This window comes from Perna viridis, chromosome 3, assembly GCF_037379345.1.
Source record: "Perna viridis isolate PV_CMFRI_1.1 ecotype Kerala chromosome 3, ASM3737934v1, whole genome shotgun sequence".
Taxonomy (NCBI): Eukaryota; Metazoa; Mollusca; class Bivalvia; order Mytilida; family Mytilidae; genus Perna; species Perna viridis.
In genome coordinates, this window is record NC_142447.1 from 50,781,480 (window position 1) to 50,832,975 (window position 51,496).

At 32.8% G+C, this 51,496-nt stretch overlaps 2 protein-coding genes across 2 annotated transcripts; one reads left to right on the plus strand and one right to left on the minus strand.

Moving 5' to 3' along the window:
- Nucleotides 1–3,612: 3,612 nt before the first annotated feature.
- On the minus strand, nucleotides 3,613–21,110 carry LOC148622780 (WD repeat-containing protein 75-like). Its single transcript, XM_088572974.1, has 19 exons — nucleotides 20,984–21,110; nucleotides 18,441–18,570; nucleotides 17,751–17,816; nucleotides 17,340–17,433; nucleotides 16,392–16,504; nucleotides 15,439–15,503; nucleotides 13,442–13,546; nucleotides 11,918–12,006; nucleotides 9,171–9,326; nucleotides 8,635–8,831; nucleotides 7,697–7,884; nucleotides 7,361–7,524; nucleotides 6,526–6,712; nucleotides 6,137–6,228; nucleotides 5,677–5,763; nucleotides 5,163–5,377; nucleotides 4,667–4,786; nucleotides 4,401–4,492; nucleotides 3,613–3,882 (listed from the first exon to the last, which is right to left on the minus strand). The coding sequence occupies exons 1-19, from the start codon at nucleotides 21,064–21,066 to the stop codon at nucleotides 3,630–3,632; spliced, it is 2,496 nt and encodes an 831-aa protein (XP_088429100.1). The 5' UTR covers nucleotides 21,067–21,110; the 3' UTR covers nucleotides 3,613–3,629.
- A 15,117-nt stretch (nucleotides 21,111–36,227) lies between these two features.
- LOC148622781 (aryl hydrocarbon receptor-like) lies at nucleotides 36,228–49,708 on the plus strand. Its single transcript, XM_088572975.1, has 11 exons — nucleotides 36,228–36,391; nucleotides 37,057–37,121; nucleotides 43,603–43,760; nucleotides 43,961–44,055; nucleotides 44,688–44,777; nucleotides 45,800–45,901; nucleotides 46,591–46,665; nucleotides 47,065–47,252; nucleotides 47,425–47,531; nucleotides 47,711–47,852; nucleotides 48,425–49,708. The coding sequence occupies exons 2-11, from the start codon at nucleotides 37,069–37,071 to the stop codon at nucleotides 49,518–49,520; spliced, it is 2,106 nt and encodes a 701-aa protein (XP_088429101.1). The 5' UTR covers nucleotides 36,228–36,391; nucleotides 37,057–37,068; the 3' UTR covers nucleotides 49,521–49,708.
- The last annotated feature ends 1,788 nt before the right edge of the window (nucleotides 49,709–51,496 follow it).

Consider the following 51,496-nt stretch of genomic DNA (forward strand, 5'->3'; position numbering starts at 1 on the left):
GAAGTGAGAGTTAAAAGAAGAATGTTGTCATTTTGGTACAAACTTATCACGAACAAAGATAAGTTAAGTAGTTTATTGTATTCTTTATTGTATAAACTGAAATGTAATGAAACTGAGAGCTTTAAATGGGTGAATTATATTGAATGTATATTTAATGAAACTGGCATTAGATATGTGTTCTTAGTTTGACTTAAATCATGTAAATAAAATTTTACAAGATCAATTTATACAAAACTGGTTAAGTGACATAAATAATTCTTCACGAGGACAAATTTATGGTTCATTTCAATTAGAATTTTCACTTGAAAAATATCTTATCTTCCAGAAACTAGTAGGATTTGGATAACAAAATTACGTACGTCAAATCTACATCTCCCAATAGAAACTGGATGACGGTTTAATGTGCCAAGACTAGAAAAATTGTGCACTTAGTGGAAAGATGGAATAGGGGATGAATATCATATTTTATTTATATGCAATAACAGTGTAGTAACAGAATTCAGGAGTAAACTTATTCCCAACTATTATGTACAATATCCAAGAATGGATAAACTTACAAAATTGATTATCTACTGTCATATTGATATTTACAAAAACACTAGCTCTTTTTATAAGAAAAATCAGTCAATTATTTTAATATGTGCATTGTTTGTCTGTTCTTTCTGCCATGTATGATTTGTAATACTTTTGACCTCATGTTACACATATTATGTGTCTGAGCGTTATCAGTAAAGTCACAAGAAGGGAATTAGAGACATAACTACATAGAATGGACTCCAATTTAAATTTAAAATATTTTTAAATCAAAATATTACCTAGTTTTGGAATTTGAAATCGTGGATTGTGGTGAGAGGACTGTAATGACCTAACAATACCATACCAGACTGAAATAAAAGAACCTGGTTTACCCAAAGAAAACAAACCAATTAGAAGGAATGTTGCATATCAAATTAAACTATTTTGATGGTGAATTGATAAATATAGCATTCATTATCTACCCTTTAAATTATTCATTATGAATATGATCAGGACTCAGCACTAGAAACAATCTTTCCACACACTTAAATATATGATCCAATAAGACAATAAATCAACATAACATACATGCATGTTATGAAACTGCACTTAAAAGTTACTCTAAAAAATCACATTTAGAAAATGATGAATATCAATGGTACCATGCTATAACAAATTTTGTTATATCACATCTGTTATAATTAAAATTTCATTGTAGGCAACAAATTTAGTTCACAAAACTGTTAACCTTTGAAACAGCTCATGTGGGAGATTCTCCGACTTTGACACACTGTCTCTGTGTTGGAGATAGTTCCATAAATTTAAAGCAAATTTTGGATGTTAAAATCAATTATTTGATATTTTTCACAGAAAATATAGTAATTTAACCCAAAAACCTGCACAAATCTTACGTTTCTTTGTGGGAGATTCTAAATTTTCCATTGATTTTGTGGGAGTCTCTCTTCTAGTCAAAGTGGCTAAGTCATAGAACTCGCTGTGGTTCTCTATAACAAGTTTTTACTCACATCGTAATTATAAGAGTAATCAAGGGAACAAAGGTTCTAGCGGAAATCAAAAGAAAGTAATCCAAGGAAAAAGACCAAACATGGAAAACAGACATACACAACAAAGAACATTAAGTAACTAAAATCATACATACAAAGTAACAAAAGCAAATAAGCAACTCGGACTCCACTAAAAACTGGGAGCATGGACCAAGTGCACCAGTAGGGTAAGCGTCCTCTGCTCTTCTAGAAACACCTGCCAAGTTGCTCATAAAAAGTTAAGTCCGGCGTAGGGGAAAGGAAAACTATGACACGATGAACAATTCAGTTTTCATGGTCCAGATGGATACACCATAACAATCCATGAGTTCATGATAGCAACCATAAAACTTTCGTAGTGATGACTTCAATCGTGTAGCAACATAACCCTGTTCCAGAGTCCTAGTACGATAAAAAAAAAAGTCTGCGTAGTAACGGCAAGCTCTAGCATAACGTATGAGTTGTGATATGAAAACTCCATACGCAGGTGCTGAAGGGATGTCGCCACAGAGCAAAGGTAAGTTCCCAATTCTGAATGAAAAGTCATCACGTTTGTTGTAAAGTTTGGTCAGTAGTTCTCCTTTACCATCGATGTTTAAGTGTAGGTCAATATATGAAGCTGACTTCACAGTGTCTGTAGTATCCTTTATCTCTAGTTCTTTGGGGAAGATGCGATGTATCAAGCGATGAAGTATAGGAATATCAAATAATCGGTATTGATTTGTCCTTGAAATATGGGAGAATTTTGTTAGTTACCTTTTTGTGATGGAGAATGTCAGCCAAATTAATTGCATCTATATCTTTGTTAATAAACGGTAGTGGAAGAAATGATCTTTTTTCTTCATCTCGATTTTTTACACAAACTGTTTTAAAGAGTCTGTGAAAACCAATATCCAAAATGATAGCAACAAGTCTGTATAGAGATGAGGTAAGTTCAGAAACAGGTGTGTCAAGACTTGTTTTGTAAGGGAGTGTAGTAGAGTGAGGGGTATAGAAGAGTTTGGTTCAAATGTGACGAAGTGCAAGAGGGTTTTGTATAAAAGGAAGAAGACCATCTATGGAGACAACATATATCTTAGGTGACGTATAGTGGTGATGGCCATGACTCCTTTCCCGTCTTTGACTTTTGTCAAATAAATTCATCACATTTATGCTACTGTTATATTGACTTGAAAGATTTCCTATGTTGTCAGAGTACGTTTAAATTACTTAAGATTTTATTAAAATTTAATTGCCCATGTTTTTCGTAATTTTTCATTGCCTTAATCTAAATTTGACTATTTTGGATGTTTGTCCATTATTTTCAAATTGTCTGCTGTGCTGCAGCATGATACTTGGTTATAAATGAATGATTTGCCCCTGATGTCAATGATGGTCACTCATGTGTTTTTGTGTTGTTGTTTGACTTTTTAATGTCATTGTACCATTGCCATGGTTTTTATTACTTTTTTTGTCGGGCCTTTGAGAGCTTACCTGAAGGTGTGTTTACTCTTATTGAAAACCTTTTGGTGATCTCTGTAATTATTTACTATTTTTATAAGGGTTATACAATGGCGCATTTGTTGCCTTTCACCATGTCTGTTCCCTTATTGAATGTGTGAGAATTATCAGGTATGAGTCCAGTGTTAATTAAAATAAAAAAACTAGTTGTCAGTTTTAAAGAATACTGAAGGGAACCAATGTTTGGACAGAAATCATAAGAATATTTTCCAGGGAGACAAGATAGGGAAAACAGACACAACAAACAACATGAAAATAACAAGTACAAAGAAACAAAAGTAAATGAGCAACCAAGAACTGGGAGCTTAGACCTTAAAGTAAGCATCCTCGCCTTTTCTAGAAAAACCCCCCAAACCTTTCTAATAAATTGTTTCAGCTACTGGTTTTCTTCTGTTTGTTCTTTTAGGTGGAACAAACAAAATGATTGTAGAATTGTATCTAACCCTTGGAAGTTGATAGTGTTTGTAGTTCAGCTTTCTTAGACTCCAAAGATGTTTTACAGGTTCTTTTTAACAGAACTTCTAAGCAAAGGGCACAATTTGACTCATAACAATAATTTTAAAGGGTTTATTATATTTTATGATAGTACCAATCCATGTCATGTGAATTAAGATCTGACTCTATTGGTGTTGATGGTTTTGTCACTTGTGTAATTGATTGTTTTTGTTGTGGTTTTACATTTTGTACTGGTTTAGAGCTGGTATTAGTCTGGTTAGAGTTCTGTTTATCTGAAACACTGTCACTAACATCAGAATCTTCATCAATTTCCATTTCATTGTCTTCAATCAAATCCTCCTCATCCTCTTCTCCCTCAACATTAGCACTACAGAAGAAAACGTCATTGCAAACAGTAAGCACATAGAATGATGTTCTTTGTCAGTGTATGAAGACTTTAAAATCAAAAACAATAATTTCATTTCATTCCAAAATACTGTGATACTACACTGGTAGTACAAAAGTTTTTGTATTGTTGACAAATTATAAGACAATAATTAATTGCATTCAATGTTTGAAACATGGATATGATTGACTACCCAAAAGGTCTTATTTCATTACCTAAACCCTCACACTAAAAAAAAAGAGATAAGAATCGGTCATTTTTTTAATACAATATGCAAACATTGTATTGAAATTTACTACCAAGAATCATACAATATTAAAACTGCTGTCATTTGAAAAGAAAATACCAATTCAATGAACATTCAGTGGCAGATTGGTGGTTTTTGACATTAACTTTTCAAAATTTTTATTTTTATTTATCATACTAAAAACTAATACTTAACTCTAACAAGAATCCCAATTAACTATTTGTATAACCAAGTTACAAAACTAACAATATACCTTTCTGTTCCACTTCTGATTAACATGGACTGTATGAACTGTTTACAAAGGGAGGTAACTGCTGGTTGTGCTTGTGGTGGAGTATCTAAAAACTAGAAGAAAAGATATAATATATCACATGAAAATATTTTGTTTCATGAGCAATATTGTATCATTTAAATGTCAATTACAAGAAGGACCAAGGTTCATACAACTCGTACTTTTTTTAAAAATCAGGGCATGATTTTATTCAAGTATCTATCCAAATTTTCCATTAAAACACCTACCCCTTTCCAAGATTTGACATCTTTCTTTGCTGATATTGTATCAACTGCACCTTGTTTATTTTTCTCCTTAGACAATAACAAACTAAGTGTAGATTGTGGTAAGTTCTCTGGTATAACCAACTGGAATAGAATACATAGGAAAATAAAATAAGTAAATTGACTATTACCTTTATAAAACAACACATGATATATTACTCTTTAGTATTTTTAAGAATGAAACTTGTAACCAAAAGTAATCATTGTGCAATAAACACTTAACTTTATTACATTTATTTAGGAGACTTGTGTTCACATCAAACAGAACTTTTTACACATGTTCTTATAAACAATGTAGACAACATTTAAACCAATACTTTTCTAGATTACATTCTTTTGTGTTCCACTAGAATCTTGGTTCTCATGATTATTTTAGTATTTCATTACAATTAGGTACACTGTAAACCAATTTATATATATAAATGTGTATGTGTTCCATAATAATTTACAACAATTTTACCTTATGTACATTGGATGATAATGAGGTATCAACTTCTGACAGACAAATTAACTGCTGATCTGTATTGAAGAAATACAGTTTAGATGTAGTAGGAAGAATGGTGTTCTGTTTCTCTGTGGTCTTTGGTGGTATCAAGATGGCTGCCACTACATTACTAGAACTGATTGAGTTCTGTCTGTATAGAATATCACTACTGGATGGTTGGAAGAATATCACTATAATTAAACAAAATACTGTTTACTGATTAGGCAACATAGAAAAAAGATGCAGCAAGATTGAGAGGCTTAGAGTGATAAACTCAGACTGATTTCTTCAACATAATTTACCATGCAGAACTAAAGTAAGATGAACAGGTTCTTGTAAAGGTACATAGTGAAGATCTGGGATATTTCTATGAAAATAGAGAATTCTGTCTTTTCCTTTCCAAAGTATTGTAGATAGGGAAAAGGCCTAAAATTTGGCAGTATTATCAACTGTAATATAACTTTGTAGTGAAATATACTATTGTACCTACCATCTCTGTCTTGTGTTATAACTGCCATGACATCAGACAAGGGATCAGTAACCAAACTAACTGGTCCTAGTCCAATACTCCAATCAACTGAAATCACAAAAACAGATTTGTTAGAATTGCTAAGAAATAAATACTTGCAAATAATTTCCATGTAAAAAACGTATCCATTTTAACAAAGATACTATGTCATAAACTTGAAAAAAATACAGATATAAATTTTCTATCGTAACATACAAAATTTTTTTAAAGTAAGACTTTCTGCAATTTTATTCTATAGAGAAAATGAAATAACCTCAGTGAGTAAGCTAACATACCACCATCATACTCATATTGGACTGCAGTGCCAAAAAGTGGCTCCCCTCAATGAATTTCTACAAAAATTAATTCCATCTATATGGAGTATATCAAAAACTATTTTGCATTATGTCTAGTGTATAATGATTTAAGACTTAGTCCATACCTGTACATGTAGATAGATTCCAGACTGTCAGTTTCTTTGTACTACACACAACCAAGAAATAAGAACAGTTCTTTCTTCCAAACTCTATCAAACTACAACAATACATAATTGTAGAAACATATATCAAAATAAGTTTTTTTTTGTTCACAATTTATTATGTTAGTTATTAATTAAAGTTACAAAAGATAAAAGAATTTTTCTTAGACATGTAGATCTTTTAACATCTAATCAATTTTCCTCCTGTTTTCATTAAACACCAATAACCTGTGAGGAACTTGATATTATTCTAACGCCTAAAAGTTTACAAGTGTGAATTGTTCTAGTAACAACAGCTACTATGCCTAGTTGCATAATTAAGGAAAAAGACATCTATAAAAGATAATTCTCACCTTACATCTTCTTCATCTTTATGACTAGCAAGAGTTTGTAACAAGACATTTGTTTCTGGTTGCCAGATGGTGACAACAGAATCAAACCCTACAGCTAGTAAAGAACCATCATCTGAATAAGCAGCTTTATAGGCAGATAAGTATCTGTAGTATCCTGAGTACTGACATGTCCACTTATGGTTAGTTCCTAGTTTTATACAACATTAAATAAGATTGCAGAGAATTAGCAAGAGGTAACTTTTTTTACTTTAAACTGACTAAACAGTAATGTGTTGATGTGATGTGATTTGTATTAGTACAAGTATGTGTGCTACTCATAACATTGTCTCTCTGATGAATCTGTACTATTTAAAAAAAAGACTGCGAAATTTCCCCAAACTGTTACCAACTGATAAATAGTTTTTTCAACACAGCATAGGCAAGAACATAAATTTAATTAATATGGTCATCTATAAATGTTTTTATTTGATTTGTAATGTTGTTTTATAAACTGCCCTGGTATGATATTGTCACCAGGTTTTTATCTACCCATCTGTAAAGAATGTATCTGAAAACATAAGACAAATTAACAGGAATGTTTAATGACCTGGTCATAATGCTTATCAATGCAGGCATAACAAAGTCAGTTAAGTTTTTATACATTTTGTGTCTTTATTATCTATAGATTATTGAAGATAACAAGTATGAATGACCATTCCAAACTGAAATGCATGTCTTATATGGTATGAAGAAATGCTTAAACAAAAAAAAGAGAGAAATGTCCATGTCATCTCTAAAACTTTCAATATTTTCACTACATTATACATCAGATCAGGGGGTGTGTGATGTAGCTTACTGTAGATATTTGTATCATCCACTACACTCCAGATTTTAAAATAACCATCCAGACCAGTTGTAACAGCCATTGGTAGATCACCCTCCTCACCAGTCTCGGGTCGTATCTTTATACATGTCACAGGACTGTTGTGTGGCATCTCTACTGTTGTATTTAATGTATACCTGTAGCATATATAGGAATTCTATATAATATATAATATTTCAATATATGTTTTATCACTGTTATATTATTTTATGCTCTATTATTCATTTTTAAAGAACAGCCTTTTCTTGCTAACATCATAAACTGAGTAAAACATTTTACATCACCATAAAAACTATCCTTGAAACTCACTTTTGTGTTTTATCTTTGAATTTCCAGAATTTTAGTTTCATATCAGGGGACATGACTCCATCATTCCAAATTTCAACTGTTGCTAACCAATCTCCATGCTGACTGAAATCTGCAGCTACAATTTCTGTCACAGTTAAAGGTTTGTCAACATTTTCAGGTGAAATGTAGTTCTGACCAACAATATCAAGCTAAAAATAAAAATGACAGAAAGTGTAAAAGATTCTTTTATTTTTGCATTCGTTTCTTAAAAAATAACTATGTGCTATTATTGTAAATTTGAAACAATTTGTTTGTTGGGGTTTAACGTCCGAGCAGCAATATTTCAGCTATATTCAGACTATGAACATGAAATGGATGATAAAATGAACATGAAATGATGATGAAATGAAAAAGGGATGGGACACAAGGACAATGGGGTCGACAAATTTTGATTGCCACTGGTAATAGGGAGAGATGGGTAGGGTCGGGCAATTTAGCTTCCTATGGCGGAGCCCTATGGTTCCTACTCCGGGAGAATACCACAGTAGGGTTCTTTAACGTGCGAGGAACGTGGCATCTTTCCCAACAATGTGCACCACTATGGTTTGCGGTCAGGTTTTCCATATTATAGCCTGACAACCCCAGCATGTAACACGCCTGGGGTACCCCATTCAACCACCTGGGGCACACATCCCAGTTGCTCTGTGGGCCGAGCGCCCTAGCCCCTGGCTAGGTTTCTGAGCACTATTTAGTGCTTTTACGACAAGCTTAGTGCTGTATTATATAATATGACTAAGTTTTAATTTTTTTTAAATTTTTGTATCATTCTGAACCTAAGTAACACTACAATTTAGTTGAAATAAATTAACAGTCGAAGAAGTCACTGCATACATGTAAATCTAAAATAGGTAAAAATATATCATTGACAGAGCATATCAAAACCCAATAGATTTCCTTACATTATAAAGGTGTTTGTCACTGGCTACAGAATAAAACTGTAAGTGTCCAATCTTCCCATTGGTTACTAAAGCTTTGGAACGAGGATCATAATGAAGACCAGCAGGTACTGGAAACATTTTCTGTGTAGCAAGATGTCCACATGTTAATCCTTGGTACACTTGTTTTAAATCAAACTTGTTTGTTATCAGCTGGATAACTACAATGAAACATAATTTTACTGAAATGTTTTAAATCCTATTCATTTCACTAAACCACACAGCTGAATGTCGTTGGTGTTATTAGATAACAAAAACACTATAAAGTTTTATGTTATCTATTTTACACAGAATAGTTTTTTTTTGTATTATAACAACTTCTATCTTACAACATGTGATAACTAGAAAAGTTAAGGAATAATAAAAACACTTATTTAATTTGCTTCGGTCTCCTTGTAACGGCTATATCATTTATGTTTTGATTAACAGTAAGCATTTTAAAACTGTTAGGGTCATTTTCTATTTGAATTTAAATGATTTGAATTTAGTGAGTTATTTACCATTATCTGTATGACATGTAGCATAGTATGTATTATCTGGGGAGCATGCCACATGGTTGATTGGTGCACCTAGTCTAGGAAGGAAATCTTTCTGATGAGAGTTATATTGCCATTTTACTAACACACATTCATGGCCACCACTCAATAAGAAAGAACCTAGAAAAAAAACAATTTCATAATATCTAAAATGCTCTGCAGAGCACAGCTTGATACAATCACAAAGATTAAAATGCTCTGCTCTAACGTTTTCATCAAATTTGGAACCATTTTAAAAAGAAATAGCAGCAGAAAAAAAAATCACATGCACTCAAGGACAGGATATAGTTTTTTAACTATTTTCAAAATAAAATTTGTAGTCTTTTATTTATTGAACCCATAAAAAGCCTTACTATGCATGTCTGACCCATTTTTAACTTTTAATTTTAGCATCTTTGATATATACAATAGGGGTCATAGTGCAGAATTTTGCAAATAAATCAAAAACAGTTGGGTTAAGTTAAAATCTGCCAGGGGTAAAATTGTTCAGCATAATGGGATAGACCTTTGCCGAAATTTTCAGAAATATCCATTGACAGATGAATGAGTAATTGGTCCTGAAATGGATTTTTACCCTAAATTTTACATATCCAACTTAATGGAAAATACTGGATCATTCTACTGTGTTACTTTTCATTGCATTTTATTCTTTATGTCGTATACTATATACGTTTATACAGGGCCATATTGTAAACTAGTCCACAGACTAAACATGCCATTCTGTTTAAAAAAGATTATTTTATGGATTGTAACCAAACATGGCATGAATGTTTGTTTGGATATCCTTAATATCTTTGTGGGGAGATTTTTAATCTGTTGAAAAACACTGCCACCATGACTAGGGTTGTGGAAATAACTTGAAAACCAATTGGTTTAGCCAAATTCTGTAGAGCAAAATTGATCAACATGGTGAGACATATCTATGCCAAAATTTTCATTAAGATCTGTTAATCAATGTTGGAGTTGTTGCCCTTGAAGGGTCAAAAATTGATTATGAGAGATTTATTTTATAATATGAAAACCGGATGTATAACTAACATGCTCTCTATTCATTAAGTGATTCTTCTGACAATAGTACAGTTGAGTTAAGAGTGCAGCTTTAGAAAACTAAAAAAACTATTCTTGACAAGGTGAGCAATTCAGGCTTTCTAGAGCCTCTAGTCTTATTATGACCTAAGTATGGTGCTAAAGGATTACAAGATACTTTATTTTAATTTGAGAGTTAAGCAAGTCATATTATTATTTAAATGCCTTACAAGTAATTATGAATGGGTGCATCTTATAACATATATTCAAATACGAAATACATCAAATCATAATGGATACAATATCTTCACACAATTGAACCTTTAACTGCAAACATATAAAATCAGAATAATCAAAGCTACAACTATTTACTTTGGATGTCACAATACTTTTGACATCATGACACTATGATGTCACAACACTGTAAACAAGCTGAAGAAACACAATCTGATAGAGATATGTAGAAAAGGAACTGGAAAGGAATGTAAAGAAAACCTGTGGCTGAAATGATTTTTCAAAAGGTTGAAAAAGGCAACTTGATTATTTATGACCTGAACCAGAATTTTGCTAAAGGCAACAGTTTTCAAATTATTTTCAAAAAAACAGTCTTCTGACCCCTCTGTTCCATTTTCAGTACAGGCAGCCATATCTATTCATGGATTAAAAATCACAAATCATTTCGAGCACAATACACTAAAGAACAAATATGCTTATTTTCATTAAATGATCTTAAATGGTTTTAGAGAAGAAGATTTTCAAAGTTGTACATGGGGGAAAAAAATTTAAGGATTGTTTCAGAAGCCGTAACTCCTACATCAGCAGACATATCATTTTGAAAATTTGGCATTGGTCGGTCTCATGATTCTAAACAATATTAACACTGCGATAATTTTGCTAAAGCAACAATTTTTGAGTTAATTTGCAAAAACTGCCTTCTGACCCCTATGTTCTATTTTTAGTAACAGCTACCATGTTTTTTCATGGATTAAAAATTCCAACGATAATTTTGTGTCGGATGCCCTAAGGAAAAAATAAGCCAACTTCCATTGAATTCTGTAAAATAATTCTTGAGAAGATTTTCAAAGTTCTACATGTGAAAAATGCCAAAAAAGCTGTTTCAGGGGCCATAACTCCTACATCAGTAGACAAATTGTTTTAAAAATTTCGGCAGAAGTCCATCTATTGATGCTGAAAAATAATATTCTCTGCAAGAATTTTGCTAGAGCAACAGTTTTTGAGTTATTTGCAAAAAGAATGCCTTCAGCCCCTATGTTCTATTTTTAATAACGGCAGCCATATTTTTTCACAGATCATAAATCCCAACAGTCATTTTGTGCACAATATTCTAAGAAACAATCATGCCAAGTTTACATCTGGTTGGTCCAGTAGTTTCAGAGGAAAAGATTTTCGAAAATTTGTCCACAATGACGACGATCACGCTAAGTGAGCTAATAATAATTAAAGAATTAAGGACTAACTAAGCTGTGATAAAGTGTTTTGTTATCCTTTAGACCAATAATTATTCTTTGATTTGTCAAAAATACTGCTTAAAAAGAGTCGACTTAACCCTGAAGCAAACTGAAGAAATCCTTCCAATGTATATTCAAAAATCCTGATAATGAAATTCTTTACATACTATTTGGATACAATATAGAGTGATTGATGAGCATGCTGTGTCTACTCACCTTCTAAAGTGAAACATAAATCTAACACAGGAAGGGCATGCCAGTGGTAAAATGTCTTAACTATTCTTTTCTTATCAAAAACATTATACCTGTAAAATAGTGGTATCATAGTATGTATCAACATAATAAGTGAATGATAAATAAGTAAATGACCAATGAAAGAATGACCAAAAAGAATTAATACAGTGCAAAGTTTGTTAGTGCTTACTACACAACAATATCTCAAACTTTGAACAAATTAGCCTGCTTTTATAATTTACTCCAACAGAAGGAACACAGGAATAATGCACCAAAACCACAACAGAGATCTGACTGACATACAGAACTATCACCATTCCAAAACTACAACAGAGATCTGACAGACATACAGAACCTACACCAATCCCAAATCTACACCAGAGATCTGTCTGTCATACAGAACCTACACCATTCCAAAAACTACAACAGAGATCTGACTGAAATACAGAACCTACACCATTCCAAAAACTACAACAGAGATCTGACTGAAATACAGAACCTACACCATTCCAAAAACTACAACAGAGATCTGACTGTCATACAGAATCTACACCATTCCCAAAACTACAACGGAGATCTGTCTGCCATACAGAACCTACACCATTCCAAAAACTACAACAGAGATCTGACTGACATACAAAACCTACACCATTCCAAAAACTACAACAGAGATCTGACTGAAATACAGAACCTACACCATTCCAAAAACTACACAATTCAAATAACTACAACAGAGATCTGACTGACATACAAAACCTACACCATTCCAATAACTACAACAGAGATCTGACTGTCATACAGAACTATCACCATTCCCAAAACTACAACAGAGATCTGACTGAAATACAGAACCTACACCATTCCAATAACTACTATAGAGATCTGACTGAAATACAAAACCTACACCATTCCAATAACTACTACAGATATCTGACAGACATACAGAAATATCACCATTCCCAAAACTACAACAGAGATCTGACTGACATACAGAACTATTGCCATTCCCAAAATATCTGACTGACATACAGAGCCTACACCATTCCAAAAACTACTACACAGATCTGGCTGACACACAGAACGTACACCATTCCAAAACTACATGTTTTACTAGGATTTAACAGACACACAGATCTCGCACCATTCCAAAACTATAAGCTATGATCTGACAGATGCAAGGAACCCAATTCTTACCAATATCAATGAGACCAAAATCAAGTATCATACATTTTAGCAAATAGCACTTCTAATAATATGCAGCAAAACAGAAACTGGACATTTTTTGCCTAATTTTTCAGTTGCCACCTAAATTATTTTTACTATAGAGAATTCATTTAAAATTACAATGGTATGAATTTCCATCATTAAAATGACTTGTCATTTTACAGAAATAACTCATATTCCTTTTGTGTTTCTTTTTCAACTTTGGAAAAAAAATATCTTTAAACTTTCAAAACCTCATTTTATCATATCAATTCAATATCAATAGAGTTCAATAGCACAAACCAGTAATAAATTTTTCCATTTTTACAGCCAGTAACAACACACACATCTGTAGGATGACAAGCTACACATGTAAATTCTGTTCTCTCTGATCCTTCCAACTTATGACTGTAAGAAATAATATAATCATGTAAGAACGTTTTTATATAAAAGAAATTTAAAAGTTAACAAACAAAAGGATTTAAAGAAATTATTTGTATGGAAGAGATGAAATATGAAAACATTTAGGAAAAATGAAAAAAAAAAATAGCAGTTATCTTTTGCGTTGTTACCATAATTTCTCTAATTTTCGTCACTCAAAAACACATTTTTCACAAATTTTGGAAAAGTGAAGAAAAATTAGAAAATTTTGATAAACTTTTCTTTCGGGTCAATCTTTTGAAGTAATGGATCACTATTTTCAGAAGCTGTTGCATTTGCCAATTTAATGTATAACATATGTCAATCTTACATGTATATGTTTGTATCCTAAACTGTTGACTTATACTTTTTCTCACATTTTACTAGCTGGTACCGGATGTCAAAATTATTTTTGTAGTTCAGAACTTACTCTTTCATGAACCAGTTTAGGTGCTTTTGCGTTTCCATCAATGAATGTCTATGAGGATCATCATTTGATGGTTACATAAATTATACCAGTAATGCCTGATTTTTGTAGGACAATAACGACCTTTTGTAACGTAAAACAACTCTGAGCTTAAATGAGATATAGCTTACCAAAAGTAAGACAATTGGTTGTATTCATTTTTCTAGCCATAAGAATTATATGGAAACAAATTTGAATGCATCTGCACTGGTTTACAACTATGTGAAGCATTTCAAAGGGTAACAGTTGTTGTTGCGGATGCTCCCCTATGAGTTTGCCAAACTATTTGCCCCCATCCCCCAGCAGGTTCAGCCCACTTCTCGGGCTTTACACAGGGATAGTGAAATTTCTTCATGGAAAGTGAATTATTCTCTCAACTTAACGAAGGGAAAGTTAGGTTTAAAAAATTCTTCATGCTCTGTGTAGGGCCTAACTTGGTCACCAAGTAAAAGTAATTTCCTGTCCACAATCATATTTAATCCTTTTATTTGGTAAATGACAGCTGTGTTTATTGGTAGAGTGTTTCCTGGGGTTTGCATAGCCTATACATCACCAAATTTGTATATTGATTATTATCATTGGTGCTAAAATAGTTTAAGATAGTATAGGGCTTTGTGCAGGGACTTAGTGGAACTACTGGTACATTATGTTGGACTAGGCTTATTTTTTTATTTATTTTAATCCATCAAGCAAGTAGGTCTTTGAAGGGCCATTTTTATCAACATATGGAAAGAAATGTTTTTACAATAATTTTTATACATTTCCCCCCTCAGTAAACTTATTGACCAATCGCTGCTTGAAATCATAAATAAGTTGGTAAACAACCATGTGCATAGACCATGTAGAAACAATAGATGTTTGGATGACAACTGACCCTTGAAGCCATAATTTTAGCTAAAAATGGGAAAATGTAACAGTTGTATGTGACATTCGTGTCAAATCAAGCACTGTTTGTTTACTGAACATTTTAACACTTAAACACATTGGTGATGTACATTTCAGCAACAGTTTTTCATAACCTTAACTTCTGAAGCCACCAAAAGAGGAATCCCCATTAAGATAATGAATATTAAAAACTTTCCATTCATATTTTATTCAAAAAAATTACTTTTCTACAAAATTATTGTGTGTACAATTATTAGAATGGAAGTATAAGTGGCATACAAACCACAACATCGATCATCTTTTTTTGGTCATATCCATTGTGTTTTTACCGAAAATAAACTTACCTTTTGTACATCCCTGCAGAAATTTTTAGTGACAAAAAATAAAGGAATTCAAAAATTTCAAAAAATGAAAAGTGAGGAAAAATTTGGGTGGGGAATAATTAGAGTCAAAACAGTAGATGTATGAGAGAATTCAAAGACTTTTAATAAGTAAGCAAACCAAAGTATTGACATAAGATATGAATTACCTAATTGTTTTCTTCTGATTCCGTACTGTAAGTTCCTTCTTTTTTATAACTGCTATTACTTTGCCCTGAAAACACAGAAATCATTTATGTATTTATGTACAGACACTTTAAATCTACAGTAAATGTAAATTACAGAAATCTGCTATCAGAAGTGTTAAAAACACTATAAAAACAAGAGTTGTAACAGTTAAATCTTGAATAAAAAATGTGGAATTCCATTTTAAAACAGAATCAAAGTGCTTTTAGCACTGGATGTTTTTGATCCATGTAAAGAACAGAATTTCAAATATTACATGACCTAAAATGAAACAGTAATCATAAATGTTCTTTTCCCATATCATTTAGAATTGTTTTTTTCTAGTATGTATAAACTGAATGTCACAATTTACTAATGAATTCAGAGGAGCATGCTTAACATTTTCAATGTTTCTTGACACATTCTGCAAGAACTTAGTTTACTAAATGCTCTTACTAAACAACTTTCCAGGCCAAAAAGGAGTTTCTAAAATAGGTCTATGTTCAAATTTTCATTTGATTTGAAGACTAGATCTTAATATCATTTGCAGGAATGATAGAATATCATTAAGCTGAATAACTGTCTGAAACATGCAAGGTATTTACTGATTTTAAAAGAGGTATTGAATGACATAAAAGGAATGACATTTGAACTAAATTTTGTGTATTGTTAAAAATTGGAAGGGAGTTTTCCATGAACCAGTGTCATCAGCAGATAAAGGTAATTTTGATACTGAAGAATCAAAAACCTGAAAAAACATGTCTGAAATAACAATTTCATAAATGTTTACAATAAATTTGTAGACAACACTAAAAACAAAAGGGATAGGAACTAATTTTCTAAACACATGCATTCACTTGAAATTTTCCTTCCAAGTGCAAATACAAAGCTTTATGGTACAGCTTCAATAAAGACAAGAACATTTCAAGATTGATACCTGACATCCGACAGCTAATGTGGTTGGCCCACGTTCTACAGATGATAATAAAGGTTTGATTTGTGGCAAAGAACCAGTCTTTGTAGGCAAAGCACATTCTACTAAATCATATTCTGAAATAGATGACCAACTAGAGTCATATAATGAGAATGGATATGATGAATATATCAAAGAGACAACAACCCCATCGGGATGTTCGCTCAAAGCAACCCAATGGTCTTCAATACATACAATGTACTTTCTTTATCTACAATAACATAAATTGTTTTAAAATCCTATTTTTTACTAGTGACATAATACCAAACTGAATGACTTGTTACAGTGGATTCCTGAGACTGGCTGAGTACCATTTTCATACTTCCATGGAAAAAACATTTTGTTTGGTACCTCATTTCCTGATTGGTGGGTAAACAAGTTGACAAATTCATGTGTATTTCCAGAAAAATTATCAACTAAGCAATTTTTTTTATTTTTGCACAAGATTTGAAACAAAAATTTCATAAGCATTTAGTTTTTTATGTGGATACGAATTTCACAACACTGATATTCAATAAATATAAGTAATTCAATATCACAAATGGAAATTATATATTTATATAATACATATGTCAGGGAATTCAGGTTCCCAATTCTATTTCCCTAATTATGAGTTCTGGTAAGTCAAAACAATTGTGAATAAAAAAAAAATAACGTGCCATAACTACTTGTTAGTTAAATAGAAAGTGCTAAAACCCAGAGTTTCACTGAATACCACTTTTACTATTATGGTTATCATTGGAAAGATGAAAAAGCTGCAAATACCAAATGTCTGAAATTATAGTTTGCTGGATTCTTCATTTTATGGTACTACACTATTCACAAAAACCCCCCAAAAAATGATACCCACAAATAATAATGAATTCAAAATAATCTTTCTAGACAATTCTTAATGTTATCTTGAGTTCTTACCTTCCCGTGAAATCTTTCTTTTTAACACAAGTGTGAGTTGATCATTATGGTTTAGATGATAAATGTGATATAAAGGATGGTGGAATTGGTATACCTGAAAAACAACATTCAAAAACATCTTTGTCATTAGAATGGAGTTCATGAATCACTTTACATTTGGAGATGGTGCAGGTTTTCTAAGCTTCAGATTTATCATCTACCAAACATAAGCTCTAAATAAGACATCTAAAACAACACTCCTCCAGTTTGTGGTTAATTATATATTACAGTATCTTTCAATGTATTTCACTCAAGGTCATTCAGTTAAAAATTCACATCAAGAACCTATAAGTTCTGATGGCAAGAAATGTGACCTCTAAACAGGAGATGATTATAATTTGTTCACATTACATGTATCTGTTTTAAAAATACCTTGAGTAAAACTCCATCAGAGTAGTCCCACTGTATTAAAGTCTGGTCCAGGGAACATGACAAAACCTGAAAAAAAATTGGCTCAGAAAATATACATTGTATCTTCATTTATAATACTTCTTAAATTATCATTTATGACATTTTAAAAGCATCACTGGTGTACACAAACATGAATCAATTATTTGTTACAAGTGCATGTATCATCTTGGTACATATATTTTATGTACAAAAAGTGGAATTTACTGTGTTATTTATTTTTTATTTCACCTTTATCTCCAATCCAAGATTTTATGAACTAATTCATAGTATCCTTTGACATTAGTATTTTTGAAGTTCTGTGGTACTAGGCGCATCAACCAGATAGAAACAAGCTTTGTATAATGCAGGATTCTTGATAGTCCTAGTTCTGTTTTTTATTGGCAATTTCAACAATCCACATTCCTATCCATCATTCTTAATTACCTGATATTTTCATTATTAGAAGACTGTACAATTTGTTAATATTATTATTGATTTCTATTGACAACACAATATCATTCTGACATAACCAAACAATACAATACATGACTACCAATTTGAAGGTCTTGACAGGCTGTACTAGCATCAGTTCTCAGCAGAATGGGTTCACTTCAATTCTGACCAAATTTTCTGTCTCAACCTTAAAAACTGTGATTATTCCTTATGTATTACCTGTAGTTTGTTATTAGGATTAACAATAATGCCAGTCACAGTGTTTGTGTGCCCTGTTAAGTTCCTGATACATTCTCCACTTTCAGTGCTAAAAACTCTGATTGATGATTCTGAGCAGCTAAACAAACATCTGAAAATTAACAGGCATATATTTTTATCCCTGTAATAGCAATATTTAAGTTTAGACAGATTTTCAGATATTCAACCCTAAAACTGTAGATCAATACCAGTTATCATGGTAACAAAAGAAAATGTGTGCACTGAAGCACATACACATTATGATAACAATGCACTGGACATTTGCATCATCCTGTTGACACAAGTTTAGCCAAACAATGGATCAAACGGAACAATCAGATTGATGCAGGAGTTCAAAATGTGTATAGGTCAGTGGAAAAGTTTAAGTTTTGCGTACAATACAAATTCATTAGCTGACGTTTTTATTTGTACACAGTTTGGTATATTAATTTTCATTTCTCATGTTGATTAGTCAACTTACAACATACATGTTACAGGGTTCGACACTAACAGTAGTCCAGTAGTCCTGTGCCACCCTAATTTGAGAGAGGACTACCTAGAAATTTTAACGAGTAGTCTTTTCGGCTACCTAAATTTATTCCTACAATCTTACTATACCTAAAGACAGGACCGCAAGATTATTTTGAAGACTACCTAATTTATTGATCAGAAAGTCCTTTGGGCTACCTAGCATCAAACCCTGTGTTAGTTTGAGTTTCACCTTTTTTATACCAGACTTGTAAACTAAGTAGTCTCAAATGCAACACTTTCAGACTGGTAAGCCATATCAATGATTACAACAAGTTTTCATTCATTGAGTGCATTCAGATTCTCAAGAGTAGAGATATATGGATGTAAGGACAGTGACAAAGAAATTTTAATTATCCCTCTACTAAAGGATGGCCTCCAGTTTAAGATAAACTACAATATCATAGGGTCATCTTTACAAAATATCAGCAGAAACTTATGCAGTATATGAAATCATATGAAAGTTCCATGTAAAGAAGTATTTGTTTAAGTGTCAAGAACTTTTTGGATCTTTTAATTCAAACAAGATATTTAAACATTTTAATATGCCATTGGAAGGGAAAGATATAGAGAATCAAAATAAGGTAAAACAAAATGGATCTAATATTCTATGGACCCCACACAAATCCTGTAAAGTAGGGTCCTTAACACATGAATTTCCTCCAAATTTTATAAATGAGCAGGCATCACAGACATGAAACAACAACAATACTACAATGTACAATCATATACATGTATATAATGAACAATACTTCAATGTACATTCATATACATGTATATAGTGAACAATACTACAATGTACAATCATATACATGTATATAGTGAACAATACTTCAATGTACAATCATACACATGTATATAGTGAACAATACTACAATGTACAAACAATCATATACATGTATATATTGAACAATACTACAATGTACAATCATATACATGTATATAGTGAACAATACTACAATGTACAATCATATACAAGTATATAGTGAACAATACTACAATGTACAATCATATTTGTATATAGTGAACAGTACTACAATGTACAATCATATACATGTATATATGAACAATACTACAATGTACAATCATAGTGAACAATATTACAATGTACAATCATTTACATGTATACAGTGAACAATCATACATGCATATAGTGAACAATACTACAATGTACAATCATATACATGTATATAGTGAACATTACCACAATGTACAATCATATACATGTATATAGTGAACAATACTACGATGTACAATCATATTTGTATATAGTACATTATGTAAGGGCTGTAAGGCAAGTGTAATGTTCCAATGTTGTTGTTGGTTTATTCCTCCAACAACAACAGTGCAATCAAGTCCTGTTCCATAATCAGACAGTTCAATGGTCTGACGTGTTGGTCACACAGTCCAATAGTCTGATCAGTTGATGGTCTGACAGGTCAATAGTCCAACAAATATCAATGTCTTAGTTATTACCACTTGAGAAAAAAAACACTAAACATGAGCTCACCCAACACCAAAGTATAAGGAATGACATTAATTGCAATAGGAGGTTCTCATAATGTAAACATTGTTAGTACTTCCAATCCTCTTTTACTAATAGATATTTAGGCTGTAGAGGCTCCCCATCCACAAGTGCATGGATGAGCAGCCACTGCCTTTGCAAAATATGTTGCAAAAAGTCCTTTCACCTGACTTGATCGAAAAAAAACCATGGGGATTTTCAAAAGTTGACAGGTATGCAGTTGAATACCATACCCATTGCCAAGAACAGATGAGATAGAGAGACTCTAATAAGCATTATCAGGGAGGTGGTCAAGCAAACAAATATCGCCAGCGCCGAATTCCAGAAGGGAGTATGTCAGTGGACGCCCCATGGCCGGCATGGGAGTAAAAAATCGTGTCAAGTAAGTCAACTTGAAATCTGGCTTAAAATTTATTTTAATTTACCTTATGCTAAAATAAATTTCTTTATTAAGAAACTATGAAAAACTTACTTAGAATCCGAACTAAATATCGGTTTGAATTTAACCAAACTGCCTCCAGACACAGCAGAAATTGATATTTTTCTGTTAGACATGTTGCATGGGGGCAGCCATTACCGGAAGTTTCTATGTTGTAGGTAAAGTAACTTCGGCTACAGAATGGATATGAACTTTTTCCGCGTTTCTTTTGGTTCAAAGTTTACAACAAATTTTTACTAAATTAATATTTAAGTCCCTGCTTTAAATTCAAAAATTGAGAGAATGTGAGACAAATATCTTCCACTTCCGAAATGGAGTATATTGTGACTGGCGTGTTCGTCCGAACTTACTTCAGTTACACAGAGGGGTACCCATATCAAATCCACCACTGATTTAATGAACTTTCACAGATTTTTTTACACGTTCCCACTGTGCACTTCCTATTCAAAATCAATTTGATCAAAAGGTGCGTGTTGTCAAGTAGGAGATTGAGGTATCAAGTTGGTGAGCATTGCTCGCAGTTTCTAGTTAAAAATTATTGCATCACATTATGTCAATAAATACACGTTAAGTTGCTTTCAATATTTTTTAGCCTCCCATTTACCTGCAATTAAATTGTCAATTTTGCGGATCGTTAAAATTAGTAATGCTTTTACTTTAATTCGTACAGTCATTAAGGGATGGGATAGCTTTGTATTGTTTTGTGGTTCGTATTTCGCTTGTTTTAATTCAGTATAGTGAGATAATTGGGAAAATATTCGGCAACTCCCGTACCGCATGTTTTGTTTGTCCCATAAGATTAAGATAAGAAAACTTTGTTTTGATTTAGTGAATATAAGTTAACAGAAAACACAAGCTCTAACTAGCTTTTATCCGAATATTGTTAGAATATGTTAGAAGAACAACTAGCCTTTGTTCATTTTGCGTGATTTTTAAATTTGTTTCTTATTATATTGTGTATACCGAGATTTCAATATATTTGTTGTTTAGAGGGCAAGGACTCCGGGTGTGTGAAATTTCTCAACGTTCAAGCCAAGGCACAGTCTTAACTGCTTGATAGGGGTGTTATCCCATTTTCATGGTTCATTTTAAAATTATTTATTTTTTTCCTTGGAACAGTGTTTAGATAATCTAATGAGGAGACTAACAATTCATAAAAAAAAGTTCTCATTAAAGCTGCATTAGCTGTCATTTTCGTTAATTTTTATTTCTTATGAAATTTGAATTATTTCTACTAAGTTGTACTTTTCTTGTACAATTTTATTTGATATCCAAAATAAAATGCATTACATACATGAAATAGGTGTCTATATATTTATTGTCATGCAAGACAAAAAATCAAAGCACCAAAGGTGCTGAAACTCGTAAGTCGCTTGGTGTGCAACCTGGAAGATAGGTTCCCGATGTTTATTTTTTGAAGCAATGTGCTAGAGTGTCGGTCATGACATGGACTAAGGTTTGAGAATGTTTTGGTGTTGAACCCATATTTCCCTTGCAACCTGCAGCAAAACAAAACAAAGATGTACACAAATATCGTGAAAATAAGATTACTGCATTTGTTTACGTTCTTGAGACCTTAAACTTGAAAAAAAGGAAGCTGATGATTTTGAATGTGACGCTTCTTGATAAAATGATTTTGATTATAATACCATCCACGGGGCATAGTTAAAATCCAACACCACCCAAAGAGAGATAACTCCAATTAAATTGTATTGGCTTTTAACTGGACTGGTTCCCGCTCGCAATATTCAGTAGTCCCGGGAACCAGAATAGCTTTTAACTATCTTCTTTGAAATTACTACGCGGCCAAGCGGCAAAAAATAGTTTGGCGTCTCGATTTACCAGTTCGACAATACTTAGCTGAAAATTAACACTTAAAAATGTTTTACATCATTCTTTTGGGGTATCGGTGAAATATTTAAAGTTTAAAAGAGAATCACGCATTAATTTGAAGACAGCATTTCCGTCCGTGAAGTTATCTACCGGAAGCCCTTTTGTCATTCTCATACTTACAATACTCAAAGCCACTCACGTGACTTCCGAGTAATCAACCTAGATAAGTTCGTATGCATGTGACTTCTGGTGACCTTAATTAAAAAAAAAACGTTGTTTTCACAATATTCTGTATGTATTATCAACATTTAGGCTAAAAACCACTAATTCCACTTCCCATAGGCTTCTATGCTAATTTCACAATATTCAATGGCTTCTCTGGACTTTACCTTAACTTTAACCTGCAGAGGACTATATATCAGCATGATTCTACATATGTCAGCTCACAATCCTCAGAATGGCATGTGGGGTTAGCAGACTTGCAGTGCAGTACTGGTCACCGGAAGTGAAGTGTCTATAAATAGCATGGGAAATCCCAGTGTTTTCACAAGATAGGGGTATATTTAGAAATCATTATGGAGATTAGGCTTAACATCACAAGAAGCAAAATGCACCTATAAAATGTACAGAAATGTTTTTCCTTTCAGAAACTGTTTAAATTTTTTAAATGAGATGAGAACTTTTTTCACAGCACTATGAGGAACAGGGGTAATTTCTGCGTAGGACTATTTTTGCGTACGTTCCAAATGCTCATTGGTTGAATTGGTGGTCTGTAACCTTTATTGCTTCAATTGCATTACTACAAACTTATTTCATAGACTCAGCCAAATTCAGTAGAATCAAATTTGGCAGATGATGCAGCTTTAACATTGATAGTCTCTCCTGAGTATCCTTGTAAGTTGTTAAATAATATATGAAAAATATATATATAAATATATCAATTGAGGATTAAATGAGTTAATTATACTTCATATAAACCACAATCTTCATTTGAACTGACGACATCCATTTTATATACATATATATTTAGGGCATGTGAGGTAATCAAGTATCATTTATCAAATTTGAAAATCTTAATAAATCATAGCCGCTTGTGTTATTTTGGGGCCTTATTATGATTCATGATTGACAGTGCAAACAGTCATGATTCATGCAACACACAAAACATAAGTCACTTTCTAAAGGCCCAAGTACCGTGAACCACGCTCCATAAATTGGAATTATAACTTTAAAGTTCTTATGGATGCCGTGGAGGACTACGCGAGAAAACGGATGAAACGAGAAAAGAAGGCATTGATTTTATGCCAGAGTGGTTAAATTCCATGAGGTCTTTAATTTTGAAACGAATGAACGTTTTAAGTAGGTAATGAGTACCAATGCCATATCAGTTTTCAAAGACCCCGATGTAGCAAAAACATTGTTTACTATACATTACAAATATGTTGTCGTTCCAGCAGAAAAAAGCCCAAAACAACATTGTTTTTGTCTGCAAAATGTTTTACATCCAAAGTTTATTATCAGAGGTAGACGTAGACAATAATAGCTGTGAAAAGACCTATACTGCTACCATACTCTCGAAAGAAGAGATTGTGGAAAACCATAAATCTGTGCTATCCTCTTTTGGTCTGTCTGCCAAGGACGATGATTGTGATTTACCATCTATGTACTGGATTCCTAAATTATACAAGAATCCATACAAACAACATTACATAGCTGGATCTGCAAAATGTACCGCCAAACCTTTTTGACAAAAGAGGGTCTGCAGTTCTACCACACCACTTGTTATTCCCGTAGTGGTATTAATTCAATGTGGATCCTGAAAAATTCGAAAGTCTTTTGGAGACAATCAGTTCAAAACTATTACCAGAATATAATAGCATTAAAATCTATGATTTTTCAACATTGTATACTTCTATTCCCAATACTCAATTAAAATCCCGACTAAAAACATTATGCATCGTTGTTTTTCAAAAAAAGATGGTACACCTAGATACAAATATATAGTTCTTGGTAGAGATTGTAAGAAGTAATTCCAAATCATCTTCAAAATATACATAGGGAGATTTTACAAAATGCTGGAATTTGTCCAGTGTGATGGACGCGTTTTTCAACAAACGGTCGGCATTCCAATGGGAACACATTGTGCCCCTCTACTTGCTGACCTATTCCTTCGCTCTTGTGAGGCTGACTTTATAGCTGATCTGTTCCAAAAGAAAGAATATCGTTTAGCTAGACCCTTTAATCTCATTTTCCGCTATATAGATGACGTATTATCTTTAAACGATCCTAATTTCGGGGATTTGATACATCGCATTTACCCCAAAGAACTTGAGATAAAGGATACTACAGACACTGTGGAGTCAGCCTCATATCTTGACCTACACTTAGAAATCGATGGTAAAGGAAAACTATTGACTAAACTTTACGACAAACGTGACGACTTTTCATTCAGAATTGTCAACTTTCCATTCATCTATGGCAGCATCCCTTCAGCACCTGCATATGGAGTGTTCATATCACAACTCATATATTATGCCAGAGCTTGCCGAAACTACGCAGATTTTTTGTATCCCGCTAGAACTCTAACAAGTAGGCTTCTGGAACATGGCTATGTTGCTACAAAATTGAAGTCATCACTACAGAAGTTTTATGGTCGTCATCATGAACTCGTGGATCGTTATGGTGTATTAATCTGCACCATGAAAACTGATTTTTCAACGGCTCGTAATTTTCCTTTCCTCGTTTGTCTACCCCGGACTTGACTTTTTATTAGCAACTAGAAAAACAGAGGACGCTTACCCTACCGGTGCACCTGGTCTATGCTCCCAGTTTTTCGTGGAGTCCGAGTTGCTCATTTGCTTTTGTTACTTTGTATGTATGATTTTAGTTACTTTATGTTCTTTGTTGTGTATGTCTGTTTCCCATGTCTGGTCTTTGTCCCTAGATTGTATTCTTTTGATTACCGCTATAACCTTGGTTCTCTTGATTATTCTTTCACCAGAATTTGTAATGATAAATAAGGACGTATGTACATCCGGGTAAAGACTGGAACACCATGGCGATGATGCACAGACTTTACCCATACAAATGCCTCAAACAAAAAATAATACAATTATACACGTGTACACGTGTATGGTTGTGTATGTGTGTGTGTGTGATAACTTTTCAGGCATCTATGATAAAGATATTTTCTCCAGAATCTGCTTATTCACCAGCTGTAATAAAAGGAAGTACAAGATCTATGTATGTATGTGTGGTTGTGGTTTTATTTGTTTTTATCATAACCTGTCAGTAATCTGCAACATTTCGCACGAACTTTAAGAACTAAAATCGGGAACAAATGAGCAAAAAAGGGTACACTTATTCATTTTTTTTCCAATAATATCATACCCGCTTTCCAATTCTTGCAGTTCTAAAGTGCTTGACATTTTAGAAAACCTGTTTTTACAGTTGATTTTGGGAAGGCACGCAATTTTTTTTTTATGAAAACTGATACAAATGTATATTTTTTTCATTATGTTATCATGGCTATAGATTTTCATGACAAAATATAAAAGAAAACCTATCTTTTTTATGGATCTCTATAATAATATTATATGTGTGTGTGTGTGTGTGTGTGTGTGTGTGTGTGTGATAACTTATATAATGTAAGGTTTTGAAAAATATTTACTTTTTACTGAAAAAACTGTGGGATTTGCTTGTACGTACGGGGCGCCGAATGGAACTTGATCTTTTTGTAATCAAAGTCAATTTTCTGTACAAATTGAATTCTGTCACAACATAATCATTTTTGTATTTCAAAACTATGTTACACAGACTTGTTTTATGATCACTTCATTTTTGTAATGACGAAATTCATTTTTTGAGACATAATTCAATTCTGTGTCACAAAATTCAACTTTGTCTCACAAAAGTCAATTTTTTATGCAAATTAGTTTACAGAACCTTTGGATATGCAAATGAATTCAAAATGTGCAGCATCATGTACACGTGTAATACGAACTTAAAGCATTCCCTGCAATACAGTGGGTAAGGTACGAATGTGCACGGTTATAATAAAGCACATAAGTAAAAGAAATATCGGATATCGTAATCGTATAACCCACTATATCACTTAAACTTGAATCTCGAGATAGATCATTTGAGCGTTTGTAAACGAAGGGGAAACGAAAGTTTTCCATTTCTGGTCTTTGTCCTTTGATTACCGCTATAACATTGGTTCCCTTGATTACTCTTCGACACGTATTATGTCGTTTTTTCATCTCGCCCGACTTGTTCCACTCAACCGAATTTCTGGTGTCATACATCAATAGAATCGGAATGAAATAAGGAATCTATCTGAATCTGGCAAAAAATCGTGAAGGATAGTGAAACAAAATAATCTTTCGCCGACTTTGACAGATTAACAAATTCCATCGCACAAGATATTTCTAATATGATTTTCTTGGCTAATCTGACGATTCATTTCTTTTTCCGGGAAAATGTGGGACAAATACATTAATACAAATTATCCTATCAAATTTTAACAAATTTGGTCGTGATTAACCGGTCTGGCAAAAGCATTCTATGGTTGAGTTGAAAGATGTCAGGAAATGACCACGTGATTCACCAGGGAAAATCCCAATAAATCGAAAGCAGAAAAATCGTGTATTCATAAAACCTGTTCAATCAAACAAAACTCATAGAAAACGTATAATAGCAATTTTAGTCATTTCAAAACAGTTTTACTGTAGAATGCAACTTAAAAGATTATTTAATTTCACTTAAAACGGCCTTAACCGTCCTGCCTTGCTCAAAGTAATCGGAAACCTGTGTCTGCGAGACCATTTACAATATACAATGAGAAACCTTCTTACAAAATCGTGATGAGACAATTCATTTGCATATCCAAAGGATTCTGTAAACTAATTTGTATACAAAATTGACTTTTGTGACACAAATGTGATACAAAACTGTTTTTTTTTTTGTGACACACAATAGACTTTTGTCTCACACAATTGATTTTTGACAATTGACACAGAATTGACATTTGTGACACAAAATTGAAAGTTTGTAGTATGTTATAAATTTGGTTAATCTGAATTCATTTTTGTTGAACAAAATTCACTTTTGTCTGTACAGAATTTAAAATTTGAGTACAAAACCAGAAGAGTCCCATTTGGCGCCCCTAGTACGAGTGTCTCAATAAACATGTAGCTTTATTTTTTTCATGAAAGATTATTCGCGAGTATTCGTGTGATAATGCCATATTGCATTATTGCTGATTTCGATTAACATATTTGATGTTATTATTACCCATAAACCTTTTAGTATCTACTCCTAGTGACTCTTGCAACAGATATCTATCAAGGCGTACTTGTTTTTTGCATAAGGCATGGGAGTTTTATTAGACACTATTTATTTGCGCAAACACATTTACAGTAAATGGTTATGGCATGGAAATAAACAATACGAAACAATCATAGAGACATTTATAATGTTACATATAATCGTAATGATGGTGGTGTGACTGTGTGATGTAATTTGATGAGCTGTGAGTTTTTCCTGATGAATTACAATTTAAAATATTTGATATATACTTTATAGTAAAGTTTGGTGATGGAGGAAGACAAGTAGGGCATGTTCAGTTTTTAAGTATCGTTGCGATGTGTAGTGTGAGCACACCGGCAGAAATGAAATTCATCTTCAATGGGGTGCGTATAAATTGAGCGACATTGTCTTTTCAGCGACTATCTTTTGAGCGACGCTTTTTGAGTAATTGCGTATATCATTTGAGCGACATCAAATCAATACAAAATATAAAAACGGCATATAAATTCAGCGATTTTTTTTATTTTTTAATTGATTAAATACAGATGTACATAAAATTCACATCAACGGTCCACATGTTGAAACTGAGGAGTGCATGGCCTTTGATATTTGCTCAAATACACCTGAAGACCCACGTGCTACAAAATTTGCAGATTATATTGTGCATAACTATACAGAGGCAACCTCACGTTATCCTCCGATGATTTGGTCAGAACCAAGACTTGATGTTAAACGGACAACAAACGGATGCGAGTCTTTTTACAAGCAGTTTAGTGAAATGTTTTATAGCCATCATCCGAACATTTATGATTTTTTGGAGAAGGTCAAACTTATCCAGACATACAACAGTCTTAAGATAAGAGCTTCCATGCGACCAATGCTTTTGACTATTAACGAAAAGTCAAATGTGCAGCAGATGCGTGAATTCCAGGAACAGTACAGAGCAGGCGATATCTCAAGACTTGAGTTCGTTAAACTTATGGCATACAAGTCTCAGCCGGTCATCAATTTATAACGATTGTGTACATAGAAGTTTTTAATAGTACATTATTTTTAACAATTGTAAAGTATTTTATATAAACTATGTGGTTTCAGTGAACTATAAACAAACACAATATCCTGCTCAAAATCCTACTTCCACCTCCCCGTGGTGAGCAGGGGACACTGACTAACGGAAGAGGTAATAGGTATTTTTCTCAGGTAAATGTCGCTGAATTTAAAAAATAAAAAGTCGCTCAATTTATATGTGTTTTGTCGCTGAAAAGATCATGCCGCTCAAATTAAAAAAATGCAAAATGTCGCTCAATCCATCATCTCCCCTTCAATGTCCCCAATTTCGCAATTAATTTAATTATGGTTTTAATTAACATGGTAAAATCATCCTTTAATTACCGTAGAACACAATTCAAATGCCTATCATCCCATGACAAATCCCAACTACTAAATTATCTATAACATAAATTAAAATACTTTATAAACAATTGCATATTATTCTTTTTGTCAAATACGGTATTGTTATTGAATCATATATGAATTGTTATTGTGTCGTTTTTGTATTGTTTGATACAATATAAAAAAAAATACAAATGTTTATTTTTCTGTTGACGGTTGATTATTTCACATTAAAAACCGAGTATTTATTTTATCGTTATTATTATCAATTTAGATCGAAGATCAGAATTCATGTAGCAGTCGTCAGAGCCTATATATTTGTAAAGCCTGTTAGCATCTGTAATTAACTCTTACAACACCACCACCGGTAAATAGTTCCATCGGCATACCCCCTGATGATACAAATGCAGATAGTAAGGCCCCTTATATTTATTTCTAATATATCCTATGTTATTTACGCCAATAAACAAACTTATCTAACAACTTTTACTGCGAAGTTATATCCTGATAAATTTGGTTTGAAATTACCCCGAATTATCCATGTAGCCGTTATATTACGTTCCCTACGATCATTCCTGGAGAGTAGAAGATAAACGGGTACAGAGAGGGACTGGATTATTCGGGTTACATGTACGATCCAATTGAAAATAGTTGACCTCTAACCTCTTACTAGTGCATGTCGTTCATTTCAATGCATTTGCTTGAATGAACCAGTCCTTCACTGTCGCTTTATTCAACCATTTGATGATAAGGTAGAAATAAAAACCCTGCGAGATATATAAATAGCCATCAAAACTAGAAAGGAAGTATACAGAGAAGTATTAGGTACCAATTGGAGGAGCGGTCTTCAAATATTTCATTTAGGCCCAGGTGGATTCAAATTTTCACTAAAAAGGGGACAGTGGTTACGATTAAACTTATGTAAGAAAGAAGGTTCAAAGCTATTATTTGCCTTTCGTTGTTTTTTTTTTCTGTTTGCCAATTTTTTTAACAAAAGAGTAGCCCAACCGCCGTAACCATCCTGAAGTATCACCCAATGTATCGTGCATTTAAAAAAAAATGGAACCCTCCTTTGCATTAGACCGAAAAGCAGGTCAAGACTGTGGCAGTTATGTTAATGTACGTGTTTCTGAAACTTAGAGCAAAACAAAACTAAGCGCTTTTAAGTGACACATAGATGTCTATGCGACAGCACCTGAGATATATTAAGCGCGTTTAAGTGACACATAGGTATCTATGCGACAGCACCTGAGATATATTAAGCGCGTTTAAGTGACACATAGGTCTCTATGCGACAGCACCTGAGATATATACATGTACCTCATCAACTGAGGAAAAGTTGTAGCTACTTTAGAGGACAGAATTCATTTCAACGATTGCGGCTTAAGTTAAAATGATTTGGTTGACATTTCCGAACTGGATGTCGATGAATTGAATTTCGACTTGAAAAGTTAGAAACTGTGCAAGGCAAACTAGAAGATTGTAGTTCAGCAGTATGTCGGAGAGTTTTGTATTAATTCATCTAAGTTTTCAATGTACTAGTAAACCGACATCGAACGTGAACATTACGCAAACTAGCGAACTGCTTCGATACCTCGTGAATTTTGGCAAATTGAAAAGCATTCGTAATCAGTTTGGTGAATTTAAAATAAAGTTCAAAATAAACCATTTACAACAATAGGCTTATGTTTGGATGTGTTTGAACTGGACCTCCGTTCTCTCCTTTTAGCTTAACCCTATTTGCAATTTCACGATTATTTGAGACGTAAAATATCAAAAGATCGATATGGATTCAGTACATGAATACTTTGATCATTATTGGTCGATCATTCTCTGAATACTAAACATTATGATAATGCTGCATTGAAGCATAATAGGTAATGAATCCTTACACAGTGACGAGGTTCAGTTCAGGGTCTGGGATGTTAACCTATTTTGACACTAGTTTCAGTGCTAAATATTTAGTGTTTTTGGTTTCTAAATTGAATGGCAAATATGTCTTTTAATCTGAAAAAAATTATGGAAAATTGAATGAAATATTAAACAAGAGGATCCCGGGAGCCTGAATCGCTCACCTGGTTTAATTTTTGCCTTTCAAGGGCAATAACTCTAACAAGGAGTTGTCCGACAATTTTGACTCCACGAAGACTTTGGTAAGACTTATCATAAGGATCATTTTATCAATTGAAAGTTTCATTCTATCTGTTATAATTTTCAAGATATTGACGAAAACTGCTAAACGTATTTTTTTGGCATTTCAAGGGCAATAACTCTTACATGGAGTAGTCTGACAACTTTGATTCCTGGAGACTTATGTAGGTCTTATAATAAGAATCATTTCAACAATGGAAGTGTCATTCTATCTATTATAGTTTTTAAGATATTAGCTGAAAACTGTAAAAAATCACTTCACCTTTGAAGGACATTAACTCTTACATGGAGTAATCTGACAAATTTGATCCCTTGGAGACTTTTGCAGGCCTTATAATACGGATCATTTCAGCAATTGAAAGATATTGGCTAAACCTAACGGTTTTGGAGATATATGCAAAAAAACCTGTCTGACCCCTATGCTCCATTTTTACGACATCCATGTTTTTAACCGACCAAATATCCAAACGATCATTTTGTTTAGGATACCCTTAAAACAAAAATACCAACTTTCATTGAATTCTGTAAAGTAGTTTCCGAGGAGAAAATTTTTGAAAGTAATATCAAAGTGTTATGTCAGAATTCGGTTAAACATTACGGTTTTGGAGATATATGCAAAAATCTGCTGTCTGACCCCTATGTTTTATTTTTAGTAATGGCCGCCATTTTTTTAATAGATCAAAAATCCAATCGGTCATTTTTTGCAGAATACTCTAAGGAAAAATCCATTCAGTAGTTTCAGAGAAGGTGTTTGAAGAAATTGTTCATATATTTTGAGAAAATAAAGAACAAAATATATTTCATGTATGTAGAGCCTTGGATAATGATTTTTTTTTTCGGCGCAGATATTGTTTAACCTTCATGTAATTCTCATATGCGATTTAGAGATGTAGGAAGAGTGCTTTGTCTGCAAACCTACCTCCCCTTCCAATGAGAATGCGCTGAAATGCGTCCGTAAAATTCCTATTATTCTATATGAGACTTGGTATCTCTGTAAAGTCATTCAGGGATTTTTATGTGGTTTCAATTACTGCAATCAATGATGCCATGGCGCCAGGAGATATCGTGTGTTTTGTACTTGGACATGTTCTGTGAAAATTAATGATAAACGTCAATGCTTTATAGAGTCCCCTTACTTCATTTCTCTTATCTCAAGTGGAAATTTACAAAATACTTCACTCTTAAGACGAAATGTTTGTCTTTTAATTTACAAAATGAATTTATCATGAGGTATTGACATTATTTTGCACAAACAGCACCGCTTGTCGTAAAAGAGTATTAAAATATTGTACACCACTGACATTTATTAAAAATTTCTCGTCTTTAGGTTTTTAATCATCTTGGGAGACTGAAAAAAATAGACATAAAAAGTTAGTGGTGATTTTTACAAGTGATAATCTCTAGACAACTTATGTAGGTACATGAAAGCAAATATTACTTCCAAGGTAGATATTATTCTTCTACACCCATGGACATGGTGTTACACATTGTATCAACGTGGATATCAACTAGACATCAGCTTCAAAATAAAGTGATATAAGACTGTTGAATATATAAATATATATATATATATATATATATATATATATATATATATATAGGGCGCTGGTCTTAGAGTGCAGGCGGTGTTGCCATAGATGTCACAGCGGTACGAGTTCGAGTCCCGCGGAGGGAACGACCAAAAATTTGCTTCGCAAATTTGACAGTTCTAACATCGTTGGGAATTTTTCATACCCTTCTATATATATATATATAGTGATTAAGATGTCTTATATAATACAAAGAATATCTGATATATTATATGACCTATGTAAACTGACGAATATGAAACGGATTGCCATAAAATCTTAATTAATTAAGGGAAAAACAAACGGGCGTCAAGTTTTCAAACCATTTTTGAACAACAACAAAGGAACAGATGAGTGCTGAACCTAAAACATGAACCCCCGGGTGTTAGCAGTGTTTAAACTTAAAAAAAAATATAGCTAATCTTTCTAGGAGATTATAACATCATGGCATCTTGTAACATCCTCCCAGGTCAGGGTTTTGAGTCCACCTCCGCTCCCTCAAACGAGTCCCGCGGAGGGAACGACCAAAAATTTGCTTCGCAAATTTGACAGTTCTAACATCGTTGGGAATTTTTCAGACCCTTCTATAAGTTATCTTCCCTGTATTAATTTGATCCGATGGAGCAGTGTAGCGAATAGAGTCGTCACATTTTGAGACGTTGTATATATATATATATATATATATATATATATATATATATATATATATATATTTATATATATATATATATATATATATATATATATATATATATATGTGTGTGTGTGTGTGTGTGTGTGTGTGTCTTTCTTAGTTGTTTGTGTGTTAATTAATAATCTCTAGTTAAATGAACGCGTTTTTATTGCTACTATTATTATCCGTTTGTTCCTTTTTTAGCTCACCTGAGCTATTATCACCACTCTGCGTCCATCGTCGTTGTCGTCGTAACATTTTTTTTTTCAAAACTCTTTTCCTCTGACACTACTTGACCTATTGGAACCAAACTTGGTTTGAATGTTCTTTGGGGTATCCTTCATAGAACTGATATGGGGATTTTGATCCGTTGAAAAACATCGCCACCGTTACTAAAATAGAACATAGGGGTCATACAGTAGTTTTTTGCATATATCTCCAAAACCGTTAGGTTAAGCCTAACTCTCTCAATTGCTAAAATTATCCGTATTACAAGGCCTTAAAAAATCTTCTAGGATCAAAGTTGTCAGGCAGCTCCTTGCAAGAGTTATTGCCCTTGAAAGATGAAAAATGACGGGTTTTTTTTTCAGTTTTCAGCCAATATTTTGAAAACCATAATAGATGGAAAGAAACTTTCAATTTCTGAAATAATCCTTATGGTAAGTCCTTCCAAAGTCTTCTTGAGTCAAAATTGTTGGACAATTCCTTGTTAAATTTACTGCCCTTGAAAGACAAACTTTAATCAGGTGAGCGATTCGGGATCCTGGGAGCCTCTTGTTTCATCAACTAGTCGATCCTTAAAATTAAAAAAAGATATTAAAAAGTATTTATGTTCGTTTAGTTGATTAACAGTCTACTAATGACTGACTACAGTGCCACTAATGACTGACTACAGTGCCACTAATAGGGACTCATCATCACATTTAATACATATGATAATGGTTATTTTATGTATGATTCTTCATTATATTTATTTGTATATCAAAACTGTTAATATCTAAAATTTAATCTCACCTTATAAGCAATGAAATATAAACCTGAGATATAAAGTCTTGTCTGTTTCATTCTGTAGGCTCATAAATATCAATTTGAGAAAAAAACTGTGGGCTTCATTGGTGACGCCATATCAAATCTGTTTATTCATATACTTATTTCAGAAAGACAAAACTTATTGCACATTTATTGTTATTAGAAAGTCGGTATTAACTCACACCATTAAGATCAATGGATTTTCTAGGGATGATCATAGCATTAGATTGTTTAGTGAGTCCTCTCTACGAGTACCATTCCAAAACATGTGGTCGGACTACTTTCCGAAAATCCTACAATGAAGACTTTAGACTGATACAACACAATAAAGTCGATAATCTTTATGCACAAGGTTTAAGCCCGTATCAAGTCGGTACTTAACTTCATATTTTATGTAAATATTTGAAAAATATGTATGATGTTTGGTTTTCCCTTTTAATGTAAAAGAAAAATATTCATCCGTTATAGTTTGCAAACTGCACACTTAATGTTACTTAAAGTTAACATTGTAGATCAGGGCTACAATTAGTCCTGGCGACATATAACGAGAAGGCATTTTAATCAAAGAAAATTTTGATGATAGGATTGGAGATTCGTTTTGCGTCTTTTTCCGCTTTTGCCTAAAAACTTTTTAAATTGTAATATTGTGTACATTGGAACATTTGAAACATGTAATTGATTTTTTAATAACATGTCTTCCTTGTAAGGTTATACGATCATTCTATGAACCTATCAAAAAGCATTACAGAAAAGAATAATATTTACATTCAAATTAAGACACCGCTCGAATTAGGGGTTGGATTTTGTAACTCGACGCAAACACATCTTTGGGACCAGTTTAAGTACTGACTCAGTTCTCGTTCTCGAAGTTTTCATCAATTATATTTTACTTCTGAGTTAACTTGGTCCAAGAAAATAAACACAGAAGTTGTTGTCGAAACATATGTGCATTACTTGTACAAGTAAAATGAAGCAAATGAGCTTCGCATTCTGGATTGTTGTGTAAATGTTACAGCTACAAAATTTTAATAGGCACAAATGGATCCTTAAATTTGTTTATACAAGTACTTGTTAGATACAAAAGCTCAGAACTGAGTGCATGAATTGCAATATGATAAACAAAAATTTTAAAAAATGCAAAACAAAAAATATAGTTTGTTGAGAATTTAACATACATATTGCATGTATTTGCCTTCTGATAAAATGCTAATATTTTGATATTTATTCAGAATATTGCCATGTATGATAAATACCAATATTTAAGTCTCGTTTCTGTCAGCGACGTAAAACCTTTTAATGTCTTATAGTGATGGAGTGATGACAGGTGAAGGGTAGAGAGCGACGTCTCACCCCCGGACGCAAGGAAAGTCTTCTCTAAGTCAATATTTATCAGATAGAGTGATAACATAAGATCAATATTACTCAGACTCGCTGTTACTCCACAGGTACTTTTGGACAAATTTGGACCGACCAGAAACCTCTCCGGTATGCATAATTATTGGGTTTTTGTTTTAACTGTGTGTATATGTTTGAATAGATATATGTGTGTGTGTTTTTTTTTCTTTGTTTTCTTTTCTTTTTTTTTCTTTGTTGTATTCATTTGTTTTCAATTTTTTCAAGAATATGTAGCCAATTTCGCTTGCTTACCGTTTTTTTTTTTATTTTTAGTTTATTTTTAAGTTCTTAGTTTGCAGTCGTCAGTCGTGCAAATTTATTTTTTAAATTCTTTAGGTCATATTCTAATTGGGTAGACACATTTAGCATAAAAATTTTGTCACATTTTTCCGCTCTCTTTTTCTCAGATTTTGTTAAGACATAAACTTGAAAGAGCATTAAATGAAAATATTTGGGAAGACAACAGACAGAATTTGTATAAAAGCACCCGTCATTGTTTGTTCGTTCATAATCCTTTCTCTTACTTTTGATGGATAGTTTATGAGCAAACAAACACTTCAATTTGGATTTAGATTAGAAAATAAATGTTTATAGAGGGTACCAAAACCCACAAATTAAAGCTAATTTTCTATATTTGCTGTTCGACTAATATTTTGCAAATCACAAGTCCTTATCGCCGATGACAGATAAATTTTTCGATAAGTAATTAGCTTAGGTAAAAATCGAAGATTTAGAAAATACCTTTTGTTTTAAAGGAGTACATAGAAATGGAGAGTCATGTAAAGACACAGACTTCGAGAGCCACAAAAATTGACCCAAGGTATAGTTTATTTATATATTTTACTTCTTTGAAGTGCCAGTTTTCAATTTCTACAAATCTGAGGTCAAACATATTCTTACACCCTTATAATTCTAATAGTTTTTACGACGTATTAGGGATATGATAATATTTTTATTCCGTTATTTCTGTATCACTGTCCATTCATTTTTCTTGATTTTTTTTTATACAAATTGAACTTTCAAAATATGTTCTGCTTTTAATAATCTTCCTCTCCGGTCTTGATTTAAAAAAAAAATGACAAACATAAAAACGCTGAAAAATATTTCTCTCAAATAATCGTTATATGGGTATATTTTTTGTTAGTTTGTTCCTTTCTTATTTTATTGTGTAATTAATAATCATTTTCGAACTAAACTGAAAATAGCTACAAGAATATTTTTAAGGTATACCAGTCTCGCTATTAATTTGGCAACTTTTATGAATAAATTTAGTAAGTTCGTTTTTATGAATTTTTATTTCGTCACATTTTGTAAAATTGTCAACTTATTCTAATCCTATGAGAGTAATTGGTAAAAACAACAGAAATTAACACTTAATACCACATTTTGAAAATCCTTCTCGAGAACGAATCATTTTTGTTTCCATCCATTTTTTTTATCTAAAATCAGCGTTCTAACGTATATTCATATTACAGATCTTCTGACAATAATGTTATTATTGAAAGTGATTTTTTTTTACCTAAAACAAATGCAAAAACATTAATTCATTTTTACATTCATGTCTATAATAAACAGCATATACATGTAGAATTCATTATAAAACAACGGTCCTCTCTCTACAGATAGTATTAAATGTTATTGTACATACTAGTATTCTATTTTGTCACAAGAAGTAAAATTCAAGATTTTGCTGAAGTGTGCTAACTTTCACAGAAATGGAAAGGTTTAATTAAAAAAAAAATAAGGAAAAAAAAAACAGGTAAACTAACCACGTGAATTAGATTTGTGGCGCAATGAGAGAAACACGTTAAATATTCGATCATTTAGTTTAAGCAACAGATACAAAACGACAAAAATAAGAAAGAAAAAAAAACACATTTGTTTTCTTTAGGGGTAAAGCTTATATCCGATCGATAAGAAACATCCCCAAAATAACAAACGATTAACAACAATGCAGTTAAAATAAGGGAATAATGCAACGTGAAAATGGAATAATTTCCGTTAGAGAATGTGCGGAAAGAGAAGTGTAAAATACCATTAATCATTAAAACGAGCAAACAAATGCTAAGTATGAAATAAATGATACATGTACTTCGATGAAAATAAACTATTAACTTTGGTTTACCAAATCATTTTCGTATACTAGGAACATTCTGTCATCTGTACACATAGAACCAAGGAGAAAAAAAACAATTGAAAAATATGTCGCGTACATCATATTCCACAAATGTGACTCCATGACTCCATGACACTGTTTTTCTTTATCTTATATCATTTATACAAGAACTGTCCTCATAGAATTATAAAAAAATAATAATAAACTTTTAATTCCAGAAAACTGAATACTAATTAACACATCGTTTATAATAATAATTTAATAAAATCTAGGGTACCATTTTCATTGATGGAAAAACCGATTTCATTCAGATGACAAGGCGACTAAATGTCCCACTCTCTTTAGTGTTATGTTGATTCAAAGCAACAACAATTAAGACAGGTTGGCAAATCTTTGAACATTATAAACCGACATGCTTTTGGAATGTTACTGAAACATGCGGAGACCGTTACGAAACAAGTCAGAAAACACAACAAACAACCAAACAGAGAAAACACGTGACACACACCCATCAATGAAATATAAACAACAACCCGAATAAAAATGTACCATAGACCTGGAATCAAATTTAATTACAGGTCTATGTATATATGAATGCCCAACACATCGAAATTGAAGAAAAAAATAATTGCGACTTTCTAGATTGTGTTTCTTTATTTCTAGTTAAAAAAACTTCTAATTTTTCCCTGTAATTACTAGTGATATAAATAATAATAATAATAATAATAATAACGTGCATAAAAAATAGATTGTTTCAATGCTTTAAAGATTCGAATGTGTTGCGTATGGGTCATGTTCCCGAATGAAATCTACAATGTATTTCGATTGGTTAAGTTCGAAGATTATAATTCAAAGGAGGTAGTGAAAAATGTGATCCTGAAATTGAAAGTACATCGCAATTACACTATAACTTTTTGGTATTATAACCTTGAGTTTTCCTCGCTTTACGCGTGCAGTTAGTTTAAATATATTAATATATATATATATATATATTTCAAGAGTTAACAAGGACAACAAAGCTTATATAAGACGAAGTCCATTTTCGTTACATGTTATTTGACATTATTTTTCTTGGAATCTATGAAATAATTACATTTTTCACTGAAGAAAGGATAAAAAAAATTTAACCTGAATTACTGAGTAGAAGTTTTCTGATTTACAAAAAAGTTGTATCAATAAAAAAAGAAGTTTTGAATTTTCACTTGTGTTGTCTTCAGTTGCTAAATGAAGAATATCCATATATACCTGAACCTGAGCTAGGACTCATCCGAAATTCAACAAGAAATCACTTGCAGTTGTAATGATCATTCTGAGAAACATTTACATTTATGAGAAGTTATCTTTTATTATTTTCTTTTTTCATATTTGGTTCATTGAAATGTATGCTATATTATGAATTAAGTACTAGCAAAAACCGTTCTGTCGGCTTGCTGATTGTCCATGATAACATTCCATATAGCACAATCGTCGTATTAAAGTCTTAATTTGTTTTTTTTAAAGTATTAATTAATTTTTATGTAGATGAAAAATGAAATAAGGACAGATCCTGTAAATAATATGTTATATACTAGACTTACTTTGATATGATTCAATCCATTCTAACTAAGGACGGGATTATAGACATGCCACCGTCTAAATGCTTATACTGAACAAATTCATATTTTCCTATAATATAAAAACAAAATGGAATATATAATTCACAGTTCGTGTTGATTTTAGTGCTCAACTGGAACACGCGACCGGAGTTTTAACCCTCCAAACAGTGGATCGTGACGGGGAGTGTGATCACGATTCCCTCTGTTACTATTGACCAGACTTAAAGAAACCCACTCCAACTTTCTCAAATGTTTTGTTTGTCTTTTCCACATTGTAACATGACACGCACGAATTTCTAAATTTGCTTTCTCTAATTACACGTTCTACTTGTGTTAGATTATGTTCGGAAATGGTTTCATTGACTTTCATACTTACATGTATGTAAGCAGTAACAGTCATTCAGGCAGTTGAATGAATCGGGATCGTGGCTCCTTAATTTTGGACATTTTTAAACAGACTAACTCGTCTTCTTTTTGGAATAGTATACAATCTGTTTTACTCTCCAGCTACCAGTAGATGTTCTACTTGACTTAAGTCAAGATATATTGACAACTCGCATGATGAGGGAGAAAGGTTATTAAACCAATAAAATGGAAAGATATGTTCATTTTTTTCATCACTGTGCATACTAGTATTGTATATTGTCATCTGATATTGAGGAATGTTGAATTCTGTTAATAGACTGAATTAAGTGGATTTTCCTTCTAAAATTAAAAAAAAAACTTATTTGGTTATAACATATCATTAAATGTAATTTCATTTTTAACAAAAATGTTCCAGTGTATCTTTTGGAACAGTTAGAATTGTTTTTGTAAATTCGTGTTGTTTCTGGTTTTGTTTGTTTGCTTAAATGAACAATCAACACGGGACTAAACCGAACAATCAACACGGAACTAAAATGGAACAATTCATTGCTTTACGTGAAGTTGCTGAAAAGATTATTACATATACATGCAACAAGTTCTGATGTTTGCTGTAGAAAGGCGCACTCGCCGAGTATTGAAGACAAAATTCAATAAAACGATTTTTTTTCACGTACACACATTATATTATTTATATCAGATCCATTTTGCCTTCAATTTAACGATGTCTCCCTCGTGGAGGGATAACAGACAAACAGATTAAAATATGTCATAATACATGAAACACTTCAGATAAGATAGGAATTTATAAGAGGTTTGTATACTCATTTAGAATACAAGTACCAACACATTATTTAAATTTTTGATATAACAGAGCAATTATTGAATATGCAGTCATGCAATACACATGGGTAATAGTAAAGGAACAGAAGGTTGAGAATGAATAAGTTGATGTTACTGTCATCTCCAGTTATACTGGACCGGGTATTTTGGTAGTAACGTTGTCCTGGTGCACACACTATAGATTGAAACGGCGGCTATATAGAATTAAAAAAATATATATTATATAAAATAAAAATAATAAAATTTAAAAAAATATAATAACCCTGTAAACACATATGGAGTTCGAACGAACTGTCTTGGAATATTTTACTTATACAACACATGGGGGCATACAACCAAACGAACTTGTACATTGGTTCACGGGGGTCTGATGCGTTAACTATAATCAGAACCCCGTGCTGCTGGAAGACACCAGTTTGCGCCAATTTTGCGTCCTTTTTATTGGTATGCTAGTTTTGCGCCACTTACTTTATACAAACGGGAAGTAATTTGCTTAATGAATTTAATACTTGATTGGTTCTTAGTATGTTTGGTGGCATGTTCTATCTCACCTAGTCTTATTGCGTAAGATCCTACACTGTTCATCTGTAAATAGGCTGGACTGTTTTTTTTTCTTTCCTCGTTTTTATCTCACTTGGTCAACGGCCACGTGAGCCATTGCCATCACTTGGCGTCCGTCGTCATCTGTCGTCGCTATTAACATATTTTTTAAACTCTTCTCCTCTGACACTGCTTGACCAATTGAAACCAAACTTGATATGAATGTTCTTTGGGATGTCCTGCATAGAATTGATGTGGGTTTTTTTGATCCGTCGAAAAAACATGGCCGCTGTTACTAAGAGAGTAATCAAGGGAACCAAGGTTATAGCGGTAATCAAAAGAATGTAATCCAGGGACAAAGACCAGACATGGAAAACAGACATACACAACAAAGAACATAAAATAACAAAAATCATACATACAAAGTAACAAAAGTAAATGAGCAACTCGGACTCCACTAAAAACTGAGAGCATGAACCAGGTGCACCGGTAGGGTAAGCATGTAAAAATATAACAGGGGTCAGACAGTAGTTTTTCGCATATATCTCCAAAACCGTTAGGTTTAAGCTAAATTCTTTCATGGCTGAAATGATCCTTATTATTATGACTACAAAAGTCTTCAGGGATAAAAGTTGTCAGATGACTCCTTGTAAGAGTTATTGCCCTTGAAAGGGGAAGAATGTTGTTTTTTTTTTACAGTTTTCAGCCACTATCGTGAAAACTGTGATAGATAGAAATAAACTTTCAATTTCTGAAATGATCCTTATGATAAGTCCTACCAAAGTTTTCTTAAGCCCAAATTGTTGGATAACTTGTTAAATTTTATTGCCTTTGAAAGGCAAAGTTCAACAAGGTGAGCAATTCAGGCTCTTGTGAGCCTTTTGTTCTTTTTTTTCTTTTATTTTGTGATTTTTTCTTGCATCACACTATTTAACTTATTGATTTATTCATTAAGAACTACTTATGCTGGAGAGTACATTTCTCCTCATTACTTCTTTCCTACTCAATGCTAGAGGTGTTCAGAAATCCGATTTGGAGTATGGAGGTACGGAATTCCAACATTTAGCGTTGTAGGAGTACTTCTTGTTATGTACATAAAAATACGTGGATAGGTGGACCCAAATGGGTTTCCCATTATGGCGCAATTAAAACAATTTAAAAAATGTATGTGGCTAAAATGACACCTCTCAATATATGTAATTGGTGCAAAGGGATGCTTCCCGTGCAGCCTCGGATTTAGTGTGTTATCTGCTCGTATTTGGCAATGGCTTCGTTTGGCATCATGATTTTAAGAATGTAATTGATCCGAAGCAAAAAGTTGAAGTATTGTTTCTGAGGACGCTTACCGTACCGGTGCACCTAGTCCAGACTCCCAGTTTTTAGTGCTCATTTACTTTTGTTTCTTTGTACGTATTATTTTGGTTATTTTATGTTCTTTGTTGTGTGTGTTTGTTTTCCCTGTTTGGTCTTTGTCCCTGGATTACATTCTTTTGATCTCCGCTAGAATCTTGGTTCCCTTGATTACTCTTTCAGTACAAATATGTCATGTTGAATGACTGGCAGTATATCTGATGAAATATCCAAAAAAAAATGCGGCCGCATATTTTAACAAAATGATGTATTTTGTTTCTTGGTAATTGTTTGTATTTTGATAACAGTTTATTTGGGTGGTAAAAATTTCTATTGTCTGTTATCCGTTTGGTCGGCTTTCTATAATTTTTAATCGCATGAATTACAGGGTATATTAACAATATGATATATGTTGATTTTAAAAAAAAATCATACCAGGGGTATGTGTTCCTTGTGGCAAATATATCAAATTATTGAATTATTTCTCTTTTAAGTTTCAAGTCAAAGAGATACAGAGACAAACTGAGGACAGAGATAAAAGGATTGGAGGGTCTTATTCCTTTAGACAGATCCTCCCTTCACAGAAAACTGGACAGTCAAACTGTCTTCAGACTTATCATTTCATTCTTCCGAATTAAAATGTTTTTCAAAGGTAAATATGACTGAGTTAGGAATTAAAGTTAATACATTGTATTACTTACTACTTGTTGGCCAATGGTTCATACAATATAAATGTTTATTACATATTGACGTTAATTTCAATACTTAATTGGTAACAATTGAAAAGTCCTTGACTTAGGGACAAAAATCATATATAAAAAATTGAGATATGATTTTTTTTTTACATTTAAGGCATCGGGTTGGTCCAACATGACCCTACAATAGCCAAGGAAGAGGAAGGTCAGTCGTTTGTTGACAAACATTTTGGTGCAAAACAAGTCTTACAGGTATATTTATTCAAAATAATTGAATAACTCGTGAGACAGTGGAATAAAAAAAGAATACCAAACTTGAAATCTTATTCTTGTGTTATGTGGTAATGCTTTCTACTCAGGAATTTTCCTGATTAAACGGACTTTATGTAGCTTAGTTTTAAGTGTAGTGATATTCTATATATATGTAGCTACAGAATCAAAGTTATCGACTCTGAGGTCTACATTCATGCACAACGACATAGATACGTGCGTTTCTTCAGCGATTTAAGCATGTCGATGGATTGTTCTGACAAATCAGAGGACCATAACCGGAATCAATGTTTTAGTAATTAGTGTGCAGTAATTCGGTACAGACTCGTCCGTCTGGAGGCGTCATGCTGTTCTTGAAAAAAAAAATATTCAGTTTGTTATAATGTCTTGAAGGATAAGGAAGATGAAAACCACTATAGAGGAGAAAATTTCTTTTTACATAATTGAGATGGTGACCGAGTAAAATACCTTATTTTTGAAGATACTCTAGCGATTGAAGTGGAAATATTAAGCTTACATCTCAAATGTAACGCAACCCAGGAAGCAACTAAATGATGTCCTTAAAGACAGCATTCAATTTAAATAACATTTACAAAATAAGTTTATTTTTGCAGTGCTTGGATGGGTTTCTCCTGACAGCATTTACAGATGGTACTATTGTTTATTCCACCGAAAACGTTCTACAGTATCTTGGTTTCAATCAGGTAAATTTATCTCCATGGGTTGGTTTCAATGTTCAATGACGAAATGTTCAAACAGATGAAGTTTTGCTACATAGTTCGGTTTTCTTCCAGTCAGTGTATTTCAATGAAATGAATCTGGTCAGGTTTCATGATTTGTTTCATTCAAATAAATTTTGCTACATAGGTTCAATCTAATAAATTAAACCCCAATGTGTCAATCAATGTAAAGATTCATGCTTTGGTTTCAGTCAGGTATATTTTATTCAAAAGCTTCAATCAGGTAAGGTTTAGTTTTAAGTTGTCACCAAAACTAAGGTTAAGCTTCATGGTTTTGGGTTTGCGGGTAAATTTTGATTCATGCAGTTTCAACCGAGTAAGATTTAGCTGCAAGGTAACAATCAAGTACAATTTAGCTTCGTGCTTTGGTTCCAGTCCGGTAAGGTAAAGCTCCATTGTTTGTTACCAAAGTAATACAGACTCTAAATACAAATTAGTTTGTGTTACAGATGTATTGAATAAATTTTGTTGTTGGGTAGTTACATGGCTGTGTGGTTGTTTAGTGTACACACGTTTTCGGCGCTCAAAAATGTATCACCATGCCAACGGTTTAAATACTTCTGGTCACTTTACTTTACATTGATGTTGGTTTTAATTCTATGGTACCAAACACTGCATAATTGATTTGTTTTGTTTTTTGTTTTGTTTTTGTTTTTTTTTTCTGCTGGAATGTTTTCGACATTAGTACTAAAGTACTATTAACTTTCACTCAGCGTTGCTTTTGGATATTGTGGTAATAGTGGTATACTGTGATTAGTCAGAGAACTTCATTAAGATATCGCGGTACGTTTTTGCTTGGGTTTAGAACCACACTTACGCTGTTAGAACCACAGAGTATTTATCGTTGTTGTTGTGTTAAGGTCCGCTGTGTAGGTATAACAGTTCGCTGTTGTAGGGTGAAGAAACACTGTGTAGTTATAGTTACACAATGCTGTTGGTCATGGAGCAACGTTGATAAATTGTTTGGCGTTATTGTTTGTTTCTAGGTTGACCTAATGCATAGATGTTTGTATGGTTTAGTACATCCTGAAGATCATGGTGATCTGAAAAATCTCTTAGAAAATAGATTCATGAAAGATGCTTTGAAGGTTTGTAAATGTACCAGCTCTACAACTATTTAAACGTAAAAACCAACATTTTTCCATACATGATACCCGTTTTGATGAGTATGAAAGTTTGAAGAAAATACATGATATAAAAAAATAATCACACATGTCACAGAGAATTCTTAAAAAAAACGAAGAATCATTTCAAGAAATGTGTTATACTTGCATTGTCAAGATGTCGAAGAATACTTTGAATATTCTTTCAGCACTCGGGTATGAAGCCCATACGTTATGCCAGAGCTTGTCGAATCTACGCGAACTTTTTTTCTTTCAACTAGGCGTCTGGAACAGGGTTATGTTGTAACAAGATAAAAGTCACCACCACAAAAGTGTTATAGTCGCCTTCATGGACTCTTGGATTGTAATGGTGCATCCATCGGCACCATGAGAACCGATTTGTTCACTGTGTCATAGTGACGTTATTTAATTTATGAACAACTCGGCAGTTTTTTTTTTAAAGGCAAATGACCTCAGTTTCTCAATACCGTTGCACCTGGTCCATGCTTTTATTTTTTAGTTGGGTCCGGTTGATCATCTTTGTGCGTGTTATTTTAGCTATTTCCTATTCTTTGTTGACTCGAATCTTTCTTTGTTTCCTTGATTGCTCTTTCACCATTTAGCCTACAAAATACTGTTCCAATAATAAAATTCAAATGATCTTTTATGCACAGAACGAAGATAACTGGAGACAAGTGTCATTTATCTGTAGAATGAAATGTTTCAATGGAACATCAGCAGGATACCTGGTAAATGTAACCAAATATAGTGGAATAGTAAATTCTATCTGAGTAGACATCGTGTCCGACATTGTCAAGGACTTAAAATGTTAAAAAAAAAAAAGAGTACGCTTTAAAACAGTGGTGGGTTCTAGCGGTCGGATCCCTCCTTTTTGTCGGATAAATTTTGTAAATTTCTTATTAAATTTTGAGCAAAAATGAGCAAATAATTTTCAGAATTTCTTGATCCGCCCTGAAAAAGTCACGTATTTTTCAAATGATTTGAACCTAATTGGGTGTTAATTGATAGAAAACTTTAACACCATTTTTGTGAACTAACTTGGATTTGTAACACCTACTTATAGGAATGCAGAGACTCTATGGCAGTACTGACTACGTGGTTTCATTTTTTCGTTTTCATTTTGACAGAAAATCCATTGTTCTGGTTCCATACAGAGAGCAGAAGATACCCCGCAACCTAAGTCTAGTCCTGATGTCATGCTATTGTACTGCCAACCATTTATGTTGACTGGTAGTGACATTGTAGAAGACTTTAAACAAAATGTGTTCTGGAGTAAACACGATATGGGCCTAATCATTAAAGAGTTTGACAAAAAGTTTGTACTAAGTATTTCATAATATATGTTCCGCGGGTAACGGAAGATCAGGATGTTTGCTCAAGTTAAACTCCGCGTGTTCTTACTGTGTAGTAAAAAAACTGGAAGAAAAGAAACAGATTGATTTGTTACAAGTAAAACTAAAAAGTGTACGTTATTTATGCTTTTGCAGGTCAGAAGACATTATAGGTCTAAGTGATGATGACCTTAAAGATAAATCATTTTACCAGTTCGTACACCCCGAAGATTTGGCCACATTTGCAGCTTGTCATAAAACTCGTAAGTACTATTTCAGTACTATTTCTCACATCCTTTTCCACTTTACAGAATACTGTCTTATTCTTTAGAATTGAAGTTAGTACATTATAATACATACCTTGCATATGATTTCTGTTTTAAAGATGTATGCACTCGACTGTTTTCCATATTTCGATTTAACAGTGTTAATGTTACTTCAGTTACAGAAAGCACCGAGGTCCAGTCAATGTATTTTAGGATGGAAGCTAAAGATGGAGTATGGATTTGGCTCCACTCCCGGGGAAAGGTCATCTGTAAAAACTCCAAAAAGTTTTCTATTGTATTTACACATTGTCCAGTAAGGTTAGTGTTCTCTAATTCACGAAGATCAACCAGTACTTTGTACCTCTCAGAGACTATGTAAAAAGAAACCAGGCAGATCCTATAATATGTGTGTCACATGGTAAATTTGATCACACAATTTTTTTATTCAGTGTCATGTTAAAATCTTTTTGATGTCACGATTGTTATCGAAAGTGGATGCCTCTGAATATATGTTCATCCGTAACAATTCAACTAGATTATGAGATCAAAGAGTTATGTGTAATTTATTATTTCACTATCATTTCAGTTAATTACAAACAAACACTCATTTCTTAGAAAACGTGTTTGTGATCTCCAATGGGTTAAATTTATTGAATTCAAAATGTCCCCCCTACTGCCTGGGTTTTCTATGGACACCTTAAATTTACATCTGGGCGCTGTTTATTTTTTGTTTAATAATATTCAATTTTAATATGATGATATAAATCTACCAGTTTACAGTGACTTATTTAAAAAATACATTGAAAAGAAGAATAGATAAATATGAAATAATTATCATTTGTATTGCATACATATATTGCTTAATCCCACACATTTTTTTCATATGATAGAGAAGAAGACAGTACTTTCCTACAACAAGAATCCAGCCTACGACAGAGATATGCTATGAACGATTTGTTGTACTTCATACAATTTGGTAGTCCATACGCTCCGTGTTCTGGGGATGGGGATGACTGTATGAGCGATGACCAACATGGACCAGCGAAACTGAGTACGTTTTGTACCCCACATATGGGTTTCACTGAGGATGTGTCTATGGCATTCTATAACACATTGGATCCATGTCCGTCAAGCTGGCACACACTGAGTGACAGGCATTCTCCTGTCTTACCCTCTACACATGTAGCTCATAAAATTACACAAAGAGAAAAACAATTACAGTTTCAAGAATTTAAACGAAGACAACAAATGTGTAATCAGACTGTATATCCCGTCTACAACTCGTGTCTCCCTTATGTTGCACCACAACTTTATAGTTGCGATCAAATATCGCAAGAAAGGCACCCCCAAACCATAAACAGTGTCAGCGTTAAAACCGAACCAGTTGTAAATGCAATGCCAACGTGTTCAAATATAAATTGGAACGAACATAGAAATTTTCAGAATGGTTTCCATAGTTACACAGACAATTATTCGTCTCCATATTGTATCCCAACTCACTCCCATAACAATGGATATCAGGAATATGTGTATCCCAGCGTAAATTCATATCCACCGCAATACCCAACTACTTATGTGTCAACAGAAGCGTACTTCCCCCATAATATGAATCCAACTTATACAAATAATGAAAGTAAAATTCCTGGTAACAGTTGGTTCCAACAGGAGGAAATACAATGCAATAAACCCGAAATACCACAGAAAGCAAACAAAAGGGCAAGTATTAAAGTATCTATGAACTGTGATTATAGTCGTCTAGGACAGGCACCAATAATTAACAACACGCAGTCCAGAGGTAACATTCAAAATAGAATGACTCGAATCAAATCCGAAGATAGTAGCAGCGTGGTACATTACGACATTGAGGCTTCTGTTCACATGAAGATCGTAGAAAACACGTGTAGAGACAATAACTGTGTCAGAAACAAGACACATGAAGTAGATCTTCCTTCAATCGGAAGTCTATTCGAATTTTTAAATGAATAAAACTTTGTTTAATTTTATTAAAATTTTACTAGTACGTCAATCCAAAGATAAACACATATATCTAGTAATAAAAACTGTATTGTACACGTTAATCTTCTCGAAGAATTGGAATATAACGCATTTTCAGTCAAGAAAACCAATTTTAGAATCAACAATTAAAACCCACACATTGAATGATCTCCCTTTGGAATCCTCTGACAGTAAATGTATTCATTCATGCAATAAACATACACATACATCTCATCAAGTCGATAAAATGTTAAAAACTTGGAACACAATAATTATTAACTGCGATTTTAGTATATTTCAGTATACATATATATCAAGAACATTTCAAATCAAAGATTAAAGTCTGCAAAGTCGCTGATTGTCAAATATTCTATGCCACTGAGCCCCTTTGTCTGAATCGGATACTGGGTAATGTTCAACGCTAACCGATCATCTATTAATGTAAATTTTACTAGTACGTCAATCCAAAGATAAACACATATATCTAGTAATAAAAACTGTATTGTACACGTTAATCTTCTCGAAGAATTGGAATATAACGCATTTTCAGTCAAGAAAACCAATTTTAGAATCAACAATTAAAACCCACACATTGAATGATCTCCCTTTGGAATCCTCTGACAGTAAATATATTCATTCATGCAATAAACATGCACATACATCTCATCAAGTCGATAAAATGTTAAAAACTTGGAACACAATAATGATTAACTGCGATTTGAGTATATTTCAGTATACATATATATCAAGAACATTTCAAATCAAAGATTAAAGTCTGCAAAGTCGCTGATTGTCAAATATTCTATGCCACTGAGCCCCTTTGTCTGAATCGGATACTGGGTAATGTTCAACGCTAACCGATCATCTATTAATGTAAACTTCCCGTCCTCATACAAGCAAAAAACACACGTAGAACACGTGTATGATATTTAAGAGGCTCATTTTGATCTCGTATAAAGCTATGACGCTAACAATACTAGCGACTTAAAAAGCAAGCACTACTCCATGTTCTTAAATTTATCATGCTCAGAAGCCTGCTTACTCCTTTTCATCACGAGAAATATATACAGTATTATTAATCTCATTGGTTCATAATCATTTATTGTATTATAAGCTTACAGAAAACCGGATCTAGTGACCAAACTCAAGCGTGAATCTGTTAATACATACACGTGACATATTTCCAAGAACGATGTGCAGGAGGTCAGAAGTCAAAACTCTTCTATTAAACCTTTTCTTTCGAAAAAAATCTACTGATACACAAAGTAAAATTGATCTAGATGAAAACAAATTACTAGTGATACAGTACACGTATGCAACACTTTTAATTAATTTTTTTTTGTAAATGTTGCAAATGATATTGGTAAAGGGATTATTTTTTTAGACGAATCACCCACGTATAAAGAAAATTCAAGACGGTATCCTAAGAGCACAACAATCTCATTGAAACCAACTAATGTTGAAAATATTAACAAACTTGTAAATAGAATAACAATAAATCAAAGAATGAAGTCTTCAAAGTCGCCAATCGTCAAATATTCAATGCCACTGATTTTGGCTTGCTTTCAACATCAGAAATAGCACAAATGCAATATCGGGTGACTCCCAGGGAACCAGATTAAACAACTGAATATATATATATATATATATATATATATATATATATATATATATATATATATATATATATATATATATATATATATATATATATATGTGACCTATATAGTCAATTGTAACGAGCCCCTATGTCTGAATCGGAAATTTGGTAATGTTCAATGCTAACCGATCATCTCATCTTTTAATGTATCCCGTTCTCATACAAGCAAAACACACACGTAGAACGCATGTGAATGATATTTTAGAGGTACATATTGATCTCGTATGAAGCTAGAGCTATGAAGCTTTGACGGTAAACGCGGCACCGATCAGCAGTTGAATGTGGAGTAGTATTATATAATTATACA

What these genes read in the sequence shown, in the direction of transcription:
- LOC148622780 (XM_088572974.1), bottom strand. Translation starts at nt 21,066, where the DNA reads ATGTCTAACAGAAAAATATCAATTTCTGCTGTGTCTGGAGGCAGTTTG. An exon ending in ATATTTAGTTCGGATTCTAA is followed by an intron (nt 18,571 to 20,983) that starts GTAAGTTTTTCA and finishes GTTAATTTTCAG; the next exon opens with ATGTTTGTTTAGCTGCTCAG. An exon ending in AATGGAAAAATTTATTACTG is followed by an intron (nt 12,007 to 13,441) that starts GTTTGTGCTATT and finishes ACTATTTTACAG; the next exon opens with GTATAATGTTTTTGATAAGA.
- LOC148622781 (XM_088572975.1), top strand. Translation starts at nt 37,069, where the DNA reads ATGGAGAGTCATGTAAAGACACAGACTTCGAGAGCCACAAAAATTGAC. An exon ending in AATTAAAATGTTTTTCAAAG is followed by an intron (nt 43,761 to 43,960) that starts GTAAATATGACT and finishes TTTACATTTAAG; the next exon opens with GCATCGGGTTGGTCCAACAT. An exon ending in GAACATCAGCAGGATACCTG is followed by an intron (nt 46,666 to 47,064) that starts GTAAATGTAACC and finishes TCATTTTGACAG; the next exon opens with AAAATCCATTGTTCTGGTTC.